The sequence below is a fragment of the Dendropsophus ebraccatus genome, chromosome 5, assembly GCF_027789765.1.
Source record: "Dendropsophus ebraccatus isolate aDenEbr1 chromosome 5, aDenEbr1.pat, whole genome shotgun sequence".
In the NCBI taxonomy this organism is placed as follows: domain Eukaryota; kingdom Metazoa; phylum Chordata; class Amphibia; order Anura; family Hylidae; genus Dendropsophus; species Dendropsophus ebraccatus.
In genome coordinates, this window is record NC_091458.1 from 151,208,228 (window position 1) to 151,280,316 (window position 72,089).

At 44.6% G+C, this 72,089-nt stretch overlaps 1 protein-coding gene across 1 annotated transcript; it reads right to left on the bottom strand.

Moving 5' to 3' along the window:
- Nucleotides 1-4,918: 4,918 nt before the first annotated feature.
- On the bottom strand, nucleotides 4,919-31,047 carry PSMB2 (proteasome 20S subunit beta 2). Its single transcript, XM_069971645.1, has 6 exons — nucleotides 30,830-31,047; nucleotides 23,735-23,857; nucleotides 21,567-21,637; nucleotides 10,187-10,349; nucleotides 6,426-6,475; nucleotides 4,919-5,107 (listed from the first exon to the last, which is right to left on the bottom strand). The coding sequence occupies exons 1-6, from the start codon at nucleotides 30,918-30,920 to the stop codon at nucleotides 5,006-5,008; spliced, it is 600 nt and encodes a 199-aa protein (XP_069827746.1). The 5' UTR covers nucleotides 30,921-31,047; the 3' UTR covers nucleotides 4,919-5,005.
- Nucleotides 31,048-72,089: the final 41,042 nt, after the last annotated feature.

Sequence of the window (72,089 nt, forward strand, 5' to 3'; positions counted from 1 at the left end):
ATTGTCTGTAAGGTTGCTATTATAAGGGGCGATTATCTAATCAGGCTGATATAGAGACAACGATCAACCAAGGAGCCGATCAGCTGATCGTTGTTTTTCACCAAGTTTAATAATCATTGGCCGCCAACTGCGCACCTCCTATTACATGTAGCCATGTGTGGTCGGCGGACGATGATTTTTAAACTTCGTCAGGGACAATGATCAGTCAATTGGCTCCTCGGTTAATCATTGTCTATTTGTTCAATTGAAGTGTATAAAAAATCTATACTTTACCTTTCCAGGGTCCATCTGGCTCCTCCCATTCACCGCAACCACCCCTTAAGTGACAGGCCGCTCAGCTAATCACAGGTCACAGAGCTGTCCCTTCTCAGGCAGTGATTGGTTGAGTGACCTGTCACTTGGCACCGAGGCCAGTGTTTGGCTAATCGGCCTGTAACTTCAGAGATGGGACCAGAAGTGGGAGTTGCAGCTGCTGAGACCAGGAAATCCTACAGACAAGGCCTGAGAACACCAAGGAACGTGATCAGGTAAGTATAATCTTTATTATTTTACACCAAAGCAAGGGCTGCATGGACATCATTCATGATATATATATATATATATATATATATATATATATATATATATATACAGTAGTACCTTGGTTTAAGAGTAACTTGGTTTAAGAGCATTTTGGTTTAAGAGCTCACAGTTTTTCAAAATTGTGACTTGGTTTAAGAGCATCGCTTTGGTTTAGGAGCTCCCTGTACTGGGTGGGAGGGGGAGCGGGGAGAGGGCATGGTCTGCACAGTGGGATCTACAGCCCTGTACTCTGACCCAGGATGTCTCCCTCACCTTCCAAATCATAGCAGATCCACTTCAGGCTGGGGCTTACATCAGGGGACAGGACTGTGGAGGTAATCTCTCCATAGCTGTAACCCCTCTCTCCTAGGACAGAGAGTGCTGCATGTATGTACCCACATCTGCCCTGCTCATTCCTTCCTACTCCCTGCAGTCTCTGTCAGTCCTTGTGTTTCCCATCCTCTCCATTACTGTACAGTAACTTATAATATCACAGATTCTGCTGTTTCTCATTGTTTGTTTCATTTGTTTTACATGTTATTCAGAATAATAAATCATTATTTTTGGGGTGTGGAACCAATTGTCTACATTTCTATGATTTCTTTTGGGAAAATTTGCTTTGGTGTAAGAGTGGATATGGATTACAAGCACGGCCCCGGAACGAATTATGCTCCTAATCCAAGGTACCACTGTATGTATATGTGTATATATATACATATATTTTTTTTTTTTGACACACAGCCCTTGCTGCACCATCTTTGAGCTGTGTTATAGGCTCAGTAAGCTAGCGGCGATCTAGAAGATCAGCGCTCACTTACACTGTGCATCAGGCCATGTTGTGTGTGATCCAGAAATCAATGGCATGAAGGTAGACATGAGCGAATTTACAGTAAATAATGAAATGAAGCACTTCGTTAGCTTGGCAGTCGGCATGTCAGACTCCAGACCGCTCCACTCCGGGTGCCTGGAAAAGCTGGATCCAATCCAGGGAAGCCGGACCCAGCTTTTCCAGGCACCCGGAGCGGAACGGCACAGACCGTTGAGCTAATGCTTCATTAATACTGTATTACTGTGTCTATACAACCGTCCAGGTGAGAGACAACGGCCGTATCCTAGCCCCGTACAAGCTAACCCAAGCTTTAAAGAAAACCAGAATCACAGCTTCTGCTACATAAGCTAGCACTTCCCTTTCCAATGAATTCCCATTATCGCCGAGCTTCGTGTCTTCAAATGAAGTTACAGGATACACTGAATATTTATACGCTTTTCGCTGTGCTGAAGCAGCGCTTTGTATCTTGTTGCCCACCAGACAGGCTGTAAGAGTGTGACCCCAGGTTGAGTTTGCCATGGGGGGGAAGGGACATTTGAGATTCTAACCATGCCCCAGGCACAACATATGCTTCCTCGCACCATCACCCTCCGCCCTCTGCTACTGCCAGGGCGTGAGGAGGATGGGGGGGGGGTGGGAAATGGGTAATTGTTTTATGTTTATTAATCACCTGCTGTGGATGGAAGTCAAATAATAAGTCGATAACTAATACGAAGAACTAACGTCAGATTCCTGTAACTGGAAGCAAATGAGTAGAGCGGACCCCCATCGCACACGCACCCCACATAGAGAGGGTTCAGAATCTTGGAAATTTGACAAACTATTAAAGAGAGGAAGGTCAAGTTCCCGCTTGGTAACAAAGCGAAAACCTTATGGAACTCGAGGAATGAATAACATCTCTACAGAAGGTGAATGGGATCAGATTTGTATGATAATCTGCCCCATATGGAGGCTTCACATCACTAAGCAGCACAAGATGCTTACCCAGGTTATAGACGGAGAAACATTGAACCGTGTCCTGAGTTTTTTTTTTTTCGTTTTTTTTAAATGTCCTAAGTAGAAAATCTGATAAGTATTATTCTGTTCACTTAAAGGAATATTCCCATCTCTACTAATACAGTTGTACGTGTAGGGTCCGTCAAGGTGAATATTTTGCATATACAATCAATAAGCTAACTTGCCTCTTTCTCTCCTATGGTTGACAGCGTTGTCAAGGTTACCAACCACCACTCTGCTCTAAAAGCAGTGGTCTGGAGGGATATCTGTCTAGTCCTGTGTTTTGAGACTCTTCAATGAGGCTCCACGGGCTTTTCTTATGCATATTTATGTTTCCCAGGGGGCAATGCACCTACGATTTCACTGCATTGAGCGCCTTCACTAGCATCCGGCAGTGTTATCGTTTGGCTGGTCTCCCTGAGACCAGCGATCTGTTTCTCTTATGGTGTATATATTGTTATAGTATACATATTTATTATATTATACAGTGTATGTACTCTATATCTATATATCCACAGCAGACAGACCACTGCTATTAGAGCAGAGTGGTGGTTGGTAACCTAGACAACAAGCTGTCAACAATGGGAGGGAAAGAGCTGGATATCAGGAGACGGAGACAAGTTTGATAAATGGCTGTATTATTCATAAAACTCGTATAACTATATTAGCCGAGATTACAATGCTTCTTTAAAGGAAACCAATCAACCCAATTGGGCTGATAAGGTTCCCGGGAGCGCTGTATAAAGCTCCTGCAGCAGCTGCTGCACGTACCGGCCGCAGCTGCTGCAGGAGCTTTATACCAGAGAAAAATGAGTTTTATTCCCCGGGCGCGTGACAGGCAGAGGCGGCGAGGTAGTCATCTGGAAGGCTCCACGCCCGTGTCTGGTCACCGCTCTCTGCCTGTCAGCACACTTGGAGGGCATAGTTGACAGGCAGTTAGATTTAAAATCTTAAGTTTTGACATACTTATCAGCTGCTGTATGTCCTGCAGGAAATTATGTTTTCTTTCCAGTCTGACAGTGCTCTCTGCTGCCATCTCTGTCCATGTCAGGAACTGTCCAGAGCAGCAGCACTGTGTTAGACTGAAAAGAATACAGCACTTCCTGCAGGGTATACAACAGCTGATAAGTACAGGAAGATTTGAGATTTTTAAATAGAAGTAAATTACAAATCTATATAACTTTCTATAAGATTTTTGCTGGAGTACCCCTGAGGCCACATGCCCATAAAAGATCCCACACATCTGTATACTCACTGTGCTGTACACCGGCCTGTTTGTTGACCTCCTCTGGCCGCTGCATGGACAAGCTGTTTACTTCTGCATGATCTTATTTAGCGGATCTCACTGTTCTCTCTACACGCTCAACCCTGTTACACAAGAAGATGTGCGCTGCCCCTTGTTGACTCTTCTGTTCACAATGCAGGCGTTCATGATGTTGTATACACGTGTTATTTACTCTGCTGTGTCGTTAGTGCTTACACTGCTTTGGTCATGTCAGGTTATTACATTGGCTTTTGATTATTTTCTGCCTATTATTCAATTGCTGATCCAGCCTGTACAACCCCTTCACATGTCACCATACCAAAGGTATTGTGTCCTAGGCCATCTTTAAAAGGGTACTGTCATTACCAATAAATAATGGTAAATTTGCAGGGGAGGTGATATACTACATCATTGTAATTTAATTAATTTATTCTTTTCCTGTTTTATATAGGAAAAACAATTCTATAAAATCGGCCACTAGGTGTCTCACTTACTGGAAACTGCAGTCGAGGCTCCGTCACTAAGGACATTTGGTCTTTAGTAACAGCAAAAAAAAAAAAAAAAAAAAAAGCAAATGCAGGAAGTGATGTCATTTCATGCTAAGCTCTGCACAGAGTGGCCCATGAAATGTGAATGCTGATTGGCCAGCGGCCATATGTCGTGACAGGCACCCTTTAAAGTGTCACTGTCGCTTTTTTTTTTTTTTTTGCAAAAATCAATAGTACATGCAATTTTAAGAAACTTTTTAATTGGGTTTATTAGGCAAATATGCCATTACCTGCATTCAAAAAGACTTTCCCCAGCCCCCCCCCCCTCCTCTCTCTCATTCACTGCTCATTATCAGGAAATCTCGACTCTTTTACATCAGTCGGGCCCTGTGTAACTATGGAGAGGGGGGGGGGGGAGGAGGGAGATTAGTCACCAGCAGAGAACAAAGGATTACACAGTGGGTGCTGTATGAAAGCTGGTATTCAGAGGTCAGAGAGGTCAGTGCTGACTTCAGGGGAGATAGCCCGGTGATGTAGCTGTAAATTAACTCTTTGTTGTTTTGGTGCCTCATCTCCCTCCACCCCTCCCCCCTCCATAGAGAACCATGAAGACGGGGAAGAGCTTCAAATTGCTTTTTCATGACAAAAATGCATTTTTGGCTAATAAACCCAATTACAAAGTTTCTTAAAATCGTCTGTACTATTGATTTCTGCAAAAAAATGTAAACGACAGACACTTTAAGTATACTTATTTAAAAATAATCCAGCCAAATCAGATCATTCCTTTTTCATAATCCTGCACTTTATTAGGAGACTTTATTGAAACAAGTAGAAATCAAAGTAAAAAACATGATAGACGAGGAAGGATTATACGCTGGAGGCAGGAATGGACTCCAAGTCGTGGATCCCATCCTTATCAATGACCCGCACGGTGAATGAAGGAAGGCTCAGGATAAACCGCTTCTGAAGCTGAAAGAAACAATCATAAAAAAAAAGGTGTGCGTAAGCAAGCAGCTCCTCTGAAAAGGTGTTAACATCAATTAAATGACTGTAAAAGTAGTCAGAAACTGGGGTGAAGGGCTAAAATTAGCAGCTGTTAACAGGGAATTATGCAGGTAAACACAAACATTATGACTAGGCTGGAAAGCTGCAATGGTAAGAGAAGGCTCGCAGCAACCAGGGGGTCACCTTCAATAACTAAAGAGACCGACTTAGGTTTAATAGGAAACAAAAGAATACTATACAAGGTTCTCATACTCTAGAAGCAATACATCCTACACAGCACTCACTAGTTCAACATGGCAGGAAGTGGCGTATTCTTTCCAGTCTGACACAGTGCTCTCTGCTGCCACCTCTGTCCATGTCAGGAACTGTCCAGAGCAGCAGCAAATCCCTAAAGAAAAACCTCTCTTGCTCTGGGCAGTTCCTGACATGGACAGAGGTGGCAGCAGAGAGCACGGTGTACAAGTGGAGAGAATACACCACTTCCTGCAGGACATGCAGCAGCTGTTAAGTACTGGAAGACTGGATATTTTTAAATAGGAATAAATTACAAATCTATATAACTTTCTAGTACTAGTTGATTTAATAATAAATTGTTTTCTGTGGAGTACCCCTTCAACAGATATATAATTCATGGCCAAAATGTCTGTCATGAATGGTTGCTTGGATTTACACATCTTAATCAGTAATAGAGATGAGCGAACCTGGAGCATGCTGGAATCCATCCGAACCCGAACTTTCGGCATTTGATTAGTGGTGGCTGCTGAAGTTGGATAAAGCCCTAAGGCTATGTGGAAATCATGGATATAGTCATTGGCTGTATCCATGTTTTCCAGACAACCTTAGAGCTTTATTCAAGTTCAGCAGGCACTGCTAATCAAAAACCGAACGTTCGGGTTCGGCTCGACTCGTACTAGAACCCAGTTCGCTCATCTCTAATCAGCATTTGATTACCAGTGGCTGAAGAAATTGGATGCAGCCCTAGAAAGTCCTACAGGATATGGCCTATAGCTGTACCCATGTTTTCCTAAATTCCTTAGGGCTGTTTTTGTTTTTTTCAGAAACAGCTCCTCTCCTGTCCTCAGTTTGGATGTGGTATTGCAGCTCTGTTCCACTGAAGTGACTGAAGCAGAGTTGTAATACCACACACAACCTAAGAAGAAAGGTGGTGCTGTTCCTGGATGAAAGCAGCTGCCAAATAACATGATTTACAGAATGAACAGTATGCAGCTGCTAGATTATGAGATTCCCCTCATCTCACATGGATTCTAAGCAGTTTTCTTACCTCTGCAATACATTTCTTTAGAAGTTCTATGGCCTCTTCCCGTGTGAGATCTAGAAAGGAAAAGAAAACCAAAAGTCATAGATAAAAAGGCACCTATGACACCTCTAATATACAGAGAAAAAGTAAGGTTATGTTGATGTTCCTGTAAAGTGTATTGGCACTATCACTAGGTCTACGAGGGTTATTTGGCATTATAAGGGGTTATCCAGGACTAGACACAGCGCCACTCTTGCCCCCAGTTCGTGTCTGGTACTGCACTGTTCTATTGAATTGAATAAAGCCAAGTTGTAATACCACACACAACCAAAGGACAGGGGTGGCGCTGGTTTAGAAAGAAAGCAGCTATTTGTACTACTCCTGGACAACCCCTTGAAGCACGGTCTGTTAAATATACATTTGTGGGGGGATCCAGCTCAGATATGGTACTTAGGCCCCGTTCACACGGAGCAAGAGCGGCGTAATAGTCCGCCGTGGAATGCCGCCAGCCTCCGTGTCATAATGACACTCTATGGGAGGCTCACGCACCGCAACTCTCTTCGCTGAAGAATGAAGGAGAGACACTGAGCGATGCGGCGCGAGAGTCTCCCATAGAGTGTCATTATGACACGGAGGCTGGCGGCATTCCGCGGCGGACTATTACGCCGCTCTTGCTCTGTGTAAACGGGGCCTAAGGATGTCCTGTGTGCTAAAAGGGAGATATCAGTGGGTTAAACTGTTAACCCGCTGATCGTTCCCCTGACAGTGATACTGTGCCCCAGGCACAAAGTAATGTTCTAGTAATGTTAGGACCCACCTGGAGCACAATCTTATCCACTGCATGAAGAGAGCCCGACAGGCACTTGTGGCTCTCTAGCCAATGGCTGGGGTTAGTGCAGAGCCTGGTCAAGCATGGAGCTCGACTGAGCGTGGTGCTCGGTATACAAAATGCTGATAGCAAAGATAGGTAGAAGACCAGAGTGGTAAGTATAACCCTGCACCCCCCAATAGACAACAGTCTGTTCCCCAGGGGTTTAACTTTGTAACTTGTAAAAGTTCAGGTTAACCAGGTACCCTCCACTCTGCCGAGCAGGGGGCACCTAGATAAATGCTTAAGTCTCCCATTGTTCTTAAAGTGAATGATGTACCATCAGGTACACCTCTTAGGGTCCTATTCCATGAGCCGATGGGGGCTCGATCATTAATGTAAACGAGCGGCTATCTGCTAGATCGGCGTTCATTTACTGGGCCTATTACACGGCCCGATAATTGTTTAACGAGGGCTGCAGGGACATCATTACTGATGTCCTTGCAGCCCTTGTTTAAACACCATACATTACCTATGTTGCAGGTCTTCTCCTGATCCATTCAGGTAAAAAAAAACAAAGTGATGGACCTAATAGAAAATGGGGTTCATGGGGTTCATTACACGAGTCGAGCACTTGAGCATTTTAGTGCACGCTCAACACTAGCTGGGGGAAATTTTCGGCCTAAAATGAGGAGAGGCACCTTCCCTAGGTAATAGCATGCACACCTTCACAGTCAGACTCATCACATTCCTCCACCATTCCATAATTCTACATGCGTGGCTTTGGGGCGGATGGGGAATGGTGGTGGGGGTCACTGGAGTTTACCATCAGCTTCATGCCGAGTTCTGTAGGTTTAAGGTGCTTTGTTTTTATGGAAGAGCCGCTAATAAAGTGGTCTGAACAACTTGCTAAGTAATAGGCATGCCGACAGTGGTATCGGGACACCTCTGAAATAGGAAATCAGACACTTTACCAAATAACGGAGCCCGGTAGTTCAAGGAATTGTCTGGATACGGGACCAGGAAACCCTTTAAAACACACTATTCTAATTACTCTGGAGGCTTATAATAAGAACCCATGTCCCTGACACAGACATTCATATATAGCATAACAGTGCTGTAATATAAAGCCACCAACACATCATAAAGAAGGAAATAAAACTTGGTTCCAAATAATAGTAAGAAGTAGTCGGGCAAATACATAGAAGGGGGAAGACATATCATATGATTTCAGCCATTCACGGGGTGGTTATCATTCATAAACCCTTTAAGGGTCTCGCTCCTCAGGGCAGTTTCGGAGCACTTACATAGTTCTGCCCTATAACGAATGACCTCCTACCGGTGCGACTGCACGATCCGGCAATGAAAGAGTGCTGACGAGGAGCAATGATTGATTGATAGCATGACAGAGAACGAGACCTGAGGGACTGGAGAGAGAGGGTGTAGGTGATACTAAGGTCCCAGCAGGGGGTACTCAACACCCACACCTTGCCGGGGCACAGAGTGTCATCACACTAACTTCTCAGCACTGGGATAACATGTTTGGAGGGCTGCATCGCAAAGCAACCTCTCTATACCGGCTCCACTCTGCTACCTCTAGGTCCCACGTTCCCTCAAGTGATAAAAAAATTGCTTTAAAACGAAAAATCAGGAGCGGAGAGAGAGAGAAACCATTGCCTGTGAATCCGTAATTCGCTTCCATTCTGTAAGAGATTTAGTATAAGACATGGCCGTGCTGATCGATCGCTGTATCCAGGTCGGACTTCTGCCCCATTTATTTTAATATGATGTTCAGGTCGAAATCTTTTCATGACGCACGGATGTCCAGGTCACACTAATGCAGCCCTCTCCTCCTCGCCATAACACTTACTTCTCCACCTACATGGCTGGTTGGGGGTAGGGGGTATTTTTTTTGCACCATTATCTATAGTTTTTATTAGTATCATATCGGGCAAATGGGAATTTTTTGATCGCTTTTTATTATTTTTTTCTGACACACATAGATCGATCTATCTACTTATCTGGGTCTTGTCATCACTGGGATCAGTCCCTGTCCCCATTAGGGCTCCCAATCTAAACTGGGAAAGCAAGGCGACAGTGCTGACCACCTCTGTTGCTTTCCTGTCCAGTTATATGAGAGATTTCACTGTGGCCTCTTCCAGTCATCTTCTATGACAGTCTCTTTTTTTTAGTTCCTCTAGTTTCTAACACTTAAAGGGAATGTATCTCCTATATTTTCATTTACCGATTAGAGTCGGATACTAAAACTTGTTCTTTTATTCTAATCTGTTTCTATTTTCTGACGATAAATTTTATTTATTTCACTATCTGTACATTGTTATGGGGGCTGCCATATTGCCTGGGCTGTTTTTAACAGCATTTAGTGACCTGCTTTACTGCAAGACTCGTGGCCATAGACAACAATAGACAAAAGTCTGTCCCCTTGAGATGAATGTAAAATATTACTGAGAGCCCTCTGTGACCGATAAAGAGGTCATTCCACAGGGAGATGCGATTTTTTTACATCAAAGATGGACAAGTGTGTAAGAAATGTCCACACCAACCCAAAAATTCAACGCACGGCGTCTTTCATTGTCTAAAGACATGTCAAGACTAACATTTCAAAAGGGGGGAGCCCAAAAAGTTTCACATATAACTAGTGTTGAGCTAATCAATCAAAATGTTTGGGTTTGGCAACATTATCCCAACCTGAAAGCTCAGCATTTGTTTCCCGGTAGCTGAAGAGGCTGGAGGCAGACCTAAGGATGCCAGGAAAACATGGATCCAACCTATGGCATCAAAGGTTGTGTGTTAGGTTTGGATAACGTTGCCGAACCCCAACATTTTGACAGATCCGCCCAACGCGAAACAGAACCAGTCATTAGTCGTTGCACTGTCGGCATCTTTGAGATCAGGACCATTCGTATAAATGAGGTGAGTTGTACAACCTATTAGAAACCACTGGTCATCAACATACCTGGCTTGTAGTAGCGGTCAAGGATGCTGAGCGTGAGGTAGGCTCCATAGCCGTGAGCTGCAAATGGCGCCTTTGCCAGAGCTGCGAGATAATCCATGTAATAGAGAGATGGTCCATCGTGTTCATCGTAACCAGCGAGGAGCAAGTTAACATGGTAAGGCGTCTGCAAAGACATGGAAAGATGTTATAACAAGTACAGTGACTACTGCATCATAGCAACAGAAAGGCACATAAGGGCAATGGACTGTGGCTGAGACAGTGCCCTCTTATAGGGGCCACCAGTATGCCAGGAAACCAAGAGACTGACCGCATCCCGCAGCATGCCCTAACACTGGTGCAGGTTCTTAAAGGGGAACTATCAGCAGGTTAGATGACTTGAACCCTATTGTGCACGGGACGCAGAGGAGGAAGATGGTATGTCTCTTACCTTCCTCCTCGGTGCAGTTCCCGGGTTGCTGGCAGTGTAATCCTCAGTCACTACCCCGCCCCCAGGGCGTGAACCGGCCCGCTCCTTCCAATGATAATCAATGGAGTGGGCCGTGTGACAGCGGTGGGACGGTGCTCTGGGCCAAAAGATTACAATGCTAGCAGCCTGGGAACGGCGCAGAGGAGGAAAGTAAGAAACATACCATCTTCCTCCTCAGCGGCCAGTGCACAATAGGGCGCTGGGAGGTTACATTCGTCTAATCTCCTAATAGTTCCCCTTTAAGACAGCGTATTTTGTAAACTGCTTTTAATAGCACTGGATTATTCTTTTTAGGGGGAGATTCGTGCATATTCAGCAACATATCATACATGGCCTAAAGGGGTTGTGCCGCTCCTGGAATAAGAACAGAACCGTGAAATCTATTGTTATAAAACTTGGATTACAGCTGGTATTATGCAAAAATGTCATGGAGAAAAAAAAATCAGCTCAAACCTTCAACAGTTGTCGGCCAAACACTTAAGGTACTTTAGTTGGCCACCGGTATGAGTATGGGACTCTCCCAACTTCTCACCGGCAGATGATGTCAGTGGACATAGGGGACGGTTGTGGTGCAAAAATCACTGCCTGACCCCTTTGTTCTGGGAAAGAGAAGCTGTCTGCAGGTTAGACAAATCAAATCTAACCTGCTGATATGTCGCCTTTAACACTCCACTTCCCATATGCTCAGTCATGCCGAACGTTCCTGTGTATAGGGGAGGGCGGGAGAGAGACGATGGCTGAGTGATCATTTGCCAGTCAGTAATTGAAGTTGTATGGTCACCATTAGCCATTCAATGGCTATTTCTCCCAGCACAGACATCTGCATGTCAGTTCCTGACACGGACAGTGGTGGCAGAAGAGAGCACTGTGTCAGATTGGAAAGAATACACCACTTCCTGCAGGACATACAGCAGCTGATAAGTTCTAGAACAGGGATGTCAAACGCAGGCCCTCCAGTTGTTGCAAAACTACAAGTCCCATAATGCCTGGACAGCCAAAGCTTTAGTTATGGGAATTGTAGTTTTAAAAAACAGCTGGAGGGCCTGAGTTTGACACGTCTGTCCTAGAAGACTGGAGATTTTTTTTTTTAAAGAGGAGTAAATTACAAAATCTATATAACTTAAAAACTTTATTTTTCCTTTGGAGTGCCCCTTTAAGTGGACTCACAGGCTAAAGTCAAAAGTTATGCAACCCACGAACAAAGCCGCTTTATATTTTATTCCAACAATACTTTACTATTTATCCATTATAGCGGTTGTTTCGAAATCTCCCAGGGATCGTCTGGTAACACCAAGGAACCTGTGACCATGTAAGACATGAACACGCCAGGCCGGCCATCTCTATTCTCTGGCTCGCAAAGTGTGCGGCTCACGGACACGACACGGCCAATGGACGGGGGGTCTTTGCATGGGTGTCGCAAAGATGGAAAGGATTGTTTTTTTTTATACATATGTCAGGGCCTCTTCCTGTAAGCGACCACTGACCTGTACGTTACACAGACAAAACAATATAGCACTATATCAATCCAATAGCTTAAAGTGGTCACATAAAAGAAAAAAAAAAAAGTGAAGGAAACAAGTGAAGAAGAACAAATGAATGTGAGAAAGCAGCATGGCGGTGTGTGAGCAGATGACGCTGGTCCGGTCGGCCATGGACGGAGCACATTGTGGCCGCCGCTCCTCAGCTCCTTTAATTTAATTAGCCGCTCTAACATTTATTTATGCCTACACATCCGAGCCGCAGTCACAATTAACAGGAGGAGGAATGGGGAGGAGGGGGATCTCTCAGTGTTTAAAGAGCGGGGCAGGAGATGTCTCGCTAAAGGTTTGTGCGACTCTCGAGATGCCAGCTTTCTGCATGTGTGAGAAGCTCAGGCATAAATAAAAGGGTGTGAGGCAGATTTAATTAAACCAATACATCTGTGCCGCCACCGCCGCCGCGTACCATGTCAGACTTCCTCCTGACGCGCTCGGGCACAAGGGATGAACTACTTGTTCTAAAGCAGGGACGGCAGAGACATAGGTGGCTGTCCCCTCCACATTCTATAGATCACTGCCAACACCCGGGATCAACACCCACAGCCGCAATTTACATGGTTAAGAGAAAAAAAGTACCGGAAACTATTAATAAATATAAATCTTTCCATTTTCCTTGTCCATAGGGTTGTTTTAGGCCAGCGATTTTCAACCTTTTTTGACCCGCGGGACACTTTTTATACTTAAAAAAATCCCGGGGCACACCACCAACCAAAATGGCACAAAATGGCACTAAAACAGTACATATTATACATATAGTTAATAATATAGATTCTAAATGTATTTATACTCACTCAGTGTGAAACCTGGGCCTGTTTTCTTCTCCCCCCTGTGCTTCTCTCCACCATGCTTCTCTCCACCATGCTTCTCTCCACCATGCTTCTCTCCCCCATGCTTCTCTCCCCCATGCTTCTCTCCCCACCATGCTTCTCTCCCCACCATGCTTCTCTCCCCACCATGCTTCTCTCCCCACCATGCTTCTCTCCCCACCATGCTTCTCTCCCCACCATGCTTCTCTCCCCACCATGCTTCTCTCCCCACCATGCTTCTCTCCCCACCATGCTTCTCTCCCCACCATGCTTCTCTCCCCACCATGCTTCTCTCCACCATGCTTCTCTCCACCATGCTTCTCTCCACCATGCTTCTCTCCACCATGCTTCTCTCCACCATGCTTCTCTCCACCATGCTTCTCTCCACCATGCTTCTCTCCACCATGCTTCTCTCCCTGTCTCTCCACCATACTTTTCTCCCCCCTGCTTCTCTCCGCTGTTTCTCTACCCCATCCCCAGGTTTCTCCCCCCCCCCTTCCTTCTCACCTCCTGCGAGATGGTCCCCGCTGCTGTCCGCCTCATCTACTGGCCGCCCATAGGGCCTGGACGTGCTCCTCCAATCAGCGGAGACCAGGAGCGTGGTGCGCTGCAGCGGGCCGTAGCGCACACGTTGATTGGATGTGTGCATCACGGCCCGCCGCAGCGCACCACGCAGCCGCCCACGTTGTAATCCGCCACTGATCGCTGCGCATTGCCGGGGAACAAGGGGCACCATAGTTTGGGGAACTTTCCCTGCGGCACACTGGTTGAAATTCACTGTTTTAGGCTATGCTCACATGCTGTATTAACAACGGCCGTTACTGCCTATTGCCAGAACTATTCATGATTCCGTAAGTAGCGATAAACAAAGGCCATTAGCATGGAACGGCCATTGTTTGTACAGCGTGAGAGCATAGCCTTACATTGTATTGGTAAGTTGCGTCTGTTTATAGGAAAGCTGCAATACGATAGTGGTCACACAGCTCTCCGGCCTGCTAGTTATACGATGATCCATACTGGGCTACACCCTGGCAGACTGGCCAATAACGGATACGGGAGCTGTGATCACGGCCATAATGGCTGCTTCCTTCACTCCTAGCCCTGAGAGAGTCGTCCTGGTTCTAATGTGGACGACCTAGACACCTGCAACCAATCAGATTCCACTTCTCATTCCTTCTCAGACTCTTCAGAAAATGAAAGATGGAATCTGATTGGTTGCTAGGGGCAACTGAGCCAGTTTCACTTTACACTGTTTGTAATAAATCTTCCCATATATATTATATACACACACACGCTACTAAAGTATATATACACCTGTAAGTAAATAGATGTGTAGCCCAGACGTGGCCCCCGAACTTATGCATGTTTCGGCCTCAGCCGCTCTCTCTCAAGGGGTGGTGATTGGTCCCCTCCACCCCCTTCCGGACTGACAACTAAGCCATCAAGTGTTGTCAGAACTGCAAGCGCTGGTCAGGAGTGCCTTCAGTTAAAGAGACGTTTGCAAATCCCAGGACGCCCACTCAGCCATCTGGTTACGCCCCTGTTAATAGCCCTGTACTTAGACAGCCTCTAGCAGATGTAGCATGTCAGCTCACACATACTAATATATTATATATATATATATATATATATATATATATATATATATATATATACATACACACACACTCACCGGCCACTTTATTAGGTACACCATGCTAGTAACGGGTTGGACCCCCTTTTGCCTTCAGAACTGCCTCAATTCTTGGTGGCATAGATACAACAAGGTACTGGAAGCTTCCTCAGAGATTTTGGTCCATATTGACATGATGACATCACACAGTTGCCGCAGATTTGTCGGCTGCACATCCATGATGCCAATCTCCCGTTCCACCACATCCCAAAGATGCTCTATTAGATTGAGATCTGGTGACTGTGGAGGCCATTGGAGTACAGTGAACTCATTGTCATGTTCAAGAAACCAGTCTGAGATGATTCTAGCTTTATGACATGGCGCATTATCCTGCTGAAAGTCGCCATCAGATGTTGGGTCCATTGTGGTCATAAAGGGATGGACATGGTCAGCAACAATACTCAGGTAGGCTGTGGCGTTGCAACCATGCTCAATTGGTACCAAGGGGCCCAAAGAGTGCCAAGAAAATATTCCCCACACCATGACACCACCAGCCTGAACCGTTGATACAAGGCAGGATGGATCCATGCTTTTATGTTGTTGACGCCAAATTCTGACCCTACCATCCGAATGTCGCAGCAGAAATCGAGACTCATCAGACCAGGCAACGTTTTTCCAATCTTCTACTGTCCAATTTCGATGAGCTTGTGCAAATTGTAGCCTCAGTTTCCTGTTCTTAGCTGAGCGGAGTGGCACCCGGTGTGGTCTTCTGCTGCTGTAGCCCATCTGCCTCAAAGTTGGAGGTACTGTGCGTTCAGAGATGCTCTTCTGCCTACCTTGGTTGTAACGGTTGGCTATTTGAGTCATTGTTGCCTTTCTATCAGCTGGAACCAGTCTGCCCATTCTCCTCTGACCTCTGGCATCAACAAGGCATTTCCGCCCACAGAACTGCCGCTCACTGGATGGTTTTTTTTTTTCGGACCATTCTCTGTAAACCCTAGAGATGGTTGTGCGTGAAAATCCCAGTAGATCAGCAGTTTCTGAAATACTCAGACCAGCCCTTCTGGCACCAACAACCATGCCACGTTCAAAGGCACTCACATCACCTTTCTTCCCCATACTGATGCTCGGTTTGAACTGCAGGAGATTGTCTTGACCATGTCTACATGCCTAAATGCACTGAGTTGCCGCCATGTGATTGGCTGATTAGAAATTAAGTGGTAACGTGCAGTTGGACAGGTGTACCTAATAAAGTGGCCGGTGAGATATATATATATATTATATATTATATATATACACACACACACATATACTACTGGGAAAGTTTATCAAACATGTTGTAAAGTGAAACTGGCTCAGTTGCCCCTAGCAACCAATCAGATTCCTCCTTTCAGTTTCCAAAAAGTCTGTGATGAGTGAAAGGTGGAATCTGATTGGTTGCTAGGGGCAACTGAGCCAGTTTCACTTTACATGTTCGATAAACCTTCCCAGGTGTGTGTGTGTGTGTATGTGTATCACTTCACACCATGTTTGATAAATCTCCCCCCATAGTGTGTGTGTGTGTATACATATATATATATATATATATATATATATATATATATATATAAACACACACACACGCACTTCTCTGCCGAATTTGACACAAGAACAAACTAAGATCTAAGTTAAATGTAAATTCTCATAAAGGAGTTCAATAATTCACCCCACAGTCAATGGTTGGCACCAGTTCATAAACTACAAACTAAACTAGCCCCCAAATCCCTTTAATTCCTCTCCGAATATTGAGCTGCGTTTCTGATTTAACGGAGCGTGAAATTCCACGAGTTCTCAGCTCCGGGGGGGGGGGGGGGGGGGGGGGCGTTGGTGACAAGAGACGCTAAGACGTGCCGTACGGTGAGACCGCACAGGGGTGGTGACTGACAGCGGTGAGACATCTGGCGGAAGGCAAAATAACAGTAACAAATGCGGGGAAAAGAAAGAATGGCGAGAGAACAGGAAGAAGCCAGCACAGCAGGAAGCGAGAGCAGGGCGAGTGACACACAAGGGCGGGCGCAACGGCAAAAACATTATACAGCACAGGTCAACAGTTGGCACAGCCCTAGCTCATTGCTAATACAATGTAATATGCATGGAGTTTCAGTGTGCTTGCTGCCTGTGCAGACAGGGAATAAGCTATACACTGTAATCCAGCATCATTATTAGAAGGGGGTGAGTATCAAAAATTATACATTACAAAAAACTAACAGAATCCAGCAAAAAAAAAAAAAATAATATTATATATATATATTTTTTTTTTTTTTTTTTTGCTGGATTCTGTTATGTCCACAGCATTCTGTTTGCTGGATTCTTGTCCGCAGCATATGGCTGGTCTATGTAGTATATACCATTATCACTGAACTCCTGGATGAGGGTCATATATCATATATATATATATATATATATATATATATATATATATGATATATGACCCTCATCCAGGAGTTCAGTGATAATGGTATATACTACATAGACCAGCCATATGCTGCGGACAAGAATCATTGTTATAACACACAGGGTTGATGCTGTACGATAAAATCTACTACAGTCCGGGGCCCAAGGCTTCTAGTTCACGTCCTAACGTATTCGTTTCTGCCTATTTAAGCAGCACAAAGATGGATAAAGAACTCATGGATATCTGCATACTCACTCCCATTATACGCTGCCTACTAGGGTCCTATAGGAGCTTTCATAGTGATACGCAGTTAGCGCTGGAGTGTATTTTGCTGATGTTACGACTCCTCAGCGCTCAGCAGGTACTCGCTGCTTAGCACTTCTCTGTTCGGGAGTGAGATAGCAACACTGTCTCAGCTTCAGATCCCCCAGAGAGAGAGACGCGGAGGGGCTGGGGAGCGGATACCTGTGATTCTGTAACTGTGTCAGCATTGGTTAAAAAGACAAACAAACTAATGTGATAGAGGAAGGAAGCAGAGCCCAGCTCACCGAGAAGGAACGGATGGGAAAAGCGAGAACATTCGGGTATAAAACACACATACATAAAATTTTTATGCTATATATGTATATACACACATATTTAAGCAAGGAGAACATGTAAAGTTTTGTTTTTTAAACTGCAAAGTTTACAATTTTTTCCCAATTTAAAAGAAATTTTTGTGAATTTCCCCCCCTCCCCCAACTTTCCATTTTACGATCAATATTTTCAAAATCTCCCGAAATCATGAAGTTTCCATTCTGGCCACTAAGCTGTTCTGCATAGAGTAAAGGACGTTTACGCTGGCCAATTATTGCTAGAAACGCTCCCTTTACGAGGATGACCTGTAATGATAAAACGTGTGTAAAAGTCACAGCGATGGGCCGAAGAGCAGGAGAACACCCGACCCTCGGCTGAGCGCATCTTTTGGATTGTGGTGAAATGTATCGCTGTGTGAACAGGAGATGTGCAGCCGATAGCAAAAGGGAAGCTGACAGCACAGGGTTAGGCTCACACATAGTATATCCATCGGTCTTTTTGGTCTTTTTTTTTTTCCTGACAGGGCAAAATTATAACGCACAGTTTCTGTTTTTCAACCCACTCCTGGTTTTGGCAAAAAAAAAAAAAAAAAAAAAAAGACTGATGGAAATACTATGTGTAAACATATCCTAGATATGCATATATACCCATGCTGTCAGTTTTTAGATCACACATGTAGTGTATACTTACCTAATGCACTGCTGCTGTGTGATCCGGAATCCCACTCTCCTGTCCTGCGTCCTGCTCTGTCTTCAGGCCACCATCTCATCCAGAATGATTGACAGCTGGAGGAGGCAGGGGACAAAGCAGGTAGGGACAGCAAGAGAGTGGGATGCTGCAGGGATGCAGCAGCGCACTAGGTAAGTACAAACTTTATGTGTGATCTGGAAACTGTCAGCACAGATATATGTATATCCATGTTGCCAGTTTCCATAGCTGCACGAACTACACAGTGGGTAATAGGCCCCTTACAGTGACCGGTGACACCAGCATATACATAATAGAGGTACACACAATAGAGTTATTTCCCATCTAGAGTACCCCCTCCTTATGGAATAAACTCTAGAAAGGTCACTGATCACACCCAGAAGCCTTTCTCATACTGATAAGTAAAGTAAAACATAGATGATACATTTTCTTTGAGAGACTGGACAATCCTTTAAACGGTGGTGAAAGCTCATCTGTAGTTTCAAGGTGAAGCTTCACATTAACCCCTTAACACATATTCAGGTGCATGTTCCCCCTGTCACTCTACCTGATTGCTCCTGTCACTCTAGCTAATCACTCCTGTTACTGTACCCGATCTCTCCTGTCACTGTACCTGATTGTTGCTCCTGTTACCTGATCGTTATTAGATCATAAAACGAGATGAGATTTGAAAAATAGGATTTAGTTCTTAACACCAAAAAAATGGCTGAGGAATTAAGAGGTTAAAGTGGTTATCCAGAAAAAAAAAAAAACATCTTCATTCTTCCCAAAACAATGGCACACTTGTCTTAAGGTTGCGTGTGGTATTACATCAGATCTCCATGCACAAACTGGAAAAAAAAATAATGGTTTTTGAATTCCTGGATAACCCCTTTAAAAGGTAATGGCTGATACATTTGAGAAGGGGTTAAGTGTAACTTGTGTCAAGGAGACACATGGTGCCTTTCCAATATCAGTCTTTGTTTTTTTTATTAGGGGGGGGGGGTAAGTAGATATATGAAAGGTACCAGGTGTCTCCCTAATCTAACAGCAGTTTGAAATGTGTATTGCAGATGACAGATTCCCTTAAAAAAAAAAAAAAAATCACTGAAAAATGTAATGTTTCACAGGTCGAAAGTAACCGTGTGTTTTATTAAAGAGTAACTGTCATTTTAATCTCACTTCTCAGATATTGGCAACTATCAATAGTATGAGCGATTTTAGGAAACTCTTTAATATGTTTTATTAAGCAAAAGAGTTTCCTCCTGTACTCAAAAGGCTGTTCTCCCCCCCCTCCCACTTCAGAAGAAGCCGGATTTCTGTGTCCATTACGGTCTATGAAGGAGGGGAGGGGCTGAAGGGGATGAGTGAGCACGGAGAGGAGAAAAGCAGCTGTACAACATCCTGCAAACCTGCATTATAACCTCTCAATAGGTTATAATGGACTCAGCAGAACCAATCTTCACTTTGCTCCTCTGTAATGTAGACGACTTTTCCTAATATTGAACAGATAAGTAGTGGGGGGGGGGGGGGTAGGCAAACAGCTTTTTGAGCACAGAAAGAGGCTTTTTTGCTTAATAAAACCTATTACAGAGTTTCTTAAAATCGCTTCTACTAATGATTAATGCAAAAATATTTTAAGTGACAGCTACACTTTAACTCCTTAAGGACATATGCCGTATCGGTACGTCTTGGGAGCCTGTCCCTTAAGGACCAATGACATACCGGTATACCAATAGGTCTGGCAGCTTTGTGAAGCAAGCTCAGGAGCTGAGCTCCACCCACCATTAAACCCTGCAGTGCCGTGATCGCTGCATTAAGACAGTGACAGGAGCAACGCAGGATTCCGATTGGTCTAAATGACTGCCATAGGTCTCTTACCTTCCTCTGTGCTGTCAGCTCAGCAATCATTGCATACAGTCTGCCACAGGCAGGCTGTATGTAATGATCGCAGATTGCACTGATCACTGCTGTGCTCTAGCATAGCATTGATCAGAGTATGGACTATAGTAAATCAATGTAATAGTCGCCAAGGGGGACTAAAGAAGTCTTTCGAAAAATTTTAAAAAACATGACACAACCCCTCCCCGTCCGATCTACACAGATGTGATACAAATAAAATCTACACACCATGGCGCTAGAAGTGACGCCCTATACAGACCCGTACGTGAAAACGGCATTATAGGAGTCACAATAGGGCCACTGTAATCACAACTATTTGCAAAAAAAAAAATACAATTTTACTGTTAACAAAAACAGTAAAACAGTAGAAAAGCTATATAAACTGCATATCACTGTACTCAGACTGACCTATAGAATAAAAATATAATGTCAGTTTTACTGTAAGGTGCATTACACAAACACGGCCCCCCCCACCTTAAGGGTGGGGGAGGGGTTAAAGGACTTAAGGGGATAAAGGAGTTGTGACTTAGAGACTTAGGAGGTTCCGCTCTTCTATACTCCTGTATTGCTGTTGTGTACAGAGGTCGGCAGGCGGCAGCTATATCTAATGCTGTGTCAGTGACTGTCTAGTTATAACAGCAGGAACCATGAACACTATGTGATCTTTAACAATAGCTTACACCCCCCACTCCCTCCCAGGCATCACCATCTGCAGTGGCACCGAGCTGCATCTCCGGCACACAAACACATCTGCCTCTGCCAGTGTCCCCCTACTGAGCTGCCCATCTGGAACAGGTGGGGCGAGTGTCGGCATCGTAGTGACTGAGAGGGGCAACGCAGGGCTTGTATGGGAGGGGGCGGCCATGCCTATGAATAAAGCAGAGAAGAAGGAACGTGGCACCGAGTCACATCCTGCTAAACGTGTCTGCCAAAACGCCCGTTCAATTACCCTCGTTAGCGACATTAACTTTCCTTGTGTGTCACAAATGGATTTTAGCACTTGGGAGACAGGATACTTAAAAATCACAGCTTTACCTGCACCATCTGCTACTGGGGGTCATGTGACCGCCGACATTACACCGGAGGATGGGGCACTATGACTGACTATGAAGAGGAGATACTACTAGGAGAATATTACAGCTAACACCAATATAACGGGTCGGATCTTATGAATTGAAGCGGATGCGGCTGCTTTATAGGGGTCTTTTTACAGCTCACAAAGTTGTGTTTTTTTTTGTTTGTTTTTTTATAAAAAAATAACCAATTAAAGTGTTTCCAAGGTGGCCGTTCTGATAATCGGACAGCGTTGCGCACGGTTTCTTTTTTTCCAGATCTTTTTGTAACTCCTTAATAACTCACCCTACTTCTCAGGTAGTCGGCTAGGTTTCTGCGGGTGAAGTTTGCAGCCGCTGAGGGAGACAATTCGTAGCCTGCAAAAAAGACAAAAGAAACGTTTGGCTATGACTAGTGTGTTTATGGGTAAGTGTCACCAGGCGGGACAAAAATCAATCAGTGTGTATTTGCCCCTGATCACTTGCTCAGCACTTCGACTAGAGATAAGACCAACGGCAGCATGCTCGGGTCCGAACAGTCGGCATTTGATTACCCAAAGAAGTTGGATGCAGCCCTAGAAAACATGGGTGAAGCCTATGGCGGTAGGTGGACATCCTAGGGCTGCATCCTGCTTCTTTAGCCACCGGTAGAGGATGAAGGGTAGGTTTCTTGGCTTCATCCTCTGCGCCGTTTTTGTGCTATCAGGAGTTTATCTTTATCTCTTTGGGGCCCTTTTTTTTTTTTTAATTAATCCGCCCGCCCATCCTAATATCGGCAGAGCGGCTGTCCAGGGGCGGGCCAAATCAGTGCACTTAGAGGGGTAGCCCCGCCCCCAGTGCACCAAGGCAACGAATTAGCTTAAAGATTAAATTCCTATTAGCACTGAAACAATCTTAATGCTATTGAGGTGTTTTGGTGCACTGAGGAAGGCTACCCACCCCAGTGCACCGATTCAGCCCGACAGGTAGGGGCGGATTTAAAAAAAATTAAAAAAACAACTAATTAGCATAAAGCTAAACTCCTAATAGCACGGATACAGCCCAGAGGATGAAGGTAAAAAACGTACCTTACTCCTCAGCGCCCCGTGCCCTATAGGGAGATATCAGCAGGTTAGAAGCTCCTGGACCAATCACACCACTAATGTGAAAAACAGATCAATGTAAAGTTGGTCAGAGAAGTGCAAAGACTGCGCCCCAGAGCCCATAAGGAAACCTGTAATAAAAGTAGCTAGAACACAGAAAATACAGAGGCCAAGCCCTGTTCTAGAGTTTCTGCAAAATCAAGGTGGGGGGGGGGGGGTGAGACAGAAGGTCATGATAAACCAGTCGGGAGAGGTGTGAACATGGTTTAAATTCTAAAGAACATAAAAAAAACTAATTGTTTTTACATTAGTAAATCTGGTCCAATGCCTTGGGGTCACTACTTAAAAAAAAAAAAAAAAAAAAAAGTCTGAAAAAATCCTGTTTAAAAAAAAAAAAGAAAAAAGAAAAAAAAATGCAAAAGATGGTTGTATTAAAGGGATACGCTGGTGAGAATCTTCTTTCAAATCAACTGGTGTCAGAAAGTTTTAAAGATTTGTTATTTACTTCTATTTAAAAATCTAGTCTTTAAATACTTATCAGCTGCTGTATGTCCTGCGGGAAGTGGTGTATTCTTTTCAGTCTGAGACAGTGCTCTCTGCTGCCACCTCTGTCCATGTCAGGAACTGTCCAGAGCAGGAGAGGTTTTCTATGGGGATTTGCTACTTCACTAGACAATTCCTGACATGGACAGAAGAGGCCGCATATAATACACCACTTTCTCCAGGACATACAGCAGCTGATAAGTACTGGAAGACATGACATTTTTAAATAAAAGTAAATTACAAATCTATATAACTTTCTAGAACCAGTTGATTTGAAATAAGATTTTCACTGGGGTACCCCTTTAAAAGTAAATCCACTATAGTACTGGAACAACTACTGTATGTCATAGCATAACATAATGACATAATAAGGGGTAATCGATCATGGCTTCCCAGACACAACCAGATTCACTTACTCACTTGGATAAAGCCAGAACCAGCCAAGAGTTGGTCCAAGTAACAGCGTCTAACATCTTGAGTGATCTGTGCGTCTTCTGACTATTTTGTGGCCAGACCCCAAGTGATCATAAGTTTATCATCTATCCAGGCCTCCTACATTTACTTTACATCTGGGATGGGGAACCTTTGGCCTTCCAGCTGTTGCAAAACTACAATTCCCATCATGCCTGGCAGCCAAAGCTAAATCTCTGGCTGTCCAGGCATGATGGGAATTGTAGTTTTGCAACAGCTGGAGGGCCGAAGGTTCCCTATCCCTGCTTTACATGGCAGACATGGGGGCCGAGGCGTCATTCAGATGTTCGGTAGCACATTGTCCATAATTACGGACTGGGAAAGCAGCATGTGGCTGACCTGTAAGACAGGGTGATGGTTAGCTGGATCGGCCACTCACCGTTCCTCATCTTGTACAGCTGTACGTTCTTCTGGATGTATTCTGCAAACTGCACCGTGTCCCCGGCCTCTCCCACACACAACAGGAGGATCTTCTCGCTCATTTTGAACATTTTGTCGACATCTGTTGACGGAAAAAAGAATTAAAGATCTTGGTTCAACACAATAACAATGCCCCCCCCCCCAATGTCTGAGCCGAACGGGGTTGGGAGTATTGTATGCAGACAATGCCGAAGGCTAGGTTCACATTGTGGACTAGGAAGGTGTTTCAAGCTTAATCTGCGCTTAAAGTGTCACGGTCGTATTTATTCATTTTTTTTGCAGAAATCAATAGTCCAGGCGATTTTAAGAAACTTTGTAATTGGGTTTATTAGGCAAATCTGCCATTATCTGCATTCAAAAAGCCTTTCCCCAGGTCCACCCCTCCCTCCTCTCTCTCATCTACTATTCATTATCAGGCAATCTCGTCTTGTTGCATCAGACATGCCCCTGTCTATTCTATGGAGTGGGGAGGAGGAAAAAGGGAGATTAGTCGCCAGCAGAGAGCAGAGAACAAGGGATTACACTGTGGGTGCTGTGTGAAAGCCGGTATTCAGAGGTCAGAGAGGTCAGTGCAGACTTCAGAGGAGATAGCCTTGTGATGTAGCTGTAAATTAACTCTTTGTTGTCCTGTTTTGGTGCCTCATCTCCCTCCACCCCTCCCCTCTCCATAGAGAACAATGAAGACAGGGGGGAGAACTTTAATTTTATACATATTCCAACTGTAAAATATAGACAAAGCAATATCCCATTGTGTTTAATGGGATTTCCATTCTGTTCTTCACATGGCGGAATGTTCTGCTGCGGATCCGCTTTCTGCCTAAAGAATTGACATGGATTTCGCTAGACAAAATCCCATAGAAGTCATTGGGGCTTTGGATTTTTGCGCCAATTCTGCCAGAGCTGAAAAAGTGGAAATTTCAAGCAGAAAACATTCCCCTTCAATTCCTCCCCTTTTCCTCAGTGTGAACATAGTCTAGTATATACTGCAAGCCGCATCAGGGTTAGGCTACACTCATGTCCCGTAGTTTTTTAGGAGCGGATACGGTGTGGGAGTCGTCCACAATCCTCATCTGAAATCTGCATAACGCACCTGTATTACATCCCTAACCCATATTTACTGCAGATCAGCAAAAACAAAGGGGACAGTGATAATTAAAGTGAATGGACCATCAGGATGTGGATAGAACAGAGCCGACGCAGGAAAGCTGGAGCTGCGGTCATTTATTTTTTTTTTAACTGTGGCCTAATTCCCGCGTATGGGGCTGGTCTATTCCCGAGCACCGGCCGGGGGTGAAGCACTGGAGGTGGGTCCTCCCACTGGGGGCCGGCGGGCCAACCCACCTCCAGTGCTTCACCCCCAGACGATGCTCGGGAATAGACCAGCCCCATGCGCGGGAATTGGGCAACGGTTAAAAAAAAAAAAAAAAAACAAGGACCACAGCTCCAGAACACATCTGGCAAACATACTCCTATAGTTATATATACTGTATATGTATGGTGTACAGGCATCTATCACACATACACCTATAGTGATATATATACTGTATATATATGGTGTACAGGCCATCACATATACACTTATAGTGATATAATATGTAGGGTGTACAGGCCATCTATCACACATACACCTATAGTGATATATACTGTATATATATGGTGTACAGGCCATCTATCACACATACACCTATAGTGATATAATATGTATGGTGTACAGGCCATCTATCACACATACACCTATAGTGATATAATATGTATGGTGTACAGGCCATCTATCACACATACACCTATAGTGATATAATATGTATGGTGTACAGGCCATCTATCACACATACACCTATAGTGATATAATATATATGGTGTACAGGCCATCTATCACACATACAACTATAGTGATATGATATATATATATATGGTGTACAGGCCATCTAGCACACATACACTTAAAGTTATATGATATATATGGTGTACAGGCCATCTAGCACACATACACCTATAGTTATATAATATATATGGTGTACAGGCCATCTATCACACATACACTTATTGGGTACAAACACACACACCGTATACGCAGCAAATCTGCAGCAGATTTGATGCTGTGTTCAGTTATTTAGATCTAATCTGCTGCGTATTTGTTGCGTATCGCAGCAGTAAATGCGCTGAGTATACGGTGTGTGTGTTTATACCCATAGTTATATAATGTGTATGGTGTACAGGCCATTTATCACACATACACCTATAGTGATATAATATATATGGTGTACAGGCCATCTATCACACATACACCTATAGTGATATAATATATATGGTGTACAGGCCATCTATCACACATACACCTATAGTGATATAATATATATGGTGTACAGGCTATCTATCACACATACACCTATAGTGATATAATATATATGGTGTACAGGCCATCTATCACAGATACACCTATAGTGATATATACTGTATATGTATGGTGTACAGGCCATCTATCACACATACACCTATAGTGATATAATATATATGGTGTACAGGCCATCTATCACACATACACCTATAGTGATATATACTGTATATGTATGGTGTACAGGCCATCTATCACACATACACCTATAGTGATATGATATATATATATATATATGGTGTACAGGCCATCTAGCACACATACACTTATAGTTATATAATATGTATGGTGTACAGGCCATCTATCACACATACACCTATAGTGATATATACTGTATATGTATGGTGTACAGGCCATCTATCACATATACACTTATAGTTATATAATATGTATGGTGTACAGGCCCTCTATCACACATACACCTATAGTGATATAATATATATGGTGTACAGGCCCTCTATCACACATACACCTATAGTGATATAATATGTATGGTGTACAGGCCATCTATCACACATACACCTATAGTGATATAATATGTATGGTGTACAGGCCATCTATCACATATACACTTATAGTGATATAATATGTATAGTGTACAGGCCATCTATCACACATACACCTATAGTGATATAATATATTATATATATATATATATATATATATATATATATATATATATATATATATATATATATATATATATAGTGTACAGGCCATCTATCACACATACACCTATAGTGATATATACTGTATATGTATGGTGTACAGGCCATCTATCACACATACACCTATAATGATATAATATATATGGTGTACAGGCCATCTATCACACATACACCTATAGTGATATAATATATATATATATATGGTGTACAGGCCATCTATCACATATACACTTATAGTGATATAATATGTATGGTGTACAGGCCATCTATCACACATACACCTATAGTGATATAATATGTATGGTGTACAGGCCATCTATCACAGATAGAGAGGAGGTAGAGAGGAGAAGCAGTTTAGGGGATTTTGCAGATGACGAATGTAAAGAAAAGGCCGGAAGCCGAGAGCAGCTCCAGATTCTTTCACTTTCATTTCTGACTGGTTTGCAGTAACACAATGATGTGACAGATCGCACAGCGAATGGCAGCTCCACATCCCGCCTGTATACTGCTTCCTGAGCCATCACCCTCCATTACTCCATAACCCTCACACCATGCCGCCCTGTGACACTACAATCCCTATCAGCATGATGGGGGTTGTAGTTCTGCAACAGGTGAAAGGCGTTCAGGGTCCTGTTCCTCACACAGACACAGTAGTCAGGTTCCGGGTCCAGGCACACAGTCTACGTGTCCGCTGCCTTAGATGTCTAATACATGCCACATAGTGGTATCTGTCATATATAGGGATATATAGGCTGAAGCACAGGAGGCGGCCGACCCACCCTTAGTGGGAAGAAACCCCAGCCCCTCCATGACGTGACTCCATTAGAATCAATGGAACCCTATCATAGAGGGGCTAGGGTCTCGTCCCACTAGGAGTGGGTCAGCCCGCCTCCAGTGCTTCAGCCTGGGCCTGGTGGTACAGTCACTTTAACACACCGTATACTGCACAGTACACGTCTTTTTACAGGATTAATCTGGATGGAATGGTGCAGGTAACCGATGTATATGCTCCAAACAGAGGACACAGTGACTCCCGCACAGCGACGTCCTTCTCCCCCCCCCCCCCAGGTTGGCCACATTTCTCCTATGGAGCTGAGTGCGCTGGCCGCCTGGAGAGGGAGGATAACCCTGTGCAGGAGCTCTGTTTAGAGCAGGGATAATGGTCATTATGAGGGGGATCCCCGCTCCTGTAACCTTGGTGTCCATACTCCTTGATAACGGTCAGCTAAACAATAGTGATCTCCCCTGATTTTGTTCAAACACCGAGTTATTACCGCATATCCGGAGAGAAAGCGCTGCGGCAGCCATCCGCTTCCTGGCTGCGTCTCCTGACAGGACGATTCTGGAAGTCTATGAGACTGCATTGCCGGAATTAGCGGCCAGCAGGGGAATGGCTCGCACTGCCGCACCTTCTCCCCAGCTATACCTCCAGAGAAACCCACTGTGATCAAGAACTTTTGACATGTCTGATGATCTAAAGCCACATGTTTCAGTAAAGGAAGGGCGTATCATGGCCCAGTGACTGTTATATGGAGGGATCCCTGTATACTGGGATTGTTATATGGAGGGATCCCTGTATACTGGGATTGTTATATGGAGGGATCCCTGTATATACTGGGATTGTTATATGGAGGGATCCCTGGATACTGGGATTGTTATATGGAGGGATCCCTGTATATACTGGGATTGTTATATGGAGGGATCCCTGTATACTGGGATTGTTATATGGAGGGATCCCTGTATATACTGGGATTGTTATATGGAGGGGATCCCTGTATACTGAGATTGTTATATGGAGGGGATCCCTGTATATACTGGGATTGTTATATGGAGGGGATCCCTGTATATACTGGGATTGTTATATGGAGGGGATCCCTGTATATACTGGGATTGTTATATGGAGGGGATGCCTGTATATACTGGGATTGTTATATGGAGGGGATCCCTGTATATACTGGGGTTGTTATATGGAGGGGATCCCTGTATATACTGGGGTTGTTATATGGAGGGGATCCCTGTATATACTGGGATTGTTATATGGAGGGGATCCCTGTATATACTGGGATTGTTATATGGAGGGGATCCCTGTATATACTGGGATTGTTATATGGAGGGGATCCCTGTATATACTGGGATTGTTATATGGAGGGGATCCCTGTATATACTGGGATTGTTATATGGAGGGGATCCCTGTATATACTGGGATTGTTATATGGAGGGGATCCCTGTATATACTGGGATTGTTATATGGAGGGGATCCCTGTATATACTGGGATTGTTATATGGAGGGGATCCCTGTATATACTGGGATTGTTATATGGAGGGGATCCCTGTATATACTGGGATTGTTATATGGAGGGGTCCCTGTATATACTGGGATTGTTATATGGAGGGATCCCTTTATATACTGGGATTGTTATATGGAGGGATCCCTGTATATACTGGAATTGTTATATGGAGGGATCCCTGTATATACTGGGATTGTTATATGGAGGGATCCCTGTATATACTGGGATTGTTATATGGAGGGATCCCTGTATATACTGGGATTGTTATATGGAGGGATCCCTGTATATACTGGGATTGTTATATGGAGGGGATCCCTGTATATACTGGGATTGTTATATGGAGGGGATCCCTGTATATACTGGGATTGTTATATGGAGGGGATCCCTGTATATACTGGGATTGTTATATGGAGGGGATCCCTGTATATACTGGGATTGTTATATGGAGGGGATCCCTGTATATACTGGGATTGTTATATGGAGGGGATCCCTGTATATACTGGGATTGTTATATGGGGGGATCCCTGAATACTGGGATTGTTATATGGGGGGGATCCCTGTATACTAGGACTGTTATATGGAGGGGATCCATGTATATACTGGGATTGTTATATTGGGGGGATCCCTGTATATACTGGGATTGTTATATGGGGGGATCCCTGTATATACTGGGATTGTTATATGGAGGGATCCCTGTATATACTGGGATTGTTATATGGAGGGATCCCTGTATATACTGGGATTGTTATATGGAGGGATCCCTGTATATACTGGGATTGTTATATGGGGGGATCCCTGGATACTGGGATTGTTATATGGGGGGGATCCCTGTATACTAGGACTGTTATATGGAGGGGATCCATGTATATACTGGGATTGTTATATTGGGGGATCCCTGTATATACTGGGATTGTTATATGGGGGGATCCCTGTATATACTGGGATTGTTATATGGAGGGGATCCCTGTATATACTGGGATTGTTATATGGAGGGGATCCCTGTATATACTGGGATTGTTATATGGAGGGATCCCTGTATATATTGGGATTGTTATATGGAGAGATCCCTGTATACTAGGACTGTTATATGGGGGATCCCTGTATATACTGGGATTGTTATATGGAGAGATCCCTGTATATATTGGGATTGTTATATGGAGAGATCCCTGTATATATTGGGATTGTTATATGGAGAGATCCCTGTATATATTGGGATTGTTATATGGAGAGATCCCTGTATACTGGGATTGTTATATGGAGGGATCCCTGTATATACTGGGATTGTTATATGGAGAGATCCCTGTATATACTGAGATTGTTATATGGGGGGGATCCCTGTATATACTGGGATTGTTATATGGGGGGATCCCTGTATATATTGGGATTGTTATATGGAGAGATCCCTGTATATATTGGGATTGTTATATGGAGAGATCCCTGTATATACTGGGATTGTTATATGGGGGGATCCCTGTATATATTGGGATTGTTATATGGGGGATCCCTGTATATATTGGGATTGTTATATGGAGAGATCCCTGTATACTGGGACTGTTATATGGGGGGATCCCTGTATATATTGGGATTGTTATATGGGGGATCCCTGTATACTGGGACTGTTATATGGAGGGATCCCTGTGACCTGGCCTTCCCCTGTCAGGTGTACACACAATGATCTCCTATGGGATGTGATGCCGGCCACTCACCATGCTTCATCTTCACGATGCTATTGGCGCACACGGTATCCGCCGCTACCAGCACGTAGTCGCGGCCCTGGATACCGATCAGATACTCCATGTTCACACAGCTCCGGTTTCCTTGTTATCCGGTTGTCTCACTGCTCAGCCCAACCTCGGGACGTTACACAGCAAATTACCTCCAGGCCGAGACGGGTGCGCGAGAGTGTGACGTCATCAACAGCCGCCGCTCCGCCCGGAGGATGCCGGGAATTGTAGTCGTGTTGGTGATGACTGGAAACATCTCGCTCCACAGACCGGAAGTTCATCTGTGCAGCCTGGTAGTGTCCATTACTGACTATAGTCATGAATGAATAACATGAGCTGTGTATACAGGGACATGTGACAAGTGATGCATGCTATACAGTAGACATAGAGGGAGATTTATCAATCATGGTGTAAAGTGAGACTGGCTCAGTTGCCCCTAGCAACCAATCAGATTCCACCTTTCATTTTCCAAAGAGTCTGTGAGGAATGAAAGGTGGAATCTGATTGGTTGCTAGGGGCAACTGAGCCAGTCTCACTTTACACTATGTTTGATAAATCTCCCCCCTTTATTTTTACACTGGACCCCTCATGTTTTAGGGGGTACAGTGTGTGTTATAGGGAATTTCAAGGGATCTGGTGTGTATTATAATGTGCTTTGGGGAGCTGGTGTGCATTATAATGTATTTTGGGGGGTCTGGTGTGCATTATAATGTATTTTTGGGTATTTAGTGCGTATTATAATGTATTTAGGTGGGCTGGTGTGCGTTATAATGTATTTTTTGGGATCTGGTGCGTATTATAATGTATTTTGTGGGGGTCTGGTCTGTGTTATAATGTATTTTTGGGTATTTAGTGCGTATTATAATGTATTTGGGGGGTCTGGTGTGCGTTATAATGTATTTTTTGGGATCTGGTGCGTATTATAATGTATTTTGTGGGGGTCTGGTGTGTGTTATGTATTTTTAGGTATTTAGTGCGTATTATAATGTATTTGGGGGGTCTGGTATGTATTATAACATCAGAGAGCATGCTTTGGACTTTTGGCAGCTGTAGGTTTATATGGTAAAAACTGCTATAACCTGATTTGGCGATGGGGAGATTCGATTATAAGATGGTGCATTTACACAGAGAGATTTATCTGACAGATTTTGGAAGCCAAAGCCAGGAACAGACTATAAATAGGGAACAGGTCATAAAGGAAAGATTAAGATTTCACCTCTTTTCAAATCCATTTCTGGCTTTGGCTTCCAAAATCTGTCAGATAAATCTCTCTGTGTAAATGCACCCAGAGCTGTAATAATTGATCTGATTATATAATATTGTTAACCTCAGGGCTCCTCAATTAACCCAGGTCGTCCACCAACTCTGGATTAACTTTTAGGGTTTATTCACACGTCCCTATGGACAGGGAAACCCTGTAATGTAGTGCTTCTCAATTCCAGTCCTCGGGCTTCACCAACAGGTCATGTTTTGAGGATTTCCTTAGTATTTCACAGTTGATATAATTATACTTGGTGCATCAGGTATTAGCACAGGTGTCCTCTGTATGGGATATCCTCAAAACATGACCTGTTGGTGAGGCCTGAGGACTGAAATTGAGAAGCACTGGTGTAATGGACTATTATCAATATTATGCCAGGAGCGGGGAGACTCTCTGCGGCACTATAATGACTGGGTTGCCAGGCTGTGTCACTACAGAGCTGCGGAGATTGAAGGGAATCTGTCAGCTCCTGGGCCCTACCTAAGGTGCTGACAGTGTGCTGTAGCCCCCCAGTGAGCATGGTGCCTTTTTGGTAATTTTCTGTGCAGCGGATTATGTACAATCTTATGTCTCCTACTGTCACTGAGCAGTTGTTCGTGTCACACTCTGGCATGCCTCCTCCTCCCTCTTCATGAATAATCAATGCTGCCCGGCCTCCTGCTCGCTCAGCTGTCAGATTGCAGATCAGTCCTCTGTAGGCAGTTTATGTCTGAAAGAAACACTCAGGTATAATTGAATCTCTTCTCCCTAATGTGTTGGAGCTGTGGTCTAGGGGTAACTCACCTGCCAGCAGTTCTTTCGCTGGTTCGAATCCCCTGATGGAAATTAAGTAGATGTCTTTTTTTTCTTCTCATTATTGTATCATTTTTAAGGCTATGTTCACACACAGTATTTTTGCTCAGTATTTTGGTCAGTATTTTGCAACCAAAACCAGGAGTGACAGACTCCCTTTAAAAGAGTTTCCCAGTTCCCAGCACGATATTGATACATCATGCCGGATGGGGAAACATTTCGTTACAGGGCTTCCCCATCCGTAGGGTCCGTCATTTATGGGACCCGTTAATAAGCATGACATAAAAGAGCCATTTATGCCTTATGATCTATGTGCTATGCGCTAAACCCCTGTATATGATAGAATCATTGTTGTTGATATATCAGGAGCAAATATTACTACCATATAGTGAGGTAATATTAGCTCCCTAGCCCTACACATAGAAATATATTACCAGAGATACCACTACATGGCTAAATAATAATGTCACACCATGGCCGCTATCATTACCTCTAAAGACTGTATATGTGATTACATTACAGTTACATCCAGTGATTTACAGGGAGCATTGTTTTTAATCTGACTAGAGGTGTTCACTTTTCCTTTTCTTCTCCATCCGGCCATGAAGATTTCTTTCAACCATGATGTCTCTGTAGAATTTGCTTGGCCTCTGCACGTTTTTAGCACCCTCCCTACCTATTCCCCATCTCTATGCAAATTTTTCATCTACCTTGCCCTAAGCGGTAATATAACCCCTTTTGGAGCCCTACACATTAATAGTGCCCTTATGCCTAATAGTTTTTATGCCCCCTCTCTGTACCTCCATACAATCATAGTCTTATTTTGTGCCCCGAAAAGCAGATAGGTGGGCCTTCTATTTGGTAGGTAGTTATAATTCTCATATTAGATAGGTAAATCCCTCAAACTAGGTAGGTAGGCTTCCTATACTAGGTATGTAGAGGCCTCATGTTGGGTTGGCAGATACCCCTCCTTAGTTAGACCCCCATGTTAGATAGGTACACCCCTTAGGTATAGGGTATAACATTGCTGGGGGTCTGACTGCTAGAACCACCTCTGATCCCGTGAATGAGGAAGCAATTGCCCTGCAAGGAATATAGTATGCGGCCCCCCTGAAGAGCCACCCTGCAAGTGTTAGCACAGGAGTAGGGAACCTTGGCTCTCCAGCTGTTGCAAAACTACAACTCCCATCGTGCCTGGACAGCCAAAGCTTTAGTTCCTTCAGCAGCAACCTCACAGCCTGGCTGAGCGATAGCGATAGAATAGCAATGTGTGTGGTGTGTCCTGCTGACTGATATGTGTAGTGAGAGTGCTAGATGTATTTTTGAAAGTATATGTCCATTGTATTTCAAAAATTTTACTATTTCTAGAATTCTAGCCCTTTCCTCCGGGTGCCTTGCTTAGTCTGACCTCTCCCCATTCACCTGTCTGGCACGGGTGACCCCACCAGGAGTATTACTCCCGCCAGATTAGCTCATTGGATCATCAAGACACGCAAGCTCCCTCACCACGTCAAGGTGAAGGCACCATGAGGGAGCCCCTCCACCCTAGCCCGATTACCCATCCCAAACCCATAATTTACCCTTCCTTTGCTATAACCTACATAGAAATCCTTAAAACTGTGAGCCTGAGCCCTCCCGTCGGCCTTCCCATCCCAGGGCGGCCCTAGCCCCCTAATGCAGACCTGTTGCCCTATCCAGGCCCGCCCCAGCCCCCTAATGCAGACCTCCCATCGCCCTTCCGAGCCCCCTAACACGGTCCCTCCCTTCACCCTTCCCATCCCAGGCCTGCCCCAGAACCATAACGCAGACCCTCCCGTCACCCTTTCCAACCCAGGCCCGCCCCAGCCCCATAACACGGTCCCTCCCTTCACCCTTCCCAGCTCAGGCCCGCACCAGCCCTCTAAGGCGGTCCCTCCCTTCGTCCTTTCCAGCCCAGGCCTGCCCCAGAACCATAACGCAGACCCTCCCGTAGCCTTTTCCAGCCAAGGCCCGCCCTAGCCCCCTAATGGGGACCCTCCATTCACCCTCCCAAGCCCAGGCCCGCCCCAGCCTACTAACGCGGTTCCTCCCATCGCCCTTCCAAGTCCAGGCCCAACCCAGCCCGGTAATGTGGACCCTCCCATCGCCCTTCACAGCCTAGGCCCGCCCCAGCCCCCTAATGCGGACCCTTCCTTCGCCCTGCCCAGCCCTGCCACAGCCTACTAACGCAGTCCCTCCCTTCGCCTTTCCCGTCCCAGGCTTGCCCCAACCCCCTAACAGCGACCCTACCTTCACCCTTTCCAGCCCAGGCCGCCCCAGCCCCCTAACATCGACCCTCCCTTTGCCCTTCCCAGCCCAGGCCTGCCCCAGCCTACTAACAAGGTCTCTCCCATCTCCCTTGCCAGCCCAGGCCCGCTCCAACCTCCTAACGTGGATCCTCCTGTCGTCCTTCCCAGCTCTGGCCCGCCCCAATCCCCTAACACTGTCCCTCCCTTCGCCCTTCCCAGCCCTGGCCCGCCCCAGCCCCGGCCCACCCCAGCCCTCTAACATGGACTCTCCGGTCACCCTTCCCAGCCCAGGCCTGCCCCAGCCTACTAACGCGGTCCCTCCCATTGCCCTTCCCACACAGGCCCATCTCAGCCCCCTAATGCAGTCCCTCCCTTCGCCCTTGCCATCCCATGCCCGCCCAAGACCCATAACGTGCACCCTCCTAGCACCTTTCCTAGCTCAGGCCTCCTAGTAGTTATACACTAATGCCATCTCCTTACATATCATGGGCACGTATAGGGATTGTGGGGGAGATTTATTGCAGCCTTACAGTAGGCATGTCCATCACTGGCCATAGCAACCAATCACAACTCAGCTTTCATTTTACTAGATCTCATGAATATCCACCCCCTATACTTCCTAATATCCAGTCTGTATAGAGCAGCACAATCTGCCATTGAGAAGGCTGCAGACAGCCCCATATTACTCTATAAACCAAATTACAGAGCTATGTATCATGTGAGTAACGGCCATATAACACTACAGGTTACTGGCTGCTGTGTCTTGGAGATGACAGTTTTTCCTTAGATCTCCATGGCGGCCATCACTAATGTCATCTGTCTTCTGTACAGATCAGTCTTATAAATACCTGCTAGTTACATGGCCCCCTAACATGACCAGTCTCCCCCCATAATCAGAGTCCCCCTCTGCTGTCCTATGTGCAGTGCTTACCAGTAATACTTACCAGTAGATGTAATGGGATGATATACCAGGAGCTGTGCCGTCCATCAGGCGTCCGTGGCACAAACTGACTTGTTTACATCTCCAGCGATTGTGGCAGTTGGTCACCAGCCTCACCGGACAGTTCAAATCATAACATTCAGTGATTGGACAGTGACTTTTTTTTTTTTTTTTTACTGAAATAGCTTTAATAATAACCAGTTGTTTTTAACACACATACAATGTATGTTCGGCAGCTCCAGCTCCGGTGCTCTCCAATGCCAGGGCTGTATTTTATTCCCAGTCCGGCCCTGATTCACATATATGATCTGTATTAGTTTCTAGGCCAAAGGGATTAAGACTGGTAACACGCTGCCTTAAAATCTCGGAGAAACGCCAATAAAAACGCCATTGGCGTTTTTGGGGTTTTTTTTTGCAAATGAGGCCAAATGTTTGCTGGAGGTCAATGCTGGAGTTTATGATCGGCCTCACACACATGGCGCTTTTTTGGGTATGGCGTTTTTCTCATCTCTCTGGCGTTTTTGAGGCTCTGTGGAATTTTTTTCCAAAACGCAGCATGCTGAGAGGGTGGCGTTTTTTTCTCCTATAGACTTTAATGCGAATGTTGTCTCTAATACATCATTGCTGTGCGTATGGTGTTTTTTTTTTTTTTTTTTTTTCGTTTTTGATGCCTTTTGGGGTCCAGTCATGTGATGCCTTAAAGGTGTACTCTGGCAAAATAAAATTCAAGTCAGCTGGTTTCAGAAAGTTATATCGATTTTTTAATTATTTCTATTTAAAAATCTCCAGTCTTCCAGTACTTATCAGCTGCTTTATGTCCTGTGGGAACTTGTGTATTCTTTCCAGTCTGACACACTGCTGCTCTCTGCTGCCACCTCTGTCCCTGTCAGGAACTGTCCAGAGCAGCAGCAAATCCCCATAGAAAACCTCTCCTGCTCTGGACAGTTCCTGACATGGACAGAGGTGGCAGCAGAGAGCACTGTGTCAGACTGGAAAGAATACACCACTTCCTGCAGGACATGCAGCAGCGGATAAGTACTGGAAGTACTGGAGATTTTTTTTAAAATAGAAGTAATTTACAAATCAATATGATTTTTTTTAAACCAGCTGATTTGAAAGAGACAAAAAAAAAATATAAAAATCGCAGGAGTACCCCTTTAACCACAAAAAGATCATTCACACAAAGTCAAAGTCAAAAATGCATAGAAAACGCCAGACAAAAAGTGTGTGTGAGGGCACCCCTGTCCAGTGGTCAGACTTTTTTAATATACCGCTGCCCGTCCATATAAAGCAATAAGTTATCCTTAGGCCGTGTTCACACTGGATATTTATAATTATGCATAAAAGGCTCCATATTGTGTGCATCAAACCAGACATCTCATCATTATCCTACCATACATAGGGACGTATTACATGTAATGTGTATCCGTATACCATACATAGGGACGTATTACATGTAATGTGTATCCGTATACCATACATAGGGACGTATAACATGTAATGTGTATCCGTATACCATACATAGGGACGTATTACATGTAATGTGTATCCGTATACCATACATAGGGACGTATAACATGTAATGTGTATCTGTATACTGTACATAGGGATGTATTACGTGTAATGTGCTGTAATGTGTATCCGTATACCATACATAGGGACGTATTACATGTAATGTGCTGTAGTGTGAACCCGTATACCATACATAGGGACGTATTACATGTAATGTGTATCCGTATACCATACATAGGGACGTATTACATGTAATGTGTATCCGTATACCATACATAGGGACGTATTACATGTAATGTGTATCCGTATACCATACATAGGGACGTATTACATGTAATGTGTATCCGTATACCATACATAGGGACGTATTACATGTAATGTGTATCCGTATACCATACATAGGGACGTATTACATGTAATGTGCTGTAATGTGTACCCGTATACCATACATAAGGACGTATTACATGTAATGTGCTGTAATGTGTATCTATATACCATACATAGGGACTTATTACATGTAATGTGTATCCGTATACCATACATAGGGACGTATTACATGTAATGTGCTGTAATGTGTACCCGTATACCATACATAAGGACGTATTACATGTAATGTGCTGTAATGTGTACCCGTATACCATACATAGGGACGTATTACATGTAATGTGCTGTAATGTGTACCCGTATACCATACATAGGGACGTATTACATGTAATGTGCTGTAATGTGTATCCGTATACCATACATAGGGACGTATTACATGTAATGTGCTGTAATGTGTACCCGTATACCATACATAAGGACGTATTACATGTAATGTGCTGTAATGTGTATCCGTATACCATACATAGGGACGTATTACATGTAATGTGCTGTAATGTGTATCCGTATACCATACATAGGGACGTAATGTACTGTAATGTGTATCCGTATACCATTCATAGGGACGTATTACATGTAATGTTCTGTAATGTGTATCCGTATACCATACATAGGGACGTATTACATGTAACGTGCCGCACGCCGGTATCCGTATATACTATATGTAGTGTAAGAAAAGGAAGAGTTTTTCTCTCTCAGCGACGCGAGTGCGATGTGACCCTTTCGGTCGGTCTGATAAATCAATCAGATTCTGATAACACATATCCCGAGGTGACAAATGGCTCAGATGGCCGGAGACCTTCTTGTTTCACAGTCTTTAATGACCATTTTGTACAATGAGAGAATACGATAGTCCTAGAGAATTGCAGGGAGCGTCTTCTGATAGGTCTCAGGATGAGGAAGGAAGGAGGGGGACGTCTTATTGCTACTGAAGGACGTAGTCACAGAGTAGCATAAATATATGTGACAGGTCAAAGAATAAGGGTGGTATATAAGTGCGGATATGGGAGCTAAAATACATCTCATTCAGCTGTGGGGAATCTGACGTAGATGGTCACCCAGTTCTAGCTTTAGGCTATGTTCCCACACAGTGTTTTGCAACCAAAATCAGGAGTGGATTGGAAACACAGAAAGGGTATGGGGGATTTATCAAACATGGTGTAAAGTGAAACTGGCTCAGTTGCCCCTAGCAACCAATCAGATTCCACCTTTCATTTTCCAAAGAGTCTGTGAGGAATGAAAGGTGGAATCTGATTGGTTGCTAGGGGCGACTGAGCCAGTCTCACTTTACACCATGTTTGATAAATCTCCCCCTATGTTCCCACACTGTTGAAATTGAATGGATGACCCCCATTTAATGGCAAATAACATCTGGCCGCCAGTGTGACAATCTCCCCTCTAATGGAGCCACATCATAGAGGGGGTTTATCACACTGGGGGCCGGCGGGCCCACCCCTAGTGCTTGATGCCCGGCTGGTGCTTGGTAATAGACTGGCGTTGTGAGTGGGAACCAGGCCGTACAACACTGTACTATATATCCCCTGTCTATATGGGCAGCTTGTAACCTGATTCCTCAGTAAGCACATATTGCATCTTGCCTCTCGAGGATAAGTGGCTCGTACATAAGTGGCTCCTATTTGCATATTATTTATATTCAATCCTCCAGATCTAAAGCCCGTATTCAGTGTCAGACTGGCCGAGAGGACTTGAGGATCTTCCGGTGGGCCCCCAGCTTTAGATCCTGCACTAATACTGACTGACATGTCTTTCCTAACTGGTTCTTCATTGGTGGGCCCCCAGGATCATTTCCTCTGATGGGCCCCAGATACCCCAGTCCGACACTGCCCGTATTACACAGCACGATATTGAGGGGGAAGCGAGTGTCGACCTGTCAGGTCAGAGCTCGCTTCCCCCTCGTTCCCCGCTTGCTTCCTGTGCTATTGTACGTACTGACAGCGAGGGGAGCTGCATATTCAGCATGTTAGTAAGGAAGGAGTTTGGGGTTACTTTTCCTTTGTATCATCCATATACAGTTACTTATTGATTACAATGAAGATGGGATATTGATCGTTTAACAATGTGATAATTATTTATATCCAAGTGTTGCGCTTTACACCAGTAAGAACTAGGTTCTGTCTGTCAGATATAACTCCCTCTGTAAGAGACATCACAACCTTGTATGTTCACTTAGATCACACAGACTGAAAACTAGTCAGGCTTTAGATTTATTTTACAGGTGTAAACCCAGAGACCGAAATCTGGAAGCAGAAGGAAAAAGGTTCTATTGATTGACACATATTTTGGATGTGGTTACATTTCCTTCTCTGCCGACTGATATGGAAGCCCTTTATATTGTAAGTATCAGATGTTAGAGAGAAAGCATGGATTTAACATTTATATACAGTAAAACCTCTATGAACCGACCACCCAATTCTGCTCCAAAGGTGGTCTGGTCAAAGAACAAAGTATAGAAAATGCAGAATTAAGTGTCTAAGAGCACACAGTCATGTCTTTTATCATGTGTTAAAGGGAACCTGTCACTCCCGTGTCGGGGTGACAGGCTCCCGACCCCCCCGTTAGAGCCCCCTATACTTACCTAATCCCGCCGGGTCCCGCTTCTGGAGGTGGTCGGATGATGAAGATCTCAGCCGCTGCAGCCCGGCGCGCGCGCTGAGAGATGAGTCCAACACCCATAGAGAATGACAGGAGAGTCCAGCGCTCCGTCATTCTCTATGAGCGTTGGACTCATCTCTCAGCACGCGCGCCGGGCTGCAGCGGCTGAGATCTCCGTGACCCGACCATCTCCAGAAGCGGGACCCGGCGGGATTAGGTGAGTATAGGGGGCTCTAACGGGGGGTCGGGAGCCTGTCACCCCGGCACGGGGGGTGACGGGTTCCCTTTAAATGAGACAGTATTCATACAGCAAACCCTGGTATCTACTCTATACACCATTCTATTCCATCACTGGTATCAGCAATGCAGGGGGGTCCAGGTGGCTGCTGGAGCTGCTCCCCACATGGCGCCACAAGGCCACTGGGGGTGCTGTTCCTGGACTCTATGGTTTCTTCCAAGCTCAGCCACGCCTCCTCCTTCCGCTCTCCAGCCTCTCTTGTCCTGCTTGTGGGCTCTCTCCTCTTTTATCAGGGCCCTGTCTGTGCTGTCGGGCACCAAGTTTAACATGTAAATCCTGCTTCTGGTCTTTTTATGGTGGTCTTCAGTTACAAAATCTGCTCAAAAAAGAGGTGTTTGGTCGGATCGGGGGATGGTCTTCTAAAAGAGAGACATTGTCCCTAGGAAATAATGGTTAAAAACTTAGTCAGGGGATAGTTTTTGCTGACGTTTTGCTGATCTGTGCTTGCCATGTGGGTGGGGATTGCCTCAGTGGTGAGGGTGTTTTCCTGGCAATTTACTACAATTTATACCTGCTGAATTGTCGATTTCTCATCCTGCTGCACGGGCAGTCTATGAAGCCCTTGGAGTTATCTCAGCCCGGCGCTTGTTTCACATCGATCATGCGCACGGGGGGAAGGGGGGTAATGGATTACAACATTGGATCAAGGCAGGGAGAGCAGACTCAGCAGCAGAGAAGTCCCGCCTCGTTGACATTTTGTCCAAGTGACACCAAGGTTTAAACTTGTTTTCTACAAAAAGAAAACATCTATAAATCCGCAATGTGAACGTGCTTTGGACGTCACTTGTGCGATCAAGGTTAGAAAAATGCTAATGTTGCTTAAATGAGAGTGGTTTTCTCGAGGTAATTGTAAAGATATCAGCCAAAATTTACCGCTTACCTAAAATACAATATGTCACAAGAAAAACGCTCAAAATCGCTTGGATAAGTTATAGTGTCACTGTCATTTAAACTTTTTTTGAAGAAATCAATAGTACGGGCGATTTAAAAAAAACTTTGTAATTGGGTTTATCAGCCGAAAAATGCATTTTTATCATAAAAAAGCAGTTTGAAGCTCTCCCCTCTGTCTTCATTGTTCTCTATGGAGAGGGGAGGGGTGGAGGGAGATGAGGCACCAAAACAGGACAACAAAGAGTTAATTTACAGCTACATCACCGGGCTATCTCCTCTGAAGTCAGCACTGACCTCTCTGACCTCTGAATAGCAGCTTTCACACAGCTCCCACTGTGTAATCCTTTGTTCTCTGCTCTCTGCTGGCGACCAATCTCCCTCCTTCCCCCTCCCCTCTCCATAGATTACACAGGGCACGTAAAAGAGTCGAGGTTTCCTGATAATGAGCAGTGGATGAGAGAGGAGGGAGGGAGGGGGGGACCTGAGGAAAGTCTTTTTGACTGCAGATAATGGCATATTTGCCTAATAAACCCAATTACAAAGTTTCTTAAAAACGCCTGGACTATTGATTTCTGCAAAAAAAAAAAACAACAAACACAACGACACTGACACTTTAATCTTTTCATTTCAGCAATACCTATATATACGCATATTGCTGAAGCCGCGTGTGGAAGGAATGTATATACACTTTCCTACTATGAAGGGGCTATAATGTGTGCAGGGCTGCTTCAGTGCGATCAGCCCTGCACACATTAATGTCCCAGGAGCCGGAGACTTATGGAGCTGTGTATCAGGGTGGTTGGTGATCTCCTCACTAGGACGCACCCCTTAGCACAGGGTTTCCTTCCCAGAAGGTTTATCTGGCTATTCTTGTGACTGAGGCTCCACAGACCTTTTTTTTTTTTTTTTTGCGTATTTAAAATTTTTATCAATGGATCAATGGAGACTCTTGAGTACTACATTGATTTTTTTTTAATTGCTGATCTCCCTGAGCTCAGTGATTGTTGTGTTCTATTTCTTTAGTAGCAATGCTTCATGTGCCTGGCGCTGGCTGTAGAATAGTGGGTGTCAGGTGGTGGAGATGACCCAGCGCTGGCACCAAAGTGCAGACTTGAAACAGATTCCTTATGACATATAGTTTTTTTTTCGTGTTCCCCTTTCCAGCACAATTCTCTGTCTATTGTCGCCAAGTCTAACATGATTGAGACAGACAGACATTTTGGTGACAGCAATGGCCCTGGAGCAGAAGATCCCCTCCTGGATTGTGAAGGTCACAGCACATGGTACATTCCGTATCCAAACACATGCACGTGTATACTATGGGACAACATCTGGATATCGTTCTAAAATATGGCATCACCAGGATAAAAAGAGTATAAATTAAACTTTTTGTCAAATTTTTTTTTAATGGGTTTTATTGTAAACGGAATATCATAGAACAGACACTTTGCAGATAGGAGTATTCAGAGGATCTAGCAAACAGAACAGCAGGAGTTGAACCTAACTATGAAGCCGCCTGAGGCAGCAAATATAATATTGCCCATTCATCCTTTACAACAACACAAACTGGTATTACGGTTGTGCTCATTATAAATGACGGAGATTAGCACTTTATTCATTAGAAGATCATTTATCAAGAAAGCAGCCAGATATTGTTAAGATCACAAACAACCTGAAAACCAACCCCAGAACGGTGGGAATCAGAACTGGAGTGCAAGTGGAGACAGTTCTAGTTTTTAATAGAGTACTATGTCTGCACTAGCTTCTCGGTGAAAGTGGTCCCGGCAGCTCTGCCGACACGTCTCCTTTAATAAGTATGTGTATTAGCCATAACAATCTGGAACCATTCAGAACCATCTGGGGGTTACCATTCCATAAGGGTACTATTACACGAAACGATAATCGGCCGAATCGGCCCTATCCGGCCGATTATTGTACTGTGTAATAAAGACAACAATCAGCCGATGATCGTTGTCATCAGCTGATCGTTGATATAGGTTCTGACCTATAATTGTCGGGTGCCGACCGCGCACCGCTACGTGTGATAGCGGTGCACAGCCGGCGCTGACGATTAGCAAAGAAGAATACATTACCTATCCAGACTTCTTCTCCACAGGACAGGCCGCTCTGAAGCTGGAGCGCGTGGGACCCGGGGAGAAGAGGAGCCCTGCAGCCTGGACAGGTAATGTATAAAGTTTAAACAAGGGCTGCAAGGACATCGGTAACAATGTCCCTGCAGCCTTTGTAAAATGATAATCAGGCCATGTAATAGGCCCAGTAAACGAGCGCCGATCTAGCAGATCGGCGCTAGTTTACATTTATTATTGGGCCTTCATCGGCCTGTCTAATAGTACCGTAAGGCCTATTGTCAGTTTATTGAATGTTTTGATAGAATGTCATAATGCAGAGTAGATGTCAGATTATAGACAAGTTTTCTTTAAAGGGAAACCATCAGCAGGTGAGTTCAACCCTGTAACCTACCTCCTCTTTCCGGCGCAGGTCTCGTTATCTTTGTATGTCTTGTTTTCATGAAATTTCATCCAAAATAAATATATAAATTAGGTCCTTAAATGCACTGGGTGCATTTCTAGGCCCCCCCCAGTGCACCATTCAGCCCGCCCACCGCCTCCTATGGTCACGCCTACCTATGCATATTCAAGTATGCATATGCAGGTCGGACTTTTTCATGCATGTACAGTAATAGCGCCTGTATAGAGATGGACTACTGTTACTGCACATGTGCAAAAGTGATCGGCCTGGGCTGCTTATACATACTTATACTTCAATATGCATAGGTGGGTGTGACCATAGGAGATGGCAGGCAGGCTGAATGGTGCACTAGGGGGCTGAGGATTGCCCCTAGTGCATCTTAGGACCTAATTGACATCTTTCTTTAGAATGAAATTATAAGACGTACAAAGATAACAAGACCTGCGTCTGAAAGAGTAGGTAGGCGGTTACAGAGAGATATCAGTAGCAGACCGTCGCTGTCATGATCAGGCCATTTCAATATGTTGAAAGACCACGATCAGCTGACATTGTACATCTCCTATAAAAGGCTTCTGTATTTATGGTTGCATCTTCTGTGGTATCCCACCATGGGTGTTTCTACTTAGAACACCCCTCCCAAAAGCCTGGTACTTCTAAAGTGAAGTGGTGATGAAGTATTGTATAAATTTTGCCACTAGATGTCAGTAGTATGTATATTCATGTATATATGTTGCACAGCTGTAGTCATATAAGGGTTACTGTATTTTATGATTCTGTACACCAATGAGAGAGACTCTTTCCTTCTACCTATCTCTATCCTCCTTTCTTCTCGCTCTCTCTTCTCCACCATTAACAGGAGCTGTTACATACACCCTGTAGGAAGTTGTCACATGAGGAGAGGAAGTGTAGACCCAGACTTAGTTAGTTCTTTGTTTCTCTGAGGAACAGGACACACAGATCAGGTATCCCTGCTTAGTTAGCCAGGAGCTCTGCCAGGTTCCCTGTCCGGGACAAACCAGCTGTAGTGTACACTTATGGAGAACACAGAAAGTTTCCTTTCTAAAGCAACACTTCTACCTACAATGCAGTGCTAAACACCTACAGAGAGGACAAGTCAGGGATCACCCCAACCCACGCTGTGAGCATCGCCCAAGGGACCCATCAAAGCCTGGCAGGTCACCGACCATTGGGCAAAAGTATAGCCAGCCTCAAATAACTAAAAGCAGGTGTGCTCCATACCTGTGGGCTTTGTTAGGGCCCTTTTACACTGTAAGATTATCTGACAGATTATCTGCCAAAGATTTGAAGCCAAAACCAGGAATGGATTTGAAAAGAGGATAAATCTCAGGCTTTCCTTTATGACCTGGTCTCTGTTTACAGTCCATTCCTGGTTTTGGCTTCAAATCTTTGGCAGATAATCTGTCAGATAATCTTTCCGTGTAAAAGGGCCTTTAGCACTGGTGTCACGACAACCTATCACCTGGCTGAGCTATACTCCACCAACCAACCACCACAGTAGTGGCGTCACACTGTACCATCTAGCAAGTGACCGGTCGCAGCTGCTGCCCAGCGCAGTGGCCCACCACACTTCTATTTATTCTGGCGTCTTAAAGATAAATGCAAATAACTAGTCAGTATATAAGTGGAAGCAGGCCGCCAGTCACTAATAATTCCCATCTCCTGCATAGGTTTAGCCACAGCCAAGCAATTGTTTCCTATTGAATGATATTATGCGGAAGGAGTGACAGTGTCCTCTAGTGATCCTGCATTCACACATACAGTGGAGCTCCGGAATGACATTGTGTTAATAGGAGTGACTTACAGAATGCCAGACATTGCCTCCTAGTCACCTCCTCTGAAGAAGCAGCAAATCTTCCAGCTATTAGCACTGAGCTGTAAAACATTATCAATGCTGCTTCTCCATGGCAGACAAACATGTTTTGTACATTAACTAGGACCAAGAAAGTAGATTTGACCCATAATGGGAGGGATCTGAAGCCCCTTTTAGAAGGGACCATTATCGGCAAGGAGTGTTGCTAGAAACGGCCATTACACAGCAATCAGCCGAGGATCGGGAAAGTACCTGCTTCTCAGCTGATCGCATCATTTGTGCAGCTTTGAAATTTATCGCTATCGGCCGCACGTTGCCCTATGTAAACACGGTGTGTGTCCAGTGACAATATATTTCAATGGCTGCATGAACGTGGTTTCTGAAGGTTCCACAAACAAGCGCCCATCTCGCTGATATCGCCACCTTCTTGCTTCCTTGCCCAGGCTCATATCGGCCCTTGTAAAAGGATCCTTACTGGGCATTCACACACTCCGACAATGAGCTACGGAACAAAATTCAGAGTTCTCGGCATCATCAGTCATCATGATGCCAGGAGCTCTGAAATTGTTTAAAGAGGATGTACCATCAGGTACATCCTCTTTAATCTGACCCAGGGATAGAACAGCGCCGTCATGGACAAGCCGCTGCCATGGTCCCGCCCTCAGTGGGAGGGAATTCCCTCCCCTCTATGACGCGGCTTCATTAGAATTAATGGAGCCGTGTCATGCGGGGGCGGGGGATTCCGCCCACTAGGTGTGGGGCGGGCCGGCCCACCTCCTGTGCTTCAGCCCCAGCTCGGTACCCTGCATAGAACGGCGCCATACATGGGCCGCGGTTCCAAAAACGGACCGCGGCACCGGCTTGCCCGTGAGGACGCCATTCTATCCCTGGGTCAGATTAAACAGGATATACCTGATGGTAGATCCTCTTTAAATCTTCATGCTACTGTACTGACACCGTGTGTGTGTGTGTGTGCACCTAGGAGAATGTATTTGCTAAAATTTTGAATTTGTCGAGCCATGCAAGTTTTACTATATTGATTGCGATAGGAATACCCCTTCAAAGCCCTGTTGGTCTCAGCTTTATTGTCTGTCTAGTTGTACTGCTTCTTACAATTTTACTTACAACTTACAGCTTTTTAGTTTTCTCTAATTAAATATAGAATTTAATTTATACAATCAGTAAATATTTAATAAACTCGCCTTTTTTTGCCTTTTTTATGGATTTTTTTTTTATCTAGGAGGTTGAAACACAATAGTGTTATGTCATAAGGGGTATAGGATTCGTACAATTTGTGTAACTCCCGTAGAGGGTAAGGAGGGTTATATAGTGTAAATCAGGGATGGGAAACCTTCAGCCCTCCAGCTGTTGCAAAACTACAGTTCCCATCATGCCTGGACAGCCAAAGCGAAGGTGTAGCACCATTATCTAAGGTGTCTCCGTAACTAAGGATTTCCGTTAATACCGTAACTTGCAGTTCTATGCTGTTTGCCTGTATCCTGTTATTATCTATAGGAGGTATGCTAATGGAGGCCAAACACCTCAGCTGTTTTTGGACCACCTCCAGTAGCCACGAATGGTAGAGGGCCCCAGATCTTGAGATAGGTATGGATACAGGATAAATGCAGACATACTAAATTTTCCTGTGTATAAGACTACTTTTTAACCCAGGAAAATCTTCTCAAAAGTCGTTGGTCGTCTTATCCATTGGCTTATACATCGTACTGAAATACTTCAGAACCGGACTGAAGGATCTTTGGTTGCCGCATCCCTGCTGTATGGAGGGCAGAGTAAGCTGCAGGCGTCTGGGGTGTGGAAAAAAGAAATACTTTAAAATGGCGCTCTGCCCAGCAAAACACACCCCCTTTCACCCATCTGGCCGCCCTTGTATCCAACCAGTATTACTGGACCTCCTTCTCTGCCTCTCAGATTTCGCTGCTGTTTTTTTATTATTTTTTATTTGGTGTGCGTTGGAAGAGGGCTAGCCTTATACGGCCAGTGTATGCCAAATTCTATATTTTAACGGGAAAAGTTGGGGGTCATCTTATACGCTGGAAAATACGGTATACATATTGCAGGACGAGTAATGCTAAATTCCATTTTACAGCAGCTGCACCATCAGGTACATGCGCTTTATGGCCCCCGTTCACACTAAGCAAGAACATCAGAATTTCGAAATCCCGCCTTGCTCAGTGTCTTACTGTGATTGAATGAGAGGACGTGCGCTCCTCCGCAGCTGCCACTCTCCGCTCAAAGAAATGACATGTCACTTCTTTCAGGAAAGAGAGCAACGGCTGCAGAGGAGTGAGCGCCCTCTCATTCACCCAAAGTGAGATACTGAGCAAGGCGGCATTCCGCGGAGAAGCGCTCCGCCGCGGAATTCCAACGTTCTTGCTCAGTGTGAATGGGTCCAATGTGTTTGAACCACGGCCCCCAGTGTACTACCGGTGTATTATCGAGTACTGGCCCAGGCTGAAGGTGGGCCAACCCACCCCCAGTGGGAAGAAACTACCTCTCCTTTGCGACACGGCTCTATTAGAATCAATCAAGCCGCGTCATAGAGGTGCGGGGGTTTCCTCCCACTGGTGGAGGGCCGGCCCCACTCCAGTGCTGCAGCCCAGGTCGGTGCTCGGTAATAGAATGGCTCTGTACACATAAACTAGGCTGTGGTTAGAAAAAAAAAAATACACAGCACCGGTGCCGTTCTATTCACATGCAACACTTGATGGAACATTCGCTTTAAAGGGGTAGTGCGGCGGTAAAGAATTATTGGCAGAATAACACACATTACAAAGTTATACAACTTTGTAATGTATGTTACGTCTGTGAATGGCCCCCTTCCCCGTGTCCCACCACCCCCACCCGTGTACCCGGAAGTGTGGTGCGCTATACATACCTGTCACGTGCCGACTCGTCTCCGATCTTCAGTCTGCGACGTCGTCTTCGGACGGCCGGGCCGAATCCCTCCGAGCGTCCTGAGTGCCGGCCGCCCTCTTCAGCGTCATCAGATGCTCAGCCGCGATTGGCTGAGCACAGTTTGGCTCAGCCAATCGTGGCTGAGCAGCTGATGACGTGGCCGCGTCATTGGCTGCTCAGCCGCCGATGACGCTGAAAAGGGCGGCCGGCACTCAGGACGCTTGGAGGGATTCGGCCCGGTTGTCCGAAGACGACATCGCAGACTGAAGATCGGAGACGAGTCGGCACGTGACAGGTATGTATAGCGCACCACACTTCCGGGTACACCGGTGGGGGTGGTGGGACACGTGGAAGGGGGCCATTCACAGACATAACACACATTACAAAGTTGTATAACTTTGTAATGTGTGTTATTCTGTCAATAATTCTTTACCGCCGCACTACCCCTTTAAGTGAGTGCACTCAGTGAGTTGTAATGGGAAAGTAATCAGCCAGGACTTGGATTGCCTCTTCTAGCAGATCTTCTCCCTCGTTTCCTATAACACTTTGCCGTCTCTTTCTATATTTACATAAACTACTTTTAGCCTTGATATATTTCTAATCTGCACCACTTAATGATGAATTACCATATCAGACTAGGTAGGTGTTCTGTTTCAGCCGTCTTTTGCCGAAACAAAATCTCCTCTCTTCTTGTTCCATTCCCTTCCCTTAAGTTTTAATTCTGAACAGCCGGCTCCGTTCAGCCTCACTGGTTCGCCATGGCTCATAATTTGTGTTAGGATTAATTAACTAATTACCGACAAATGTCCGTTGGCGAGAGGCTGCCTCTGCATGTCAACTCCCAGTATTTAATTATTTTAATCATTTTCTTTCATCTTCACAATTTATGCTTTTGCAAGACGGTTTCGAGGCATCTTTTAATTATTATGCTGTTTTCTTTTTTTTTTTTCTAATTTTCCTGGGGTAAGATGCATATATCCTATCATATTAACCCTCCATTCTTTTTAGTTTATGTGAGAGACGTGTAAGAGATGCCCTCTACATTACATTTAGCTTCCCTTGTAAGTGAATTATTATATAGGACTGAGAGGATTCAACTTTTTAGTATTTGCCTGTATGGTATAATGTATCTATTCCATTTATGCCATTGGGTTCCACCACAGTGAAGTAACAATATGCTTCTACTACAAGTTATGTTAAAATAAAATTAGAATTTTTGATTTACAAAGCCCCCTTAACCCTTATATGACCCGGCCAATTTAAATTTTTGCATTTTTGTTTTTTCCTCCTTGTGCTTAAAAGGCCATAGCACTTGCATTTTTTCACCTAGAAACCCACATGAGCCCTTATTTTTTGCGCCACTAATTGTACTTTGCAATGACAGGCTGAATTTTTTCATAAAGTACGCTGCGAAACCAGGGAAAAATTTAAAGTGTGGTAAAATTGAAAAAAAAAAACGCATTTCTTTTATTTGGAGGGTTTTTGTTTTTATGCCGTTCGCCCTGGGGTAAAACTGACTTGTTATATATGTTCCTCAAGTCGTTACGATTACGACGATATGTAACATGTATAACTTTTATATTATCTGATGGCCGGTAAAAAATTCAAACCATTGTCAACAAATATATGTCACTTAAAACCGCTCCATTCCCCGGCTTATAGCGCTTTTATCCTTTGGTCTATGGGGCTGTGTCAGGTGTCATTTTTTTCCGCCATGATGTGTTTCTATACTTTCTATACAGTTACGTCCAGGGTCGCCTAGGGGTTAAAGAGAAACTCCAGTGAGAAGGAAAAAATAAATTGAAGTCAACTGATGTCAGAAAGTTATATAGGTTTGTAATTTACTTCTATTTAAAAATCTTCAGTCTTCCAGTATTTATCAGATGCTGTATGTCCTGCAGGAAGTGGTGTATTCTTTCCAGTCTGACACAGTGCTCTCTGCTGCCACCTCTGTCCATGTCAGGAACTGTTCAGAACAGCAGCAAATCCCCATAGAAAACCTCTTCTGCTCTGGACAGTTCCTGCCATGGACAGAGGTGGCGGCAGAGAGCAATGTGTCAGACTGGAAAGAATACACCACTTCCTGCAGGACATACAGCAGATGGTAAGTAGTGGAAGACTAAAGTTTTTTTTTTAAATAGAAGTAAACTACAAGTCTATATAACTTTCCGACCTCAGTTGATTTTAAAACTTTTTTGGTTAAAAAAAAAAAAAGCTTTTAAAAATTTGAATAAATAGAATTTCTTCAGTGTAGCCCTTTAATATATCAGATATTTGGCTAGGCGTTAGAACCGTTGTTATTGCTTCCTATGACTAACTTGAGTATGTACACCAATGGAGAACTGGAGGACCTCCAATGGTCAAATAACCAGCAAAGTTCTGACAGTTCACGATCCATGGGAAAGTGTCAGGTTGTCCTATGATTTGATGCAGTCACTTCCCAGTGCCATAAGCAGAGGTCTAAAGTGGATGAAGCAGGGGCGACAATGGTGAATGTTCTATTTATTTTTATTTTTTTCCTACGTCGGTCAAAGTAAAAGATTTTTCTGGAAATCACCTGAAATTTGTAAAATCTCTTTATGCTGGATATACATTAAATTGACCTCAGCCAAAGCTTTGAATTCTTATGGGATCAGCTGATCTAGTATGCGTTGGGGCACCCTGACAGCCCTGAAGGAATCATGCACACTGAGCAAAAGATGAGGAATAAGGGTATGTGCACACTGAGCAAAAGATGAGGAATTGGGGTATGTGCACACTGAGCAAAAGATGAGGAATTGGGGTATGTGCACACTGAGCAATTCTCGAGGAATTGAAGCAGAAAGTTTTCAGGCAGAATTCAAGCAGAGTTTAAGTCCCCCATTGACTTCTATAGGATTCCTCTAGCAGATCTACAGCAGAAAATTCTGCTCGGAAATTCTGCAGTGTGAACAACGGAGCAGAAAACCCATTGAACACAATGGGACTTTGCTCTGTACATATTTTACGGGAGGAATTTCAAGCTGAAATTCCTCTTCAATTCCTCACCTAAGGGCCCTATTCCACTGGACGATTATCGTTCAGATTATCGTTAAATCGTTCGAATCTAAACGATAATCGTTCGGTTGAAATGCAGTTAACGATTAACGACCGAACGAGAAATCGTTGATCGCTTTAAAAGACCTGGACCTATTTTTATCGTTGCTCGTTCGCAAATCGTTCGCGTTGAATAAGACATCGTTCGGTCGTTCGCAATAGATACGAATGCAATAGCGAATAAATAGCGAAGAAAAAACGATCGCAATTACAATCATAAGTAACGATTATCGTTCAATGGAAATGAGTGAACGTTTTCAGGTCTTTCGCAATAGTGGTTGTTTGAGATCGTTAATCGTTAATGATATGCAAACGATAATCGTTTGGTGTAATAGGGCCCTAATTCCTCGCCTTTTTCTCAGTGTGCACATACCCCAAAGAAGTAACATGTCACTTCTTTTGGGTATGTGCACACTGAGCAATTCTAGCGGAATTCTGCCCAAATTCCGCCATAAAAAGCGGGCGGAATCCGCACGGAATTCCGCCCGTGTAAATGTAAAATTGCTCCTTTCATAGAGAACAATGGGATTTCCGACTGCCCGTGCACACAGAGTAAATTTCTGTCTGGAATTCCGCGCGGAATCCGCGTTTCCACCCAAAGAATTGACATGTCAATTCTTTGGGCGGATTCCGCTAGCGGAATGCCATAGAAGTCTATGGGATTTTTTTTTCCGCTAGTATTTTATTTCAGCGCGTAATCCGGGCGGAAAACAAGCTGAAAACAAGCGGAATTCCACACTTCATTATAATACAAGGGTATATGCACACTGTGCAACTCTCGAGGAATTGTAGCTGAAAGATTTCTACTTGAAATTCCTCGCCTATTCTGCTCTGGCAGAATATTAGCTGAATTTGTGTGGAATTTAAGCAGAAATAGAACGGAATGCAAGCGGATTTCAAGCAGAATTTGAAGCGGAATTCCAAGTCCCATTGACTTCTATGGCATTCCGCAGGCGGAATCCGCCCAAATAATTGGCGCGTCAATTCTTTGGGTGGAAACGCGGATTCCACACGGAATTCCGGACGGAAATTTACTCTGTGTGCACGGGCAGTCGGAAATCCCATTGTTCTCTATGGAAAGGAGCAATGTTGCATTTACAGGGTATATGCACATTGAGCAATTCTTGAGGAATTGAAGCAGAAAGTTTTCAGGCAGAAATCAAGCAGAATTTAAGCCCCCCATTGACTTCTATAGGATTCCTCTAGCAGATCTACAGCAGAAAATTCTGCTCGGAAATTCTGCAGTGTGAACAACAGAGCAGAAAACCCATTGAACATAATGGGACTTTGCTCTGTACATATTTTACGAGAGGAATTTCAAGCTGAAATTCCTCTTCAATTCCTCACCTAATTCCTCGCCTTTTCCTCAGTGTGCACATACCCACACGGGCGGAATTCCGCCCACATTCCGCCCACTTTTTATGGCGGAATTTGGGCAAAATTCTGCTAGAATTGCTCAGTGTGCACATACCCTTAATTCTGCTCTGGCAGAATTTGAGCGGAATCCGCGCGGAAATCAAGCGGAATTACCAGCAGAATTCAAACCCCATTGACTTCTATAGGATTCCTCTAGCGGAATCTGCCCAAAGAATTGACATGTACATTCTTTGGGCGGAATGCGGATTCTGCGCGGAATCCGTGCGGAATTCCGGACAGAAATTTACTCTGTGTGCACGGGCAGTAGGAAATCCCATTGTTCTCTATGGAAGGAGCAATGTAGCATTTACACGGGCGGAATTCCACGCGGATTCCGCCCGCTTTTTATGGCGGAATTCGGGCAGAATTCCGCTACAATTGCTCAGTGTGCACATAGCCTAACAGCAGACAACGAATGAAGGCTCAAGCATGTTGGAGTCTTTGTTCCTTAGGAGATAAGCGACTGCCAGAAGTATCTGGCAGCCACTTATTTTCCATTTCCTATTGGAATAAACATACACCTTCAATAACATTGCCCAGACTAAAGTCTAAGGTGTATTGGGACCTTTGGACTGGAAACTTTTTTATAAAGGTAAATGTACTTTATAAAAGGTAAAAAAAAAATTGTACTCACTTTCCCAGATCCTTAGCGGCCAGCATTCTAGTGGTCCCCTGCTCAGCCAATTACTGGCCAAGATTGGACACTACTGCAGCCAGTGATTGGCAGCCAGTGAGTGGGCACTTTCTTCTGTTGACACTAATCATTTTAAATCTTTGCGTTACTGTACTGACACAGTTGCGTGGCTGTGTCAGCACCTCTTCTGTGCACAGAATGTAATCATGGCTGGTGGATGCCCCCTAAGGCAATGTTCACACAACGTATCTTTTCGTAAAAGTACGGCCGTTGTTGCAATCGGCAACAACGGCCATACTTTTTACAAAAAGACACGTTGCCTAGTCCTCTATGGAATCCCAGCCGGAACGTATACACATAGTATTTGCTCCGGCCGGGATCTCTCGCGGCGCCATAGAAAACTGACATGTCAGTGCACACTGTGAAGCGAGCAGCTCCGGACGTACGCTCCATAGTGTGCAGTGGAGAGTTCTGATGTGGGCACGCACGGATGCGCCCGCATCACAACTCTTCGGCTGCAAACATCATCCGGCCGGTCTCTTACGATGTGTGAACATAGCCTAAACATGTAAAATAAGTGGTATTGCCCTTTAATATAATAGCTGAAGAACATTAGTGTCTCCGAAATAAAAACCTAGCCCGAAAGTAAGACCTAAGCCAAGAATAAGGGTAGTGTCTAAATCCCATACCGCAAAGGGACCTCACTGGGTGCGCGCACACAGCTCCCAGGCAAGCCCCGCCCCGGCCGGATATCATTGGCTGCTCCACTCCGGGCTTCCTATCAGTTAAAATCAGACCCTGCCGGACCCCCGACCCTAATCCGAGCGTTTAGTATTAGGGTTAGGGTTGGGGGTCGGATTAGGGTTACGTCCCACTGATTCTCATGTCTAACCCTCCCCACAGCCCCAACCCTAACCCTCCTGATTAGCACCAACCCCGAGGGTTAGGGTTAGGGTTGTTGTGAGGGAAGGGGATAGTTAGATGATTTTAAGAACTACAAAGTGGGGGAGGTATACAGTATGGGGGAAGAACTATGGGGGGTTTATATAATATAGGGGAAGAATTACGGAGGGGGGGGGATATAGTATGAGGACTACCTGTGGGGGAGGGGATGTATACAGTATGGGGACTACCTGTGGGGGAGGGGAGGTATACAGTATGGGGGAAGAACTACAAAGGGGGGGAGGTATACAGTATGGGGGAAGAACTATGGGGGGTTTATATAGTATAGGGGAAGAATTACGGGGGGGGGGGGGATATATAGTATGAGGACTACCTGTGGGGGAGGGGATGTATACAGTATGGGGACTACCGGTGGGGGAGGGGAGGTATACAGTATGGGGGAAGAACTACAAAGGGGGGGAGGTATACAGTATGGGGGAAGAACTATGGGGGGTTTATATAGTATAGGGGAAGAATTACGGGGGGGGGGATATATAGTATGAGGACTACCTGTGGGGGAGGGGAAGTATACAGTATGGGGGAAGAACTATGGAGGGGGGGTGTATACAGTATGGAGGAAGAACTACAGAGGGGGGAAGGAGGTATACAGTATGGGGGAAGAACTACAAAAGGGGGGGAGAGGTATACAGTATGGGGGAAGAACTACAAAGGGGGGAGGTATACAGTATGGGGGAAGAACTATGAGGGGTTTATATGGTATGGGGGAAGAATTACGGGGGGGGGGGGGGGATATAGTAATAGGACTACCTGTGGGGGAGGTATACAGTATGAGGGCTACCTGTGGGGGAGGGGAGGTATATAGTATGAGGGCTACCTGTGGGGTAGGGGAGGTATACAGTATGGGGGAAGAATTACGGGTGGGGGGGTATATAGTTTGAGGACTACCTGTGGGGGAGGGATAATATCTCTATAAAATCTGTTGGTATAATAGGGCCCTAAGTCTAATTTTCGGACAAAGCTGGTAGTATAGTACCATTATACCCCACATAGGTAATAGTGTGGCCTCCGACCATATTTTCTTGGATCCGCTGCTCATATTTTGGAAAGTGTATCTTCTGGCGTGAAAATAATAAGTGTATTCCAGCCTATACATCCCCCAGCCTTGTATCTCTCGGACTTCTTTGTACATTTGACATTCTTACATACTGACAGGACTAATCACATGACTTCATTTCTAGTCTCATAAAGTTTTTTTTTTTTAAGTATACAACAGTAGCCGCCCCAGGAAAGCCCATTAGAGGGAAAAGACAAAGCCATTACTGGAGTAACACGTTCTTCTTTCTTAAATAATGAGGGAATTGTTATGGGGATGAGGCCTCTGTCTGTCACTCCGACCTCCTGGGAACCCTGGGTGTAATCTGTATGCAGCCTGACCGCAGGTCACTATATAATGGGGCACAAGTAGCTCTCTCTGATGGTAGGAGGAGCTGTCAGAGCGGATTCCATGTCATCCAGAAGCTGTCACATTTCCAGCAATTGGATGCGTATGAAATATTAGTAAACTTAACTACTACTACTATTATATGTGCCATCATTTATTCAGTGTAATAAGCAATAAAACAAATGTAAAAAGCATAAAAGAAAGATAAAACCAAGATATCAAATACAAATCCTGCGTGATGATGATGATGATGTAAACTAAAGGGGTCTTCTAGAAGAAAAAAAATTCTTTCAAATCAACTGGTGCCAGAGATTTAGAGGGAAGATTTATGCAGCTTACGCCAGGGAGAAGGTGGAGATTCGCCCCTCCGCCCCCGCGTACGCCTCCCGTGCGCCCCGCTCGCCGGATGGGCGGGCTGGAGAAGCTTGGGGGGCGTGATGAGGCGGGGAGGAGCAAATCATGACGCAAATCTACACCTGCTGAAAGCAGGTGTAGATTTGGTACGCCGGGCGCAGATTTAAAATTGCCTTCTTCTCCTGATAGGCTGCTCTTTCCTTCCCACTGTCGACAGATCATTGTCTAGGTAACTGACCACCACTCTGCTCTAAAGGCAGTGGTCGAACTAAAGGCCCTATTACACAAAACGATTATCAACCGTATTTGTCCGATATTGGCCGTTATGGCCGATAATCACTTTGTGTAATAGAAGGCAACGATCATGCTCGATGTCAACAGGCATGAAACGCCAACAACCAGCCTGTTAAAGGAGACCTGTCACCCCGGCTGCCAGGGTGAAGCTCGCCCAACCCCCATGGTCATTCTCTATGGGCCTCAAACTCATCTCTGGTGAGCGCGTGCACGGCTTCCTACAGGGATTTTTCGTAGGCTGGACGGGGTCCGGGACCGGGACTTCGAGGAAGGGGTAAGTATCAGAGGCTCCACCGGCGGGTCGGGCGGGCTTCTCCCCGGCAGCTAGGGGTGACAGGTCCCCTTTAACAATCTGCTGCCGTCGCCCTTTGTAATAGGAGTGGCGGCAGCAGACCGCCACTGTCTCCTATGGGCTGCCTGGACGATCAAAGCTATGTACTGTATTTGCAAAAATATTTAATTTGACAAGTTTTTTTTAAGTTTAAGGGGATACTCCATCAAATTAGTTTTCTTTTAAATTAACTGGTGACAGAAATTTATACTGATAAATATACTTGTAAATTACTTCAATTAAAATCCAGTACTAATCAGCCTCTGTATGTCCTGCAGGAAGTGGTGTATTCTCTCCAGTCTGACACAGTGCTCTCTGCTGCCACCTCTGTCCATGTCAGAAAGTTTTTTACTGCTCTGGACAGTTCCTGACATGGACAGAGGTGGCAGCAGAGAGCACTGTGTCAGACTGAAAAGAATACACCACTTCATGCAGGACATACTGCTGATAAGTATGGGAAGCCTGGAGATTTTTAAATGGAAGTAAATTATAAATCTATATAACTTTCTGAAACAAGATGACTTGAAAGTAAAATATTTTCACCAGAGTACCCCTTTAACTATATAAATTGAGACAGCAATACTCCTTTAGGCTATGTTCACACTACGTGAACACCCGGCCATTTCGTGCCCGGATCATCCCGGCCAGTACTTAAGTATCAGCATCAGCGTGTGCCCGCATCAGAGCTTCCCATAACCCACAGTGAAGCAAGCGGCCGGAGCCGCTTGCTTCACTGTGTGAACTGACAGGTCTGTGTGAACCGGAGGGCAAACAATGTGTGTACGCCCCGGCCGGGATCCCATTGAAAATAAGGCTATGTTCCACCCCTGAAAACTACAGCCGTAGTTCTGCGGCGAGAACTATGGCCCTAGTTTTACGTAGTGTGAACATAGCCTTAAGCATGATCTCCACCTCTATAACCCCAAAATGCCCTTAACAGCAGTGGCATAGCTACCATAGAGGCAGGGAAGGCGGTTGCTATGGGGCCCCTGGAGGGAGGGGGCCCAGTGAAGATAAGAGCCTCCTGTGTCCTTTTGCTTAACCCCATATTTACTGCAGTGTGTAAGTGACCCAGTGTTCTCTTACTTGCTGCAAAACAAAAAAAGGGTTAATACAGAAGACAATTAGCTCTCTGCCTGACTACTCTGCTAACCTCTGAGTTCCTGCAGAGGTCAGGGGTTATCAGTGCAGGAGTAGCCAAGGAGAGAGCTAATTGTCTTCTGTATTAACCCTTTTTTGTGTTGCAGCATGTAAGAGAACACTGGGTCACTTACACACTGCAGTAAATAAAGGGTTAAGCAAAAGGTAGTCTGCTCCTGCACCTATGTATATAACCATAGGATTCTGCCTCTGGCCACATCACTGAGTATGTCTGAATATATACTTATGTTAGTGTGTAGGGGAGGGGGGGCCCATACAGTTTTTTGCTATGGGGCCCCATGAATCCTAGCTACACCCCTGCCTAACAGGGTATATGTACAGGGGCTGTGAAGTCAGACACACCTTATTAGTATAAAGGAGTAGCAATCTTTTCCGGAGGGATCTGTCGGGATTCCGCCTTATACTGTAACCATACCCAAATGATGATTTGTAATAAGTGAGGGAGAGCGGCGGCTGACAGGGTTAATGTGTGAGGAGTCTTGGATGCCGGCTTTGTTTCCTGTGCTGATCCAGCAGGTTGGAGAAGAGAGAAGTGGAAAGCCAGAGGCAGGAGATGCAGCGTGGAGGTGTCTCAGACAGGGAAGATTGAATGCTCTCGCCTGCGGATCACCTGAGCAGATGAGAGAAGGCTGCGAGGGAGGATTGCCAGAGATGGAGGAGGCAGCCGTCATTTTTCAGATTGGCAGATATCCTCTGGACATATGTTAAATGCCTGTATGATGGGATGGGGGGATGAAGCGTGCGCGGCATTGTAGTGTACTGTGTATATAGAGCGGTGACACATCTTATGTGTATAATGGGCAGAGCAGGGCAGTCCCCTCATTGTAAGTCAGATATATACTGTATACATGTACCGGGACATTGTCCCCTTATTCTATGTAGAGTCCTCATTCTTCTCCACTAGGATGTATAGTGCTGGAGCCCGGTCATCTTTCTTGTCTAGAATCCTGTCTGGCGTTCTGTACACATAATGACTGGGTTATAACCACAGGACAGGAGCAGAATAGATGGACTGATCCTGGGCGCTGCGACTTGGCCTGCATGCTGATAGGACCGCCAGCCAATAAAGTTCTCTCCACTTTTCTCACAACTTGTATTTGTAGATAACGTTTTACCGTATTTGACGTGAAACGTTTTACCTTTTTTTTTTTTTATAATAAACCCTGTGGACGTTGTGTCTGATTCCCCTGCAGGTTTTACCATGTTGTTTTGCCTATGTAGAACTTGCAGAAATATGATATATATTATATTATAGCTTTAGTATTGCTATGTCACTGACTTGCAGACTGTGATGCTATTCTGTGAGGCTGATGGCAGCGGTACCAAACAATGAGCGTCTATTGTATATTTATTATATTGTTTCTTCTTTAAAGTGAATGCACCACTAGGTACATCGCTTTGCATTTTTTGTTACATGAACAGACCAGTGGCGGTGCGGTGCCGCAGTCCTTTTTATGAACCATCGATCGATTCCTGCGCGCGGCGCCGGTCTATTCCTGAGCAACATCCCGGTATGAAGCACTGGAGGTGGGCCCTCTGGTCCCCGGTGTGATGATCTTCCCTCCCCTTTGTAATGGGGCTCAATTGATTCTAATGAAGGGGCAGGGGGTTTTGTCACACTGAGGGCCAGCAGGCTCGCCCCAGTGCTTCATGCCAGGCCGGTGCTCAGGAATAGACCAGCATCCCTGCTCCGGCACCATGCACAGGAATCGGGTGATGGTTCATCAAAAGGACTGCGGCACCAGCATCCCCGCACCAGCACCGGAATGTTCATGTTAAAAAACGCAAAACGAGCATACGGTTATTGTTCCTGACCTTTGTTCTTGCTTGTATGTCTGATTTATGGGAACTCAACGTCCTCTGTCCCTTGTTTTTTCTTCTTGCTGTATGTTTATTGAAAAAGAAAAACTTTAAATAAAAAAAAAAAAAAAAAAACACAAAGCAATGTACCTAGTGGTGCATTCACTTTAGTAAGCCTTAAAGGGAAACTATCAGCAGGTTAGATCAGCTGATATGTCCCTATAGAGTTCGGAGTTCTGAGGATGAAGGTAAATTTCTTACCTTTATCCTTGGCACCATTTCTGTGCTTTTAGGAGTTTACTCTTTATGCTGGGGCATTTTGGTGCAGTGAGGGTTGGATTACTGCCCCCCAGTGCACCGAACTGTCCACCGTGCACCAAAACACCTAGATAGCATAAAGATTAAACTCCTAATAGCATTGAAACAGTGACCAGGAAGAAGGTAAAAAAACTTATGTTACGTTACCTAGGCAGTGTGGTGCACTGAGGGCAGGACTACCGCTACCAGTGCACCAATCCACCCCTTATATTGAATGTCAGTAGAGTAGGCCAGGGGTGGTCCCTATTGGTGCACTGGGAGTGGTAGTCCGACCTTTAGTGCACCAAACTGCCTTACTAGCCTAAGGATTTAACTACAAACTGCACAGAAACTGCACCAAAGATGAAGATAAGAAACTTACCTTCATCCTCAGCTCCCCATGCGCAGTAGATTAATCTAACCTGCTAACCTTTAAGAGACAGTACAGGGCAGTTTAAGGGGGTTTCTCTGCCTCTCTCTTAGCGGTATCTTCACAGGTAGATTCTATGGGAGTTACGGAACGAGCCACAGCATTTGAATAGAAGATGAAAGCCCCCTGATATCATGGCAGCATTACACATAGAAACATAGAAGATTGTCGGCAGAAAAAGACCACTGGGTCCATCCAGTCTGCCCTTTTAGTATTTTCTTTCTTATTATCTTAGGATAGATATATGTCTATCCCAGGCATGTTTAAATTCTGTTATTGTAGATTTACCAACCACCTCTGCTGGAAGTTTGTTCCAGGTATCTACTCTTTCAGTAAAATAATAGTTTCTCACATTGCTTCTGATCTTTCCCCCAAATAACTCTCACTGTGTCCTCACTTGTTCTTGAGATCAGTTTTTTTTTACTAAAAACACTTCCCTCCTGAACCTTATTTAGTCCTTTAACATACTTAAAGGTTTCAATCATGTCCCCCCTTTCCCTTCATTCCTCCAGACTATACAGATTCAAATCCTGAAGTCTTTCCTGATATGGTTTATGCCTCACACCCTCCACCATTTTTGTAGCCCGTCTTTGGACCCGTTCTATTTTATCAATGTCCTTTTTTAGAGGAGGTCTCCAGAACTGGACACAGTATTCCAGATGTGGCCTCACCAGAGCTCTATACAGCGGGATCACAATCTCCTTCTTCCTACTGGTTATACCTCTAGCTATACACCCCAGCATACGATTTGCTTTCCCCACCGCCTGGCTGCACTGGTGACTCATTTTAAGGCTGTCAGATATCACTCCCCCTAAATCCTTCTCTTCTGAAGTCTTTTCCAACACAGTACTGCCAATGTGATACTCAGATAGAGGATTCCTCCTCCTCAAGTGCATTATTTTACATTTGGAAACGTTAAACTTCAATTTCCACTGTTTGGACACTTATCTAGCAAAGCTAAATCATTTTCCATATTACTGACACCTCCAGGAATATCAACCCTATTGCACACTTTTGTGTTGTCAGCAAACAGACAAACTTTACCTACCAACCCTTCTCCTATGTCACTTACAAACATATTAAAAAGAATAGGACCCAGAACAGACCCTTGTGGCACACCACTCGTAACCAGTCTCTGCTCGGAGTATACACCATTAACAACAACCCTCTGATATCTATCCTTCAGCCAACCACAAATCCACTGAACTATCCAGCGTAGAAAAGATGATGGAACTTGCAGCTTCCTCTCTGGCTATTACTGTACGCTCTCTTATAACCGGCCTCCTCCTCTGATCACTGTGTGTAATGAAGCAAAGTGTCATCTCCCTCCAGGGCAATGGCGGCCCAGACTGAGTGAGAAGCTCGGAAACTTGGGAAGGTCATATGTTGTCAGTGAAAGGTGAGGTATTTGACCCGCTGACCCCTAAATCAAAGGTCCGGGGAACGCTGATCATTATGTCATTTGTTGGGAAAGAGACAAGGAGAATATTTCATGTGTATCCCCAATGAAACCTTTGATTTATACAGTCCAATGCTTAGGGTCTTGTCATGTTCAGATGATATTTGATATCAGCTTTGCTCATACAATAATACACATACTTATAGGGGGGTATGAGTAGCACATCAGCAACATCTTTGACATTTGCATCATATCCTACACATATCTATATATATTTACTTTTAGAGATTAAGGGGGATTTATATTAGGCCCCGCCCCTTTTCCCGTCAGGATTTACTAAGAAGCACACGCCTCTCAGTGAATCCGGCCAGCCGGGCGCCCGAACCTGCTCCGGCGTACTAAATCTACACCTGCTGGATCATGATTTACGCCTGCCTCCTCCCTGCCTTGTCACTCCCCCCAAGCTCCCCCAGCCCGCCCATCGGGTGATCGGGGCATACAGCAGGCGTATGCCAGGGAGAAGGGGGCGAATCTGTACCTTTTCCCTGGCGTTCGCCTCAGGCAGACGCTTTGTAAGTGTCCCACCAGGGCTGTATTTACCAGTAGGCCCCCCTGGTCCGGTGCCTAGGGCAGCACCAGGAAACGGGAAAAGAAACAACTTTTTTTTTTTGTTCTTATTTTTTTTTGTCTCCCCCCTCCCATTCAGACTTGTCAGTAAATCTGGTGTCTTTTTTTTTTAGGGGGGGGTGGGGGGGGTGTATGGTGGAATTGTTCAGGTCTGGCGCTATTACCTACCCATTTACCAATCCCGTAGTGAGTATTCCGTCAGGCAATATGCAGATGGCTCTAATCATTGATTCAATATGGAAATTTGTTTATGTTTTAAGCCATTAAAAAACTGGAAAAACGTGATTCAGACAATGTTTCTACATGTCGAGAAATGCATGTGGCCGAAACCACGTCCCCCATGCTCCCCAAGATGGGGCGTCTTCAGGTTTAGTGCCTAGGGCAGCAGCAGCAGCTGTTACTACGGCCCTGTGTCCCACTAAACGTCTACCGTGAGCTATGATCCAAATGAACTGGTCCCAGCAAGTGCCAGAGATTTGTAATTTACTTCTATTTAAAAATTCTTTCCCGTTCTTATCAGCTGCTGTATGTCCTGCAGGAAGTAGTGTATTCTTTCCAGTCTGACACAGTGCTCTCTGCTGCCACCTCTGTCCATGTCAGGAACTGTCCGGAGCAGTAACACATCCCCATAGAAAACCTCTCCTGCTCTGGACAGTTCCTGACATGGACAGAAATGGCAGCAGAGAGCACTGTGTCAGACTGGAAATAATACACCACTTCCTGCAGGACATACAGCAGCTGATAAGTACTGGAAAACTGGAGATTGTTAAATAGAAGTAAATTACAAATCTATACAAATTTCTAACACCAGTTGATTTAAAAGAAAAACAGCAAAGTGCCATTTACATACATAAGAGAAGGAGGATAAATAACCCAGTACTCTGGAGCACCCGCTGCAACCCATTGATTTTCATGGGCACCATATGCTTTTCTACTTGCAGGGGAAATAATAATGCCCTAATGTAGGGATGAGGAACCTTCGGCCCTCCATCTGTTGCAAAACTACAATTCCCATCATGCCTGGACAGTCAAAGCTTTAGCATGATGGGAATTGTAGTTTTGCACCAGTTGGAGGGCCGAAGGTTCCCCATCCCTGGTCTAATGATAACAAAAAATATATATGTTTTAGTGGATCCCAGCAGTAGATCCCAAGCTCAGCTGTAATATGGGGGGACCTGTTCACACAATAAGATCTTGTCCAAAGAAGAAAAACCCTTTAAGCATCAATACAAATTACAACATGACATAAACCAAAGAACAAATGGTAATTACCCAGTGTCCTATGTATTCTATGTACTTCTATGGACTGGTTTTCTAGGAATAAACTTTTAAAACAAATTATTTTGACTAGTAGAAAATGTGACATTCTGAAACGCGTGGTATTTGTGGGATTCCCAGACGCAGAAGGAGAATCGCTATTGTGTAAAGTCAATCCTAATCTTCCAGCTTTAAATTCATCATTATGTTTCAGACTGAGAACAAAGTGATCAATCCGATGGTCGGAGAGATAGAGCGGAGATTCCACGTTGCCTCGGGCACATTTCGGATCTCCAATCTACCATGCTACTTTATCCGACTTCTGCCACCATAACCGGGGCCAAATCCTGGGAGGTTAATTCCTAAAACAGCATCGGCTCCTCGCTAATCACTTTTATTTTAGTCAAAGCCCCCTACTAGACTCTGCCGAAATTCATGTACCATTTAGCTGCCCCCTGAATTAATAAACGGGGGGAGTCAAGCCAATTGAAATAAAAGGGGGTGGGGGGGCTATTGAATTCTGCAGCTGGCAGCCCCCCTCCCTCCTCTCAAGCCTGCCTGGAAGGCACAGAAATTGTAAAAGAAGAAAATGGGCCAACTACAAGTTCTCCCATACACCTGCTTAACACTTCCATCTAGTTTCATGGCTATCAAGATTAGAGAGTGAACAAAGTGTGAAGATAAACTGCTCAGAACTCGACTGTTTATCTATGGGGGGGGGGACGTCTTTGTCCGAGTAATTTTTATTGGTGGATCTGATGAGAGATGAGCGCCCATATGGTTTTATCCACGAAAGATGCTACAGAATGCGACTTAGCCTTAAGATTAGAGCCGGCATTGCAACGTCCAGAGCCTCCCACTGGTGCACAAAGATGGCTCTTTGTGCCAGATCCCGAGCACAAGACTTTAAACCTCTCTTCATGTTGTTGAATGAAAGGATGGGGGGGGGGGATTCTTGTCCCCTTCTCTCACCTCCCTTTACCAAGTGCTAAGTGTGCTAATCTAATTACGCACAGCATTGACGGTGTCTGTACATCTCTCTTGTTGTTTCTTCACATGGACTAACACGTCCGATCGCTGCTGCTGCCGCTGTCGCTGGACTAACACGTCTGCTGCTAAACACACTGCTCCCCCTTTTTTGTTTTTAAACACTGACTTTGTGGAAAGTGATATCTCTGGCTGCCCGAGCCGGCAGAACATTGGTTTAATGCCATGAATTAGAGATGACATGTTCTGCACTCCGGACGTATAGAGAAAACCTGCTTGATGTTACTCATTCACTACTACAGCAACCTTATCTAACTAGTAACTGTATCCATTCAGATATAACCAGTAACTGTATCAATTCAGATCCTACTAGTAACTATATCCATTCAGATCTAACCAGTAACTGTATCCACTCAGATATAACCAGTAACTGTATCCATTCACATCTAACTAGTAACTGTATCCATTCAGATATAACTAGTAACTGTATCCATTCAGATATAACTAGTAACTGTATCAATTCAGATATAACTAGTAACTGTATCCATTCACATCTAACTAGTAACTGTATCAATTCAGATATAACTAGTAACTATCCATTCAGATATAACCAGTAACAGTATCCATTCACATCTAACTAGTAACTGTATCCGTTCAGATATAACTAGTATCTTTATCCATTCAGATATAACCAGTAACTGTATCCACTCAGATCCTACTAGTAACAGTATCCATTCAGATATAACTAGTAGCTGTATCCATTCAGATCCTACTAGTAACAGTATCCATTCAGATATAAGTTATATCTGAATGGATACTGTTACTAGTAGGATCTGAATGGATACAGCTACTAGTTATATCTGAATGGATACTGTTACTAGTAGGATCTGAGTGGATACAGTTACTGGTTATATCTGAATGGATAAAGATACTAGTTATATCTGAATGGATACAGCTACTAGTTATATCATATAACTAGTAGCTGTATCCATTCAGATATAACTAGTATCTTTATCCATTCAGATATAACCAGTAACTGTATCCACTCAGATCCTACTAGTAACAGTATCCATTCAGATATAACTAGTAGCTGTATCCATTCAGATATAACTAGTAACAGTATCCATTCATATATAACTAGTAACTGTATCAATTCAGATATAACTAGTAACTGTATCCATTCAGATCCTACTAGTAACAGTATCCATTCAGATATAACTAGTAGCTGTATCCATTCAGATCCTACTAGTAACAGTATCCATTCAGATATAACTAGTAGCTGTATCCATTCAGATATAACTAGTAGCTGTATCCATTCAGATATAACTAGTAACTGTATCCATTCAGATATAACTAGTAGCTGTATCCATTCAGATATAACTAGTAACTGTATCCATTCAGATATAACTAGTAGCTGTATCCATTCAGATATAACTAGTAGCTGTATCCATTCAGATATAACTAGTAACTGTATCCATTCAGATATAACTAGTAACTGTATCCATTCATATTACAGGTTACAATAAGGAAATAAAATACCGCAGACCAAATTGCATAAGATCAGTCCCAGACATAATGGTAAAATGATGGTGACAGCTTCAGTTCCTCCCATGCAAGGAAAAAAATGCAGGTGTCCTAATGAGGATTGCAAACTTTGCACCAGTTCCAGTTTTAGCTCTAAGGGTCCTATTAGACGGCCTTATAATAATAATATTCATTTGTGTAGCGCCATATTCCACAGCTATCAATATTGTAAACGAGTGTCAATCTGCTAGATCGGCGCTCATTTACTGGCCCTATTACACGGCCCGATAATGGTTTAGCAAGGACTGCACAGACATCATTATTGATGTCAGTGCAGCCCTTGACCAAACAGTTAATATAATACCTGTCCATGCTCCTGGTCTTCTTCTGTGCTCTGCTTGGGACGCAAGCAGAGCACAAGAGAAGACTGGGAGCATGGACAGGTAATGTATTTACTGTTTGTTCAATCGATACCCATCAGCCTCACATCGCTATTACATGTAACACTGCGTGCCTGATGATTTCAGTTCAGGGACTAAAGAAATGATCAGCCGATGATTGTTTCATCAGCTGATCGTTGTCTCTATAATAACTTTCTGGTACCAGATGATTTAAATGGACTCTGAAGGCTGAGGCTTATCAGGTACCCTAAGTTGGTCACCCCTTAAAATTACCACTCCCCTACACTCCAAGACCTGTACATACAGACATTGGTCGGTGACCCACGTTCACTTGCGCTATCCTATTTATAAATTATGTTGAGAGATATTGTAGATATGAAGCACTTTACTCCCTCTACCTTTTGTGTTGAACCATAGACTTATACTATGCTGGGTTCACACTACGTATATTTCAGTCAGTATTGTGGTCCTCATATTGCAACCAAAACCAGGAGTGGATTGAAAACACAGAAAGGATCTGTTCACACAATGTTGAAATTGAGTGAAATTGAGTGGATGGCCGCCATATAACAGTAAATAACGGCCATTATTTCAATATAACAGCCGTTGTTTTGAAATGACAGCAAATATTTGCCATTAAATGGCGGCCATCTACTCAATTTCACCATTGTGTGAACAGATCCTTTCTGTGTTTTTAATTCACTCCTGGTTTTGGTTGCAATATGAGGACCACAATACTGACTGAAATATACGTAGTGTGAACCCAATAGACTGTAAGCACTTGTAAGCAGGACTCTCACTCTTCATGTTTGACTTAAAGGGAACCAATCACCGGAAAAACGCATATAGAGCTTTTGAAATGTGCTGTTAGAGCACACAGCACACTTGCCACACGTGTTTCCATAGCCTCCGTGCCTCCCCTGTGTAAGCCGCAAAGTAACTTTATAAAACTGGCGCCCTGTATGCTAATTACCTGAGGTAGTCACCTGGGCGGTGTTTGGCTAGCAGGTAGTCACGGTCCCCTGGGCGTTCTTCCGCTGTAATCACGCCCCTCTGGGCGTGATTCAAATGGCAGAGTAGCTGTGACATTCTGATGCCGGACGCCGCCGCACATGCGCAGTGCAGCCGCTTCCATTCCGGCGGTACTGCGCCTGTGCAGAATAGCCTCGAATAGCATGTTAGCCGGAGTTCGAGGCTATTCTGCACAGGCGCAGTGCAACCGGAATGGAAACGGCTGCACTGCGCATGTGCGGCGGCGTCCGGCATCAGTACGTAAGCGCGCCGGCGTTGGGCACGGCGCGCTCCCGAGTGACGCCACAGCCACTCTGCCATTTGAATCACGCCCAGAGGGGCGTGATTACAGCGGAAGAACGCCCAGGGGACCGTGACTACCTGCTAGCCGAACACCGCCCAGGTGACTACCTCAGGTAATTAGCATACAGGGCGCCAGTTTTATAAAGTTACTTTGCGGCTTGCACGGGGAAGGCACGGAGGCTATGGAAACACGTGTGGCAAGTGTGCTATGTGCTCTAACAGCACATTTCAAAAGCTCTATATGCTTTTTTCCAGTGATTGGTTCCCTTTAAAGGGGTCGTTCACCAAAATAAAAATTTCTTTTACATCAACTGGTGATATAAAGTTTCAGAAATTTGTAATTTACTGCTATTAAAAAATCTCAAGTCTTCTAGTACGTTTTGGTGAACTACCCCTTTAATGGTTACATATATCGCTGTAACATACACATATATATATATATAGCCAGTATTGTAAAGTGCTGCAGAAAACGTTGGTGCTATAGTCATTAAATTAATATATAAAATATAATCTTCTGTTGTTATCGTTAGGGGACCTTAAAAAGAAATAGTTAAATAATTTATGTTATTGTTATATGTTATTACTAGAACAGCATTGAGCTACATATATATGTTGTATATAGGAAAATAAGACAATGTAGAGGCAGACTGTGACGGTATAAATCTGTGTGCCATATGAGTGATGCCTGCCCACCCTGAGTTGATTCTGTTTCTAGCAGAGGACATTAGCCTGACGGAGTGTGTAGCAGGTCGCGCTGTCAACTCCTGTTATGCTTCCAGGATAAAGTGACAGATTCATCTGCATCCACCGTTCCTTCTATTCAATGGTCCTTTCACCGCTACACAACTGGGTTAAACCCGAACAGGTTGAGCAATGAGAAGGAAATACACAGACAAAGAAAGTCAACAAATCTTCCAAATAAAAACCTCACGTCAGTGCTCACTTCTTTTTTTTTTTTAGGGGGGGGGGGGTTTGGGAATGACCCCAAAAGCCCTGAAGGTACCGTTTTGTAATTGAGTCTATTTGTGGGCCTGATTTGAAAAGAAAAGCCGATAATCCATAATTGTTGGTATAAGCTCAATTTTTCCATTTTTCATAAAGGCTGCAGTTGCGGTTGGAATAATAAATTGGGATATAAAAATGATATAAAGTATCTGTAACTTTCTAAAATAAGCTTTAAGGGTGCGTTCACATGCACAGGATCTGCAGTAGATTTGATGGCGCAGATTTGAAGCTGCAGATTCAAAGCAAATCAATTCTGGGCCATCAAATCTGCTGCAGATCCTGTACGTGTGATCGCACCCTTAAGCTATGGTCACACATAGTAAGAGACCGGACGGCCTCAGAAAAGATCATCACTGCAGTACCGGCCGGATGATCTTCAGCACGGTTGAGTTCTCATCCGTGTGCACCCTCATCAGAACTCCCCACTGCACACAATAGATCGTGTGGCTGAAGGTGGCTGTGCGACCTGACAGGGTTTTCTGCGGCCGCTATTCATTGAATAGCAGCCGCAGAAAACTGGCATGTCAGTTTCTTGCGTCACCGCTAGGGATCCCGGCCAGAGTGTATACCATGTGTTTACACTCTAGCCGGGATTCCCTCAGCATGCAGCACTACATAAGTACCGCAGAAATAACGGCTGTTAACAACAACGGCCGTGATTTCTGCAGAACTTACGTAGTGTGAACATAGCTTAAGGGTGCATGCACGCAGCTCACGCCTGATGTGATCTCCTCATTGGTCACCCAGAATCCAGCCATTCTAAGGCCCCCTTCACACATCCATAAAATTTACCTGGAATTCTTATCAAAGTAAATTTCTAGACCCATAAGGTTCTATGGGGCATGGATACCCTTCAGGATTTTTTGCTGGAAAATAGCTCCAGAAAATTTAAGACATGTCCTATATTTGTCCGGAATTCTGGCACAGATACCCCATAGATCCCTGTAGGGCATACACAATTCCGGACATCTCTGGATGCACATTCAGAATTTGTCTGGAGTTCTAGAGGCATTGCATGACATCCCGGGCAGCAGGTGTTGACGCTGCATCTTATACCTCTGCGCGTTCCTGATCAGTAGCGCATACAGTTAAATCGAACACTGTGATTGGCCTGGCCTGACCTCTTTCAATCACTCTTGTGGCAGGAGGCAGCGTTATACCTCCGGCCACAAGCGGCCGCTGCCTCTCCCCAGTGCTGCGGCACACAAGTGACATCAGAAGAGCAAAGGAGAAGCTGAAGGAGAATACAGCTGCAACAGGTGAGCATGTTGGGTTTTTTTTCCCACTCCTCCGTTCTTAGGTTGAGGAAACACTGATGGTTTCCTGAAGCCCCCATCAGTGTTTTCCGACCATGAAAATGGCCACCGATGTCTGAAGGGGGCCTAAGAACAATCTGTGGCTCCAAAAGCTTAGCGACAACTCCAGCTGCTTACTGGACATGGACATATCCGCTAGAAAGAGAGACCTTACACAGTGATCCCTCAACTTACAATGGCCTCAAGATACAATATTTTCAACATACAATGTTTCTTTCTGGACCATCGTAACTTGAGACCAGACTCAACATACAATGCTACAGACAGTCCAGATCTGTGGCACATGTAAATTACTAGATGATCAACCAATAAAACTGGCCATTTTACTGCTAAAACCCCAGTATTACCGAAATGCCTGCACTGGTTGGCTGCCTAGTAGTAATTCTCCAAAGTATTGTGTGATACTACATGCCTGTGCTGCTCTTTACCTGGGCCAGTTTTCCATAGAATTTTGGTCTAAACATACAATATTTTCAACATACAATGGTCGACCTAGAACCAATTAATATCGTATGTTGAGGGACCACTGTACAGCCAATGCCTCAATCCATGCCTGAGGTCTTCTGCGCCAATGCCTTGATCAACATGGTGGTAGTTCCTCTCACACTACTACAGGGGGCCTCAGGGACAGACAATCTAGAGGGCTGGAACCAGCTCATACCTTCTTCTATGTACCAAATGCCGCTTTCAGGCCCTCTTGCCGCAGACTGTGCCCTTACACAGCCAAAGAAAGGCCACATTATGCCGACAATAGAGATCCCCTCGTAAATTTTATATCCAATTCATTGGTCTTCCCTGATACGCCACCATCAGTTAACCTATTTGGCAGGAGATGGACCTTCAGCCCTATTACCTCTGCACTCCAGTGTGAACAGATAAAATATGGCAGGAAGTTTCCGCTTTTTTTTTCTTTTTTTAAGTAAACTCTCCAACTTTTGTGGTCTATGAAACCCAGGAGGTCCTCTCAAAGGAAGGCATCAGCAAGTCCTCAGAGGCCCCTTTACCACAATGACGGAGGTTCCCCAGGAGAAACTGGACGCCATCGAATTGCCTGTGTGCTCCCTCACCACTGGTACTGTGAAAG

What these genes read in the sequence shown, in the direction of transcription:
- PSMB2 (XM_069971645.1), bottom strand. Translation starts at nt 30,920, where the DNA reads ATGGAGTATCTGATCGGTATCCAGGGCCGCGACTACGTGCTGGTAGCG. An exon ending in GCTGTACAAGATGAGGAACG is followed by an intron (nt 21,638 to 23,734) that starts GTGAGTGGCCGA and finishes TCTTTTTTGCAG; the next exon opens with GCTACGAATTGTCTCCCTCA. An exon ending in TAAAGAAATGTATTGCAGAG is followed by an intron (nt 5,108 to 6,425) that starts GTAAGAAAACTG and finishes TGTTTCTTTCAG; the next exon opens with CTTCAGAAGCGGTTTATCCT.